Raw genomic sequence first — 72,089 nt, 5'->3', positions numbered from 1 at the left:
TTATTCTTTATTACCACTTGGAGTGACCATGATAGGTTTTACATGGGGGTTTGGTTCCAAGGTCCACCACTTGTCCAAGCTAACTCTATTGAAACATAGAGAGAAACAAAGGTCCACCACTTGTCCAAGCTAGGGTCCATTGAAACATGGAGAGAAGGATGCTCCACCATTTGTCCAAGATAGGCTCCATTGAAACATGACGAGAAGCAAGCTGCACCATGTCTCCAAGATGCTAGGCTCCATCGAAATACATTAAACCCACGATATTTCGTAGATGAGGGGTTTACATTCAAGGTCCACCACTTGTCCAAGCTATTATTGCTAGTAGCCTGAGTGGTTTGGTCTCAAGATTCACCACTTTTATTAAGAATATGTGGGTGTTAAGGTCCACCACTTGTCCAACCTATAAGGCTACATCTTAAAGGTTATTCTTTCTTACTACTTGGAGTGACCATGATAGGTTTTACATGGGGGTTTGGTTCCAAGGTCCACCACTTGTCCAAGCTAACTCTATTGAAACATAGAGAGAAGCAAAGGTCCACCCCTTGTCTAAGCTAGGGTCCATTGAAACATGGAGAGAAGGATGCTCCACCATTTGTCCAAGGTAGGCTCCATTGAAACATGAGGAGAAGCAAGGTGCACCATGTCTCCAAGATGCTAGGCTCCATCGAAAAACATTAAACCCACGATATGTCGTAGATGAGGGTTTACATTCAAGGTCCACCACTTGTCCAAGCTATTATTGCTAGTAGCCTGAGTGGTTTGGTCTCAAGATTCACCACTTTTCCACTCTATGTCATTATATTAAGAATATGCGCGTGTTAAGGTCCACCACTTGTCCAACCTATAAGGCTACATCTTAAAGGTTATTCTTTATTACCACTTGGAGTGACCATGATAGGTTTTACATGGGGGTTTGGTTCCAAGGTCCACCACTTGTCCAAGCTAACTCTATTGAAACATAGAGAGAAACAAAGGTCCACCACTTGTCCAAGCTAGGGTCCATTGAAACATGGAGAGAAGGATGCTCCACCATTTGTCCAAGATAGGCTCCATTGAAACATGACGAGAAGCAAGCTGCACCATGTCTCCAAGATGCTAGGCTCCATCGAAATACATTAAACCCACGATATTTCGTAGATGAGGGGTTTACATTCAAGGTCCACCACTTGTCCAAGCTATTATTGCTAGTAGCCTGAGTGGTTTGGTCTCAAGATTCACCACTTTTATTAAGAATATGTGGGTGTTAAGGTCCACCACTTGTCCAACCTATAAGGCTACATCTTAAAGGTTATTCTTTCTTACTACTTGGAGTGACCATGATAGGTTTTACATGGGGGTTTGGTTCCAAGGTCCACCACTTGTCCAAGCTAACTCTATTGAAACATAGAGAGAAGCAAAGGTCCACCCCTTGTCTAAGCTAGGGTCCATTGAAACATGGAGAGAAGGATGCTCCACCATTTGTCCAAGGTAGGCTCCATTGAAACATGAGGAGAAGCAAGGTGCACCATGTCTCCAAGATGCTAGGCTCCATCGAAAAACATTAAACCCACGATATGTCGTAGATGAGGGGTTTACATTCAAGGTCCACCACTTGTCCAAGCTATTATTGCTAGTAGCCTGAGTGGTTTGGTCTCAAGATTCACCACTTTTCCACTCTATGTCATTATATTAAGAATATGCGCGTGTTAAGGTCCACCACTTGTCCAACCTATAAGGCTACATCTTAAAGGTTATTCTTTATTACCACTTGGAGTGACCATGATAGGTTTTACATGGGGGTTTGGTTCCAAGGTCCACCACTTGTCCAAGCTAACTCTATTGAAACATAGAGAGAAACAAAGGTCCACCACTTGTCCAAGCTAGGGTCCATTGAAACATGGAGAGAAGGATGCTCCACCATTTGTCCAAGATAGGCTCCATTGAAACATGACGAGAAGCAAGCTGCACCATGTCTCCAAGATGCTAGGCTCCATCGAAATACATTAAACCCACGATATTTCGTAGATGAGGGGTTTACATTCAAGGTCCACCACTTGTCCAAGCTATTATTGCTAGTAGCCTGAGTGGTTTGGTCTCAAGATTCACCACTTTTATTAAGAATATGTGGGTGTTAAGGTCCACCACTTGTCCAACCTATAAGGCTACATCTTAAAGGTTATTCTTTCTTACTACTTGGAGTGACCATGATAGGTTTTACATGGGGGTTTGGTTCCAAGGTCCACCACTTGTCCAAGCTAACTCTATTGAAACATAGAGAGAAGCAAAGGTCCACCCTTGTCCTAAGCTAGGGTCCATTGAAACATGAGAGAATCAAGGTGCACCATGTCTCCAAGATGCTAGGCTCCATCGAAAAACATTAAACCCACGATATGTCGTAGATGAGGGGTTTACATTCAAGGTCCACCACTTGTCCAAGCTATTATTGCTAGTAGCCTGAGTGGTTTGGTCTCAAGATTCACCACTTTTCCACTCTATGTCATTATATTAAGAATATGCGCGTGTTAAGGTCCACCACTTGTCCAACCTATAAGGCTACATCTTAAAGGTTATTCTTTATTACCACTTGGAGTGACCATGATAGGTTTTACATGGGGGTTGGTTCCAAGGTCCACCACTTGTCCAAGCTAACTCTATTGAAACATAGAGAGAAACAAAGGTCCACCACTTGTCCAAGCTAGGGTCCATTGAAACATGGAGAGAAGGATGCTCCACCATTTGTCCAAGATAGGCTCCATTGAAACATGACGAGAAGCAAGGTGCACCATGTCTCCAAGATGCTAGGCTCCATCGAAATACATTAAACCCACGATATTTCGTAGATGAGGGGTTTACATTCAAGGTCCACCACTTGTCCAAGCTATTATTGCTAGTAGCCTGAGTGGTTTGGTCTCAAGATTCACCACTTTTATTAAGAATATGTGGGTGTTAAGGTCCACCACTTGTCCAACCTATAAGGCTACATCTTAAAGGTTATTCTTTCTTACTACTTGGAGTGACCATGATAGGTTTTACATGGGGTTTGGTTCCAAGGTCCACCACTTGTCCAAGCTAACTCTATTGAAACATAGAGAGAACAAAGGTCCACCCCTTGTCTAAGCTAGGGTCCATTGAAACATGGAGAGAAGGATGCTCCACCATTTGTCCAAGGTAGGCTCCATTGAAACATGAGAGAAGCAAGCTGCACCATGTCTCCAAGATGCTAGGCTCCATCGAAAAACATTAAACCCACGATATTCGTAGATGAGGGGTTTACATTCAAGGTCCACCACTTGTCCAAGCTATTATTGCTAGTAGCCTGAGTGGTTTGGTCTCAAGATTCACCACTTTCCACTCTATGTCATTATATTAAGAATATGCGCGTGTTAAGGTCCACCACTTGTCCAACCTATAAGGCTACATCTTAAAGGTTATTCTTTATTACCACTTGGAGTGACCATGATAGGTTTTACATACATGGGGTTTGCTTCAAAGGTCCACCACTTGTCCAAGCTAGGGTCCATTGAAACATGGAGAGAAGGATGCTCCACCATTTGTCCAAGATAGGCTCCATTGAAACATGACGAGAAGCAAGCTGCACCATGTCTCCAAGATGCTAGGCTCCATCGAAATACATTAAACCCACGATATTTCGTAGATGAGGGGTTTACATTCAAGGTCCACCACTTGTCCAAGCTATTATTGCTAGTAGCCTGAGTGGTTTGGTCTCAAGATTCACCACTTTTATTAAGAATATGTGGGTGTTAAGGTCCACCACTTGTCCAACCTATAAGGCTACATCTTAAAGGTTATTCTTTCTTACTACTTGGAGTGACCATGATAGGTTTTACATGGGGGTTTGGTTCCAAGGTCCACCACTTGTCCAAGCTAACTCTATTGAAACATAGAGAGAAGCAAAGGTCCACCCCTTGTCTAAGCTAGGGTCCATTGAAACATGGAGAGAAGGATGCTCCACCATTTGTCCAAGGTAGGCTCCATTGAAACATGAGGAGAAGCAAGGTGCACCATGTCTCCAAGATGCTAGGCTCCATCGAAAAACATTAAACCCACGATATGTCGTAGATGAGGGGTTACATTCAAGGTCCACCACTTGTCCAAGCTATTATTGCTAGTAGCCTGAGTGGTTTGGTCTCAAGATTCACCACTTTTCCACTCTATGTCATTATATTAAGAATATGCGCGTGTTAAGGTCCACCACTTGTCCAACCTATAAGGCTACATCTTAAAGGTTATTCTTTATTACCACTTGGAGTGACCATGATAGGTTTTACATGGGGGTTTGGTTCCAAGGTCCACCACTTGTCCAAGCTAACTCTATTGAAACATAGAGAGAAACAAAGGTCCACCACTTGTCCAAGCTAGGGTCCATTGAAACATGGAGAGAAGGATGCTCCACCATTTGTCCAAGATAGGCTCCATTGAAACATGACGAGAAGCAAGCTGCACCATGTCTCCAAGATGCTAGGCTCCATCGAAATACATTAAACCCACGATATTTCGTAGATGAGGGGTTTACATTCAAGGTCCACCACTTGTCCAAGCTATTATTGCTAGTAGCCTGAGTGGTTTGGTCTCAAGATTCACCACTTTTATTAAGAATATGTGGGTGTTAAGGTCCACCACTTGTCCAACCTATAAGGCTACATCTTAAAGGTTATTCTTTCTTACTACTTGGAGTGACCATGATAGGTTTTACATGGGGGTTTGGTCCAAGGTCCACCACTTGTCCAAGCTAACTCTATTGAAACATAGAGAGAAGCAAAGGTCCACCCCTTGTCTAAGCTAGGGTCCATTGAAACATGGAGAGAAGGATGCTCCACCATTTGTCCAAGGTAGGCTCCATTGAAACATGAGGAGAAGCAAGGTGCACCATGTCTCCAAGATGCTAGGCTCCATCGAAAAACATTAAACCCACGATATGTCGTAGATGAGGGGTGTACATTCAAGGTCCACCACTTGTCCAAGCTATTATTGCTAGTAGCCTGAGTGGTTTGGTCTCAAGATTCACCACTTTTCCACTCTATGTCATTATATTAAGAATATGCGCGTGTTAAGGTCCACCACTTGTCCAACCTATAAGGCTACATCTTAAAGGTTATTCTTTATTACCACTTGGAGTGACCATGATAGGTTTTACATGGGGGTTGGTTCCAAGGTCCACCACTTGTCCAAGCTAACTCTATTGAAACATAGAGAGAAACAAAGGTCCACCACTTGTCCAAGCTAGGGTCCATTGAAACATGGAGAGAAGGATGCTCCACCATTTGTCCAAGATAGGCTCCATTGAAACATGACGAGAAGCAAGCTGCACCATGTCTCCAAGATGCTAGGCTCCATCGAAATACATTAAACCCACGATATTTCGTAGATGAGGGGTTTACATTCAAGGTCCACCACTTGTCCAAGCTATTATTGCTAGTAGCCTGAGTGGTTTGGTCTCAAGATTCACCACTTTTATTAAGAATATGTGGGTGTTAAGGTCCACCACTTGTCCAACCTATAAGGCTACATCTTAAAGGTTATTCTTTCTTACTACTTGGAGTGACCATGATAGGTTTTACATGGGGTTTGGTTCCAAGGTCCACCACTTGTCCAAGCTAACTCTATTGAAACATAGAGAGAAGCAAAGGTCCACCCCTTGTCTAAGCTAGGGTCCATTGAAACATGGAGAGAAGGATGCTCCACCATTTGTCCAAGGTAGGCTCCATTGAAACATGAGGAGAAGCAAGGTGCACCATGTCTCCAAGATGCTAGGCTCCATCGAAAAACATTAAACCCACGATATGTCGTAGATGAGGGGTGTACATTCAAGGTCCACCACTTGTCCAAGCTATTATTGCTAGTAGCCTGAGTGGTTTGGTCTCAAGATTCACCACTTTTCCACTCTATGTCATTATATTAAGAATATGCGCGTGTTAAGGTCCACCACTTGTCCAACCTATAAGGCTACATCTTAAAGGTTATTCTTTATTACCACTTGGAGTGACCATGATAGGTTTTACATGGGGGTTTGGTTCCAAGGTCCACCACTTGTCCAAGCTAACTCTATTGAAACATAGAGAGAAACAAAGGTCCACCACTTGTCCAAGCTAGGGTCCATTGAAACATGGAGAGAAGGATGCTCCACCATTTGTCCAAGATAGGCTCCATTGAAACATGACGAGAAGCAAGCTGCACCATGTCTCCAAGATGCTAGGCTCCATCGAAATACATTAAACCCACGATATTTCGTAGATGAGGGGTTTACATTCAAGGTCCACCACTTGTCCAAGCTATTATTGCTAGTAGCCTGAGTGGTTTGGTCTCAAGATTCACCACTTTTATTAAGAATATGTGGGTGTTAAGGTCCACCACTTGTCCAACCTATAAGGCTACATCTTAAAGGTTATTCTTTCTTACTACTTGGAGTGACCATGATAGGTTTTACATGGGGGTTTGGTTCCAAGGTCCACCACTTGTCCAAGCTAACTCTATTGAAACATAGAGAGAAGCAAAGGTCCACCCCTTGTCTAAGCTAGGGTCCATTGAAACATGGAGAGAAGGATGCTCCACCATTTGTCCAAGGTAGGCTCCATTGAAACATGAGAGAAGCAAGGTGCACCATGTCTCCAAGATGCTAGGCTCCATCGAAAAACATTAAACCCACGATATGTCGTAGATGAGGGGTTTACATTCAAGGTCCACCACTTGTCCAAGCTATTATTGCTAGTAGCCTGAGTGGTTTGGTCTCAAGATTCACCACTTTTCCACTCTATGTCATTATATTAAGAATATGCGCGTGTTAAGGTCCACCACTTGTCCAACCTATAAGGCTACATCTTAAAGGTTATTCTTTATTACCACTTGGAGTGACCATGATAGGTTTTACATGGGGGTTTGGTTCCAAGGTCCACCACTTGTCCAAGCTAACTCTATTGAAACATAGAGAGAAACAAAGGTCCACCACTTGTCCAAGCTAGGGTCCATTGAAACATGGAGAGAAGGATGCTCCACCATTTGTCCAAGATAGGCTCCATTGAAACATGACGAGAAGCAAGCTGCACCATGTCTCCAAGATGCTAGGCTCCATCGAAATACATTAAACCCACGATATTTCGTAGATGAGGGGTTTACATTCAAGGTCCACCACTTGTCCAAGCTATTATTGCTAGTAGCCTGAGTGGTTTGGTCTCAAGATTCACCACTTTTATTAAGAATATGTGGGTGTTAAGGTCCACCACTTGTCCAACCTATAAGGCTACATCTTAAAGGTTATTCTTTCTTACTACTTGGAGTGACCATGATAGGTTTTACATGGGGGTTTGGTTCCAAGGTCCACCACTTGTCCAAGCTAACTCTATTGAAACATAGAGAGAAGCAAAGGTCCACCCCTTGTCTAAGCTAGGGTCCATTGAAACATGGAGAGAAGGATGCTCCACCATTTGTCCAAGGTAGGCTCCATTGAAACATGAGGAGAAGCAAGGTGCACCATGTCTCCAAGATGCTAGGCTCCATCGAAAAACATTAAACCCACGATATGTCGTAGATGAGGGGTTTACATTCAAGGTCCACCACTTGTCCAAGCTATTATTGCTAGTAGCCTGAGTGGTTTGGTCTCAAGATTCACCACTTTTCCACTCTATGTCATTATATTAAGAATATGCGCGTGTTAAGGTCCACCACTTGTCCAACCTATAAGGCTACATCTTAAAGGTTATTCTTTATTACCACTTGGAGTGACCATGATAGGTTTTACATGGGGGTTTGGTTCCAAGGTCCACCACTTGTCCAAGCTAACTCTATTGAAACATAGAGAGAAACAAAGGTCCACCACTTGTCCAAGCTAGGGTCCATTGAAACATGGAGAGAAGGATGCTCCACCATTTGTCCAAGATAGGCTCCATTGAAACATGACGAGAAGCAAGCTGCACCATGTCTCCAAGATGCTAGGCTCCATCGAAATACATTAAACCCACGATATTTCGTAGATGAGGGGTTTACATTCAAGGTCCACCACTTGTCCAAGCTATTATTGCTAGTAGCCTGAGTGGTTTGGTCTCAAGATTCACCACTTTTATTAAGAATATGTGGGTGTTAAGGTCCACCACTTGTCCAACCTATAAGGCTACATCTTAAAGGTTATTCTTTCTTACTACTTGGAGTGACCATGATAGGTTTTACATGGGGGTTTGGTTCCAAGGTCCACCACTTGTCCAAGCTAACTCTATTGAAACATAGAGAGAAGCAAAGGTCCACCCCTTGTCTAAGCTAGGGTCCATTGAAACATGGAGAGAAGGATGCTCCACCATTTGTCCAAGGTAGGCTCCATTGAAACATGAGGAGAAGCAAGGTGCACCATGTCTCCAAGATGCTAGGCTCCATCGAAAAACATTAAACCCACGATATGTCGTAGATGAGGGTTACATTCAAGGTCCACCACTTGTCCAAGCTATTATTGCTAGTAGCCTGAGTGGTTTGGTCTCAAGATTCACCACTTTTCCACTCTATGTCATTATATTAAGAATATGCGCGTGTTAAGGTCCACCACTTGTCCAACCTATAAGGCTACATCTTAAAGGTTATTCTTTATTACCACTTGGAGTGACCATGACCATGACAGGGTTTTACATGGGGTTTGCTTCCAAGGTCCACCACTTGTCCAAGCTAGGGTCCATTGAAACATGGAGAGAAGCTCCACCATTTGTCCAAGATAGGCTCCATTGAAACATGACGAGAAGCAAGCTGCACCATGTCTCCAAGATGCTAGGCTCCATCGAAATACATTAAACCCACGATATTTCGTAGATGAGGGTTTTACATTCAAGGTCCACCACTTGTCCAAGCTATTATTGCTAGTAGCCTGAGTGGTTTGGTCTCAAGATTCACCACTTTTATTAAGAATATGTGGGTGTTAAGGTCCACCACTTGTCCAACCTATAAGGCTACATCTTAAAGGTTATTCTTTCTTACTACTTGGAGTGACCATGATAGGTTTTACATGGGGGTTTGGTTCCAAGGTCCACCACTTGTCCAAGCTAACTCTATTGAAACATAGAGAGAAGCAAAGGTCCACCCTTGTCTAAGCTAGGGTCCATTGAAACATGGAGAGAAGGATGCTCCACCATTTGTCCAAGGTAGGCTCCATTGAAACATGAGGAGAAGCAAGGTGCACCATGTCTCCAAGATGCTAGGCTCCATCGAAAAACATTAAACCCACGATATGTCGTAGATGAGGGGTTTACATTCAAGGTCCACCACTTGTCCAAGCTATTATTGCTAGTAGCCTGAGTGGTTTGGTCTCAAGATTCACCACTTTTCCACTCTATGTCATTATATTAAGAATATGCGCGTGTTAAGGTCCACCACTTGTCCAACCTATAAGGCTACATCTTAAAGGTTATTCTTTATTACCACTTGGAGTGACCATGATAGGTTTTACATGGGGTTTTGTTTCCAAGGTCCACCACTTGTCCAAGCTAACTCTATTGAAACATAGAGAGAAACAAAGGTCCACCACTTGTCCAAGCTAGGGTCCATTGAAACATGGAGAGAAGGATGCTCCACCATTTGTCCAAGATAGGCTCCATTGAAACATGACGAGAAGCAAGCTGCACCATGTCTCCAAGATGCTAGGCTCCATCGAAATACATTAAACCCACGATATTTCGTAGATGAGGGGTTTACATTCAAGGTCCACCACTTGTCCAAGCTATTATTGCTAGTAGCCTGAGTGGTTTGGTCTCAAGATTCACCACTTTTATTAAGAATATTGGGTGTTAAGGTCCACCACTTGTCCAACCTATAAGGCTACATCTTAAAGGTTATTCTTTCTTACTACTTGGAGTGACCATGATAGGTTTTACATGGGGGTTGGTTCCAAGGTCCACCACTTGTCCAAGCTAACTCTATTGAAACATAGAGAGAAGCAAAGGTCCACCCCTTGTCTAAGCTAGGGTCCATTGAAACATGGAGAGAAGGATGCTCCACCATTTGTCCAAGATAGGCTCCATTGAAACATGAGGAGAAGCAAGGTGCACCATGTCTCCAAGATGCTAGGCTCCATCGAAAAACATTAAACCCACGATATGTCGTAGATGAGGGGTTTACATTCAAGGTCCACCACTTGTCCAAGCTATTATTGCTAGTAGCCTGAGTGGTTTGGTCTCAAGATTCACCACTTTTCCACTCTATGTCATTATATTAAGAATATGCGCGTGTTAAGGTCCACCACTTGTCCAACCTATAAGGCTACATCTTAAAGGTTATTCTTTATTACCACTTGGAGTGACCATGATAGGTTTTACATGGGGGTTTGGTTCCAAGGTCCACCACTTGTCCAAGCTAACTCTATTGAAACATAGAGAGAAACAAAGGTCCACCACTTGTCCAAGCTAGGGTCCATTGAAACATGGAGAGAAGGATGCTCCACCATTTGTCCAAGATAGGCTCCATTGAAACATGACGAGAAGCAAGCTGCACCATGTCTCCAAGATGCTAGGCTCCATCGAAATACATTAAACCCACGATATTTCGTAGATGAGGGTTTACATTCAAGGTCCACCACTTGTCCAAGCTATTATTGCTAGTAGCCTGAGTGGTTTGGTCTCAAGATTCACCACTTTTATTAAGAATATGTGGGTGTTAAGGTCCACCACTTGTCCAACCTATAAGGCTACATCTTAAAGGTTATTCTTTCTTACTACTTGGAGTGACCATGATAGGTTTTACATGGGGGTTTGGTTCCAAGGTCCACCACTTGTCCAAGCTAACTCTATTGAAACATAGAGAGAAGCAAAGGTCCACCCCTTGTCTAAGCTAGGGTCCATTGAAACATGGAGAGAAGGATGCTCCACCATTTGTCCAAGGTAGGCTCCATTGAAACATGAGGAGAAGCAAGGTGCACCATGTCTCCAAGATGCTAGGCTCCATCGAAAAACATTAAACCCACGATATGTCGTAGATGAGGGGTTTACATTCAAGGTCCACCACTTGTCCAAGCTATTATTGCTAGTAGCCTGAGTGGTTTGGTCTCAAGATTCACCACTTTTCCACTCTATGTCATTATATTAAGAATATGCGCGTGTTAAGGTCCACCACTTGTCCAACCTATAAGGCTACATCTTAAAGGTTATTCTTTATTACCACTTGGAGTGACCATGATAGGTTTTACATGGGGGTTTGGTTCCAAGGTCCACCACTTGTCCAAGCTAACTCTATTGAAACATAGAGAGAAACAAAGGTCCACCACTTGTCCAAGCTAGGGTCCATTGAAACATGGAGAGAAGGATGCTCCACCATTTGTCCAAGATAGGCTCCATTGAAACATGACGAGAAGCAAGCTGCACCATGTCTCCAAGATGCTAGGCTCCATCGAAATACATTAAACCCACGATATTTCGTAGATGAGGGGTTTACATTCAAGGTCCACCACTTGTCCAAGCTATTATTGCTAGTAGCCTGAGTGGTTTGGTCTCAAGATTCACCACTTTTATTAAGAATATGTGCGTGTTAAGGTCCACCACTTGTCCAACCTATAAGGCTACATCTTAAAGGTTATTCTTTCTTACTACTTGGAGTGACCATGATAGGTTTTACATGGGGTTTGGTTCCAAGGTCCACCACTTGTCCAAGCTAACTCTATTGAAACATAGAGAGAAGCAAAGGTCCACCCCTTGTCTAAGCTAGGGTCCATTGAAACATGGAGAGAAGGATGCTCCACCATTTGTCCAAGGTAGGCTCCATTGAAACATGAGAGAAGCAAGGTGCACCATGTCTCCAAGATGCTAGGCTCCATCGAAAAACATTAAACCCACGATATGTCGTAGATGAGGGGTACATTCAAGGTCCACCACTTGTCCAAGCTATTATTGCTAGTAGCCTGAGTGGTTTGGTCTCAAGATTCACCACTTTTCCACTCTATGTCATTATATTAAGAATATGCGCGTGTTAAGGTCCACCACTTGTCCAACCTATAAGGCTACATCTTAAAGGTTATTCTTTATTACCACTTGGAGTGACCATGATAGGTTTTACATGGGGGTTTGGTTCCAAGGTCCACCACTTGTCCAAGCTAACTCTATTGAAACATAGAGAGAAACAAAGGTCCACCACTTGTCCAAGCTAGGGTCCATTGAAACATGGAGAGAAGGATGCTCCACCATTTGTCCAAGATAGGCTCCATTGAAACATGACGAGAAGCAAGCTGCACCATGTCTCCAAGATGCTAGGCTCCATCGAAATACATTAAACCCACGATATTTCGTAGATGAGGGGTTTACATTCAAGGTCCACCACTTGTCCAAGCTATTATTGCTAGTAGCCTGAGTGGTTTGGTCTCAAGATTCACCACTTTTATTAAGAATATGTGGGTGTTAAGGTCCACCACTTGTCCAACCTATAAGGCTACATCTTAAAGGTTATTCTTTCTTACTACTTGGAGTGACCATGATAGGTTTTACATGGGGGTTTGGTTCCAAGGTCCACCACTTGTCCAAGCTAACTCTATTGAAACATAGAGAGAAGCAAAGGTCCACCCCTTGTCTAAGCTAGGGTCCATTGAAACATGGAGAGAAGGATGCTCCACCATTTGTCCAAGGTAGGCTCCATTGAAACATGAGGAGAAGCAAGGTGCACCATGTCTCCAAGATGCTAGGCTCCATCGAAAAACATTAAACCCACGATATGTCGTAGATGAGGGGTTTACATTCAAGGTCCACCACTTGTCCAAGCTATTATTGCTAGTAGCCTGAGTGGTTTGGTCTCAAGATTCACACTTTTCCACTCTATGTCATTATATTAAGAATATGCGCGTGTTAAGGTCCACCACTTGTCCAACCTATAAGGCTACATCTTAAAGGTTATTCTTTATTACCACTTGGAGTGACCATGATAGGTTTTACATGGGGGTTTGGTTCCAAGGTCCACCACTTGTCCAAGCTAACTCTATTGAAACATAGAGAGAAACAAAGGTCCACCACTTGTCCAAGCTAGGGTCCATTGAAACATGGAGAGAAGGATGCTCCACCATTTGTCCAAGATAGGCTCCATTGAAACATGACGAGAAGCAAGCTGCACCATGTCTCCAAGATGCTAGGCTCCATCGAAATACATTAAACCCACGATATTTCGTAGATGAGGGGTTTACATTCAAGGTCCACCACTTGTCCAAGCTATTATTGCTAGTAGCCTGAGTGGTTTGGTCTCAAGATTCACACACTTTTATTAAGAATATGTGGGTGTTAAGGTCCACCACTTGTCCAACCTATAAGGCTACATCTTAAAGGTTATTCTTTCTTACTACTTGGAGTGACCATGATAGGTTTTACATGGGGGTTTGGTTCCAAGGTCCACCACTTGTCCAAGCTAACTCTATTGAAACATAGAGAGAAGCAAAGGTCCACCCCTTGTCTAAGCTAGGGTCCATTGAAACATGGAGAGAAGGATGCTCCACCATTTGTCCAAGGTAGGCTCCATTGAAACATGAGGAGAAGCAAGGTGCACCATGTCTCCAAGATGCTAGGCTCCATCAAAAACATTAAACCCACGATATGTCGTAGATGAGGGGTTTACATTCAAGGTCCACCACTTGTCCAAGCTATTATTGCTAGTAGCCTGAGTGGTTTGGTCTCAAGATTCACCACTTTTCCACTCTATGTCATTATATTAAAATATGCGCGTGTTAAGGTCCACCACTTGTCCAACCTATAAGGCTACATCTTAAAGGTTATTCTTTATTACCACTTGGAGTGACCATGATAGGTTTTACATGGGGGTTTGGTTCCAAGGTCCACCACTTGTCCAAGCTAACTCTATTGAAACATAGAGAGAAACAAAGGTCCACCACTTGTCCAAGCTAGGGTCCATTGAAACATGGAGAGAAGGATGCTCCACCATTTGTCCAAGATAGGCTCCATTGAAACATGACGAGAAGCAAGCTGCACCATGTCTCCAAGATGCTAGGCTCCATCGAAATACATTAAACCCACGATATTTCGTAGATGAGGGGTTTACATTCAAGGTCCACCACTTGTCCAAGCTATTATTGCTAGTAGCCTGAGTGGTTTGGTCTCAAGATTCACCACTTTTATTAAGAATATGTGGGTGTTAAGGTCCACCACTTGTCCAACCTATAAGGCTACATCTTAAAGGTTATTCTTTCTTACTACTTGGAGTGACCATGATAGGTTTTACATGGGGGTTTGGTTCCAAGGTCCACCACTTGTCCAAGCTAACTCTATTGAAACATAGAGAGAAGCAAAGGTCCACCCCTTGTCTAAGCTAGGGTCCATTGAAACATGGAGAGAAGGATGCTCCACCATTTGTCCAAGGTAGGCTCCATTGAAACATGAGGAGAAGCAAGGTGCACCATGTCTCCAAGATGCTAGGCTCCATCGAAAAACATTAAACCCACGATATGTCGTAGATGAGGGGTTTACATTCAAGGTCCACCACTTGTCCAAGCTATTATTGCTAGTAGCCTGAGTGGTTTGGTCTCAAGATTCACCACTTTCCACTCTATGTCATTATATTAAGAATATGCGCGTGTTAAGGTCCACCACTTGTCCAACCTATAAGGCTACATCTTAAAGGTTATTCTTTATTACCACTTGGAGTGACCATGATAGGTTTTACATGGGGGTTTGGTTCCAAGGTCCACCACTTGTCCAAGCTAACTCTATTGAAACATAGAGAGAAACAAAGGTCCACCACTTGTCCAAGCTAGGGTCCATTGAAACATGGAGAGAAGGATGCTCCACCATTTGTCCAAGATAGGCTCCATTGAAACATGACGAGAAGCAAGCTGCACCATGTCTCCAAGATGCTAGGCTCCATCGAAAACATTAAACCCACGATATTTCGTAGATGAGGGGTTTACATTCAAGGTCCACCACTTGTCCAAGCTATTATTGCTAGTAGCCTGAGTGGTTTGGTCTCAAGATTCACCACTTTTATTAAGAATATGTGGGTGTTAAGGTCCACCACTTGTCCAACCTATAAGGCTACATCTTAAAGGTTATTCTTTCTTACTACTTGGAGTGACCATGATAGGTTTTACATGGGGTTTTGGTTCCAAGGTCCACCACTTGTCCAAGCTAACTCTATTGAAACATAGAGAGAAGCAAAGGTCCACCCCTTGTCTAAGCTAGGGTCCATTGAAACATGGAGAGAAGGATGCTCCACCATTTGTCCAAGGTAGGCTCCATTGAAACATGAGGAGAAGCAAGGTGCACCATGTCTCCAAGATGCTAGGCTCCATCGAAAAACATTAAACCCACGATATGTCGTAGATGAGGGTGTACATTCAAGGTCCACCACTTGTCCAAGCTATTATTGCTAGTAGCCTGAGTGGTTTGGTCTCAAGATTCACCACTTTTCCACTCTATGTCATTATATTAGAATATGCGCGTGTTAAGGTCCACCACTTGTCCAACCTATAAGGCTACATCTTAAAGGTTATTCTTTATTACCACTTGGAGTGACCATGATAGGTTTTACATGGGGGTTTGGTTCCAAGGTCCACCACTTGTCCAAGCTAACTCTATTGAAACATAGAGAGAAACAAAGGTCCACCACTTGTCCAAGCTAGGGTCCATTGAAACATGGAGAGAAGGATGCTCCACCATTTGTCCAAGATAGGCTCCATTGAAACATGACGAGAAGCAAGCTGCACCATGTCTCCAAGATGCTAGGCTCCATCGAAATACATTAAACCCACGATATTTCGTAGATGAGGGGTTTACATTCAAGGTCCACCACTTGTCCAAGCTATTATTGCTAGTAGCCTGAGTGGTTTGGTCTCAAGATTCACCACTTTTATTAAGAATATGTGGGTGTTAAGGTCCACCACTTGTCCAACCTATAAGGCTACATCTTAAAGGTTATTCTTTCTTACTACTTGGAGTGACCATGATAGGTTTTACATGGGGGTTTGGTTCCAAGGTCCACCACTTGTCCAAGCTAACTCTATTGAAACATAGAGAGAAGCAAAGGTCCACCCCTTGTCTAAGCTAGGGTCCATTGAAACATGGAGAGAAGGATGCTCCACCATTTGTCCAAGGTAGGCTCCATTGAAACATGAGAGAAGCAAGGTGCACCATGTCTCCAAGATGCTAGGCTCCATCGAAAAACATTAAACCCACGATATTCGTAGATGAGGGGTGTACATTCAAGGTCCACCACTTGTCCAAGCTATTATTGCTAGTAGCCTGAGTGGTTTGGTCTCAAGATTCACCACTTTTCCACTCTATGTCATTATATTAAGAATATGCGCGTGTTAAGGTCCACCACTTGTCCAACCTATAAGGCTACATCTTAAAGGTTATTCTTTATTACCACTTGGAGTGACCATGATAGGTTTTACATGGGGGTTTGGTTCCAAGGTCCACCACTTGTCCAAGCTAACTCTATTGAAACATAGAGAGAAACAAAGGTCCACCACTTGTCCAAGCTAGGGTCCATTGAAACATGGAGAGAAGGATGCTCCACCATTTGTCCAAGATAGGCTCCATTGAAACATGACGAGAAGCAAGCTGCACCATGTCTCCAAGATGCTAGGCTCCATCGAAATACATTAAACCCACGATATTTCGTAGATGAGGGGTTTACATTCAAGGTCCACCACTTGTCCAAGCTATTATTGCTAGTAGCCTGAGTGGTTTGGTCTCAAGATTCACCACTTTTATTAAGAATATGTGGGTGTTAAGGTCCACCACTTGTCCAACCTATAAGGCTACATCTTAAAGGTTATTCTTTCTTACTACTTGGAGTGACCATGATAGGTTTTACATGGGGGTTTGGTTCCAAGGTCCACCACTTGTCCAAGCTAACTCTATTGAAACATAGAGAGAAGCAAAGGTCCACCCCTTGTCTAAGCTAGGGTCCATTGAAACATGGAGAGAAGGATGCTCCACCATTTGTCCAAGGTAGGCTCCATTGAAACATGAGGAGAAGCAAGGTGCACCATGTCTCCAAGATGCTAGGCTCCATCGAAAAACATTAAACCCACGATATGTCGTAGATGAGGGTGTACATTCAAGGTCCACCACTTGTCCAAGCTATTATTGCTAGTAGCCTGAGTGGTTTGGTCTCAAGATTCACCACTTTCCACTCATGTCATTATATTAAGAATATGCGCTGTTAAGGTCCACCACTTGTCCAACCTATAAGGCTACATCTTAAAGGTTATTCTTTATTACTCACTTGGAGTGACCATGATAGGTTTTACATGGGGTTTTGGTTTCAAGGTCCACCACTTGTGTCCAAGCTAACTCTATTGAAACATAGAGAGAAACAAAGGTCCACCACTTGTCCAAGCTAGGGTCCATTGAAACATGGAGAAAGGATGCTCCACCATTTGTCCAAGATAGGCTCCATTGAAACATGACGAGAAGCAAGCTGCACCATGTCTCCAAGATGCTAGGCTCCATCGAAATACATTAAACCCACGATATTTCGTAGATGAGGGGTTTACATTCAAGGTCCACCACTTGTCCAAGCTATTATTGCTAGTAGCCTGAGTGGTTTGGTCTCAAGATTCACCACTTTTATTAAGAATATGTGGGTGTTAAGGTCCACCACTTGTCCAACCTATAAGGCTACATCTTAAAGGTTATTCTTTCTTACTACTTGGAGTGACCATGATAGGTTTTACATGGGGGTTTGGTTCCAAGGTCCACCACTTGTCCAAGCTAACTCTATTGAAACATAGAGAGAAGCAAAGGTCCACCCCTTGTCTAAGCTAGGGTCCATTGAAACATGAGAGAAGGATGCTCCACCATTTGTCCAAGGTAGGCTCCATTGAAACATGAGGAGAATCAAGGTGCACCATGTCTCCAAGATGCTAGGCTCCATCGAAAAACATTAAACCCACGATATTTCGTAGATGAGGGGTGTACATTCAAGGTCCACCACTTGTCCAAGCTATTATTGCTAGTAGCCTGAGTGGTTTGGTCTCAAGATTCACCACTTTTCCACTCTATGTCATTATATTAAGAATATGCGCGTGTTAAGGTCCACCACTTGTCCAAGCCTACCCCTATAAGGCTTACATCTAAAAGGTATTCTTTATTACAACTTGGAGTGACAATGATAAGGTTTTGAAACATGGAGAGGTTTGGTCCACCATTTGTCCAAGCTCATTATTGCAAGTAGTCCTGCCCTGAGGGGTTTTGGTCTCAAGATTCACCAGCTTTTATTAAGAATATGTGGGTGTTAAGGTCCACCACTTGTCCAACCTATAAGGCTACATCTTAAAGGTTATTCTTTCTTACTACTTGGAGTGACCATGATAGGTTTTACATGGGGGTTTGGTTCCAAGGTCCACCACTTGTCCAAGCTAACTCTATTGAAACATAGAGAGAAGCAAAGGTCCACCCCTTGTCCTAAGCTAGGGTCCATTGAAACATGGAGAGAAGGATGCTCCACCATTTGTCCAAGGTAGGCTCCATTGAAACATGAGGAGAAGCAAGGTGCACCATGTCTCCAAGATGCTAGGCTCCATCGAAAAACATTAAACCCACGATATGTCGTAGATGAGGGTTTACATTCAAGGTCCACACTTGTCCAAGCTATTATTGCTAGTAGCCTGAGTGGTTTGGTCTCAAGATTCACCACTTTTCCACTCTATGTCATTATATTAAGAATATGCGCGTGTTAAGGTCCACCACTTGTCCAACCTATAAGGCTACATCTTAAAGTTATTCTTTATTACCACTTGGAGTGACCATGATAGGTTTTACATGGGGGTTTGGTTCCAAGGTCCACCACTTGTCCAAGCTAACTCTATTGAAACATAGAGAGAAGAAAGGTCCACCACTTGTCCAAGCTAGGGTCCATTGAAACATGGAGAGAAGGATGCTCCACCATTTGTCCAAGATAGGCTCCATTGAAACATGACGAGAAGCAAGCTGCACCATGTCTCCAAGATGCTAGGCTCCATCGAAATACATTAAACCCACGATATTTCGTAGATGAGGGGTTTACATTCAAGGTCCACCACTTGTCCAAGCTATTATTGCTAGTAGCCTGAGTGGTTTGGTCTCCTAGATCACCCCTTTTATTAAGAATATGGGTGTTAAGGTCCACCACTTGTCCAACCTATAAGGCTACATCTTAAAGGTTATTCTTTCTTACTACTTGGAGTGACCATGATAGGTTTTACATGGGGGTTTGGTCCCAAGGTTCCACCACTGGTTCAAGTCTAACTTATTGAAAAACATAGGAGAGATGCAAAGGTTCCACCCCTTGTTAAGCTGGGTCCCATTGAAACATGGAGAGAAGGGATGCTCCACCCATTTGTCCAAGGTAGGCTCCATTGAAACATGAGGGAAGCAAAGGTGCACCATGTCTCCAAGATGCTAGGCTCCATCGAAAACATTAAACCCCGATATGTCGTAGATGACGGGTGTACATTCAAGGTCCACACTTGTCCAAGGATTATTGCTAGTAGCCTGAGTGGTTTGGTCTCAAGATTCACCACTTTTCCACTCTATGTCATTATATTAAGAATATGCGCGTGTTAAGGTCCACAACTTGTCCAACCTATAAGGCTACATCTTAAAGGTTATTCTTTATTACCACTTGGAGTGACCATGATAGGTTTTACATGGGGGTTTGGTTCCAAGGTCCACCACTTGTCAACCTAACTCTATTGAAACATAGAGGAGAAACAAAGGTACACCACTTGTCCAAGCTAGGGTCCATTGAAACATGGAGAGAAGGATGCTCCACCATTTGTCCAAGATAGGCTCCATTGAAACATGACGAGAAGCAAGCTGCACCATGTCTCCAAGATGCTAGGCTCCATCGAAATACATTAAACCCACGATATTTCGTAGATGAGGGGTTTACATTCAAGGTCCACCACTTGTCCAAGCTATTATTGCTAGTAGCCTGAGTGGTTTGGTCTCAAGATCACCACTTTTATTAAGAATATGTGGGTGTTAAGGTCCACCACTTGTCCAACCTATAAGGCTACATCTTAAAGGTTATTCTTTCTTACTACTTGGAGTGACCATGATAGGTTTTACATGGGGGTTTGCTTCCAAGGTCCACCACTTGTCCAAGCTAACTCTATTGAAACATAGAGAGAAGCAAAGGTCCACCCCTTGTCTAAGCTAGGGTCCATTGAAACATGGAGAGAAGGATGCTCCACCATTTGTCCAAGGTAGGCTCCATTGAAACATGAGGAGAATCAAGGTGCACCATGTCTCCAAGATGCTAGGCTCCATCGAAAAACATTAAACCCACGATATGTCGTAGATGAGGGGTGTACATTCAAGGTCCACCACTTGTCCAAGCTTTTTTGCTAGTAGCCTGAGTGGTTTGGTCTCAAGATTCAGCACTTTTCCACTCTATGTCATTATATAGAATATGCGCGTGTTAAGGTCCACCACTTGTCCAACCTATAAGGCTACATCTTAAAGGTTATTCTTTATTACCACTTGGAGTGACCATGATAGGTTTTACATGGGGGTTTGCTTCCAAGGTCCACCACTTGTCCAAGCTAACTCTATTGAAACGTAGAGAGAAACAAAGGTCCACCACTTGTCAAGCTAGGGTCCATTGAAACATGGAGAGAAGGATGCTCCACCATTTGTCCAAGATAGGCTCCATTGAAACATGACGAGAAGCAAGCTGCACCATGTCTCCAAGATGCTAGGCTCATCGAAATACATTAAAACCCACGATATTTCGTAGATGAGGGGTTTACATTCAAGGTCCACCACTTGTCCAAGCTATTATTGCCAGTAGCCTGAGCGGTTTGGTCTCAAGATTCACCACTTTTATTAAGAATATGTGGGTGTTAAGGTCCACCACTTGTCCAACCTATAAGGCTACATCTTAAAGGTTATTCTTTCTTACTACTTGGAGTGACCATGATAGGTTTTACATGGGGGTTTGGTTCCAAGGTCCACCACTTGTCCAAGCTAACTCTATTGAAACATAGAGAGAAAGAAAGGTCAGCCACTTGTCCAAGCTAGGGTCCATTGAAACATGGAGAGAAGGATGCTCCACCATTTGTCCAAGATAGGCTCCATTGAAACATGACGAGAAGCAAGCTGCACCATGTCTCCAAGATGCTAGGCTCCATCGAAATACATTAAACCCACGATATTTCATAGATGAGGGGTTTACATTCAAGGTCCACCACTTGTCCAAGCTATTATTGCCAGTAGCCTGAGCGGTTTGGTCTCAAGATTCACCACTTTTATTAAGAATATGTGGGTGTTAAGGTCCACCACTTGTCCAACCTATAAGGCTACATCTTAAAGGTTATTCTTTCTTACTACTTGGAGTGACCATGATAGGTTTTACATGGGGGTTTTCTTCCAAGGTCCACCACTTGTCCAAGCTAACTCTATTGAAACATAGAGAGAAAAAAGGTCAGCACTTGTCCAAGCTAGGGTCCATTGAAACATGGAGAGAAGGATGCTCCACCATTTGTCAAGATAGCCTCCATTGAAACATGACGAGAAGCAAGTTGCACCATGTCTCCAAGATGCTAGGCTCCATCGACATACATTAAACCCACGATATTTCGTAGATGAGGGGTTTACATTCAAGGTCCACCACTTGTCCAAGCTATATTGCTAGTAGCCTGAGTGGTTTGGTCTCAAGATTCACCACTTTTATTAAGAATATGTGGGTGTTAAGGTCCACCACTTGTCCAACCTATAAGGCTACATCTTAAAGGTTATTCTTTCTTACTACTTGGAGTGACCATGATAGGTTTTACATGGGGGTTTGGTTCCAAGGTCCACCACTTGTGCAAGCTAACTCTATTGAAACATAGAGAGAAGCAAAGGTCCACCCCTTGTCTAAGCTAGGGTCCATTGAAACATGGAGAGAAGGATGCTCCACCATTTGTCCAAGGTAGGCTCCATTGAAACATGAGGAGAATCAAGGTGCACCATGTCTCCAAGATGCTAGGCTCCATCGAAAAACATTAAACCCACGATATGTCGTAGATGAGGGGTGTACATTCAAGGTCCACCACTTGTCCAAGCTATTATTGCTAGTAGCCTGAGTGGTTTGGTCTCAAGATTCACCACTTTTCCACTCTATGTCATTATATTAAGAATATGCGCGTGTTAAGGTCCACCACTTGTCCAACCTATAAGGCTACATCTTGAAGGTTATTCTTTATTACCACTTGGAGTGACCGTGATAGGTTTTACATGGGGGTTTGCCTTCAAGGTCCACCACTTGTCCAACCTAACTCTATTGAAACATAGAGAGAAACAAAGGTCCACCACTTGTCCAAGCTAGGGTCCATTGAAACATGGAGAGAAGGATGCTCCACCATTTGTCCAAGATAGGCTCCATTGAAACATGACGAGAAGCAAGATGCACCATACTCCAAGATGCTAGGCTCCATCGAAATACATTAAACCCATGATATTTCGTAGATGAGGGGTTTACATTCAAGGTCCACCACTTGTCCAAGCTATTATTGCTAGTAGCCTGAGTGGTTTGGTCTCAAGATTCACCACTTTTATTAAGAATATGTGGGTGTTAAGGTCCACCACTTGTCCAACCTATAAGGCTACATCTTAAAAGTTATTCTTTGTTACTACTTGGAGTGACCATGATAGGTTTTACATGGGGGTTTGGTTCCAAGGTCCACCACTTGTCCAAGCTAACTCTATTGAAACATATAGAGAAGCAAAGGTCCACCCCTTGTCTAAGCTAGGGTCCATTGAAACATGGAGAGAAGAATGCTCCACCATTTGTCCAAGGTAGGCTCCATTGAAACATGAGGAGAATCAAGGTGCACCAAGTCTCCAAGATGCTAGGCTCCATCGAAAAACATTAAAACCACGATATGTGGTAGATGACGGGTGTACATTCAAGGTCCACCACTTGTCCAACCTGTTATTGCTAGTAGCCTGAGTGGTTTGGTCTCAAGATTCTCCACTTTTCCACTCTATGTCATTATATTAAGCATATGCGCGTGTTAAGGTCCACCACTTGTCCAACCTATAAGGCTACATCTTAAAGGTTATTCTTTATTACCACTTGGAGTGACCATGATAGGTTTTACATGGGGGTTTGGTCCACCACTTGTCCAAGCTATTATTGCTAGTAGCCTGAGGGGTTTGGTCTCAAGATTCACCGCTTTTATTAAGAATATGTGGGTGTTAAGGTCCACCACTTGTCCAACCTATAAGGCTACATCTTAAAGGTTATTCTTTCTTACTACTTGGAGTGACCATGATAGGTTTTACATGGGGGTTTGCTTCCAGGGTCCACCACTTGTCCAAGCTAACTCTATTGAAACATAGAGAGAAGCAAAGGTCCACCCCTTGTCTAAGCTAGGGTCCATTGAAACATGGAGAGAAGGATGCTCCACCATTTGTCCAAGGTAGGCTCCATTGAAACATGAGGAGAATCAAGGTGCAACATGTCTCCAAGATACTAGGCTGCATCCAAAAACATTAAACCCACGATATGTCTTAGATGAGGGGTTTACATTCAAGGTCCACACTTGTCCAAGCTATTATTGCTAGTAGCCTGAGTGGTTTGGTCTCAAGATTCACCACTTTTCCACTCTATGTCATTATATTAAGAATATGCGCGTGTTAAGGTCCACCACTTGTCCAACCTATAAGGCTACATCTTAAAGGTTATTCTTTATTACCACTTGGAGTGACCATGATAGGTTTTACATGGGGGTTTGGTTCCAAGGTCCACCACTTGTCCAACCTAACTCTATTGAAACATAGAGAGAAAGAAAGGTCAGCCACTTGTCCAAGCTAGGGTCCATTGAAACATGGAGAGAAGGATGCTCCACCATTTGTCCAAGATAGCCTCCATTGAAACATGACGAGAAGCAAGCTGCACCATGTCTCCAAGATGCTAGGCTCCATCGAAATACATTAAACCCATGATATTTCGTAGATGAGGGGTTTACATTCAAGGTCCACCACTTGTCCAAGCTATTATTGCTAGTAGCCTGAGCGGTTTGGTCTCAAGATTCACCCCTTTTATTAAGAATATGTGGGTGTTAAGGTCCACCACTTGTCCAACCTATAAGGCTACATCCTAAAGGTTATTCTTTCTTACTACTTGGAGTGACCATGATAGGTTTTACATGGGGGTTTGGTTCCAAGGTCCACCACTTGTCCAAGCTAACTCTATTGAAACATAGAGAGAAGCAAAGGTCCACCCCTTGTCTAAGCTAGGGTCCATTGAAACATGGAGAGAAGGATGCTCCACCATTTGTCCAAGGTAGGCTCCATTGAAACATGAGGAGAAGCAAGGTGCACCATGTCTCCAAGATGCTAGGCTCCATCGAAAAACATTAAACCCACGATATGTCGTAGATGACGGGTGTACATTCAAGGTCCACCACTTGTCCAAGCTATTATTGCTAGTAGCCTGAGTGGTTTGGTCTCAAGATTCACCACTTTTCCACTCTATGTCATTATATTAAGAATATGCGCGTGTTAAGGTCCACAACTTGTCCAACCTATAAGGCTACATCTTAAAGGTTATTCTTTATTACCACTTGGAGTGACCATGATAGGTTTTACATGGGGGTTTGGTTCCAAGGTCCACCACTTGTCCAACCTAACTCTATTGAAACATAGAGAGAAACAAAGGTACACCACTTGTCCAAGCTAGGGTCCATTGAAACATGGAGAGAAGGATGCTCCACCATTTGTCCAAGATAGGCTCCATTGAAACATGACGAGAAGCAAGCTGCACCATGTCTCCAAGATGCTAGGCTCCATCGAAATACAATAAACCCACGATATTTCGTAGATGAGGGGTTTACATTCAAGGTCCACCACTTGTCCAAGCTATTATTGCTAGTAGCCTGAGTGGTTTGGTCTCAAGATTCACCACTTTTATTAAGAATATGTGGGTGTTAAGGTCCACCACTTGTCCAACCTATAAGGCTACATCTTAAAGGTTATTCTTTCTTACTACTTGGAGTGACCATGATAGGTTTTACATGGGGGTTTGCTTCCAAGGTCCACCACTTGTCCAAGCTAACTCTATTGAAACATAGAGAGAAGCAAAGGTCCACCCCTTGTCTAAGCTAGGGTCCATTGAAACATGGAGAGAAGGATGCTCCACCATTTGTCCAAGGTAGGCTCCATTGAAACATGAGGAGAATCAAGGTGCACCATGTCTCCAAGATGCTAGGCTCCATCGAAAAACATTAAACCCACGATATGTCGTAGATGAGGGGTGTACATTCAAGGTCCACCACTTGTCCAAGCTATTTTTGCTAGTAGCCTGAGTGGTTTGGTCTCAAGATTCAGCACTTTTCCACTCTATGTCATTATATTAAGAATATGCGCGTGTTAAGGTCCACCACTTGTCCAACCTATAAGGCTACATCTTAAAGGTTATTCTTTATTACCACTTGGAGTGACCATGATAGGTTTTACATGGGGGTTTGCTTCCAAGGTCCACCACTTGTCCAAGCTAACTCTATTGAAACGTAGAGAGAAACAAAGGTCCACCACTTGTCCAAGCTAGGGTCCATTGAAACATGGAGAGAAGGATGCTCCACCATTTGTCCAAGATAGGCTCCATTGAAACATGACGAGAAGAAAGCTGCACCATGTCTCCAAGATGCTAGGCTCCATCGAAATACATTAAACCCACGATATTTCGTAGATGAGGGGTTTACATTCAAGGTCCACCACTTGTCCAAGCTATTATTGCCAGTAGCCTGAGCGGTTTGGTCTCAAGATTCACCACTTTTATTAAGAATATGTGGGTGTTAAGGTCCACCACTTGTCCAACCTATAAGGCTACATCTTAAAGGTTATTCTTTCTTACTACTTGGAGTGACCATGATAGGTTTTACATGGGGGTTTGGTTCCAAGGTCCACCACTTGTCCAAGCTAACTCTATTGAAACATAGAGAGAAAGAAAGGTCAGCCACTTGTCCAAGCTAGGGTCCATTGAAACATGGAGAGAAGGATGCTCCACCATTTGTCCAAGATAGCCTCCATTGAAACATGACGAGAAGCAAGCTGCACCATGTCTCCAAGATGTTAGGCTCCATCGAAATACATTAAACCCACGATATTTCATAGATGAGGGGTTTACATTCAAGGTCCACCACTTGTCCAAGCTATTATTGCCAGTAGCCTGAGCGGTTTGGTCTCAAGATTCACCACTTTTATTAAGAATATGTGGGTGTTAAGGTCCACCACTTGTCCAACCTATAAGGCTACATCTTAAAGGTTATTCTTTCTTACTACTTGGAGTGACCATGATAGGTTTTACATGGGGGTTTTCTTCCAAGGTCCACCACTTGTCCAAGCTAACTCTATTGAAACATAGAGAGAAAGAAAGGTCAGCCACTTGTCCAAGCTAGGGTCCATTGAAACATGGAGAGAAGGATGCTCCACCATTTGTCCAAGATAGCCTCCATTGAAACATGACGAGAAGCAAGCTGCACCATGTCTCCAAGATGCTAGGCTCCATCGACATACATTAAACCCACGATATTTCGTAGATGAGGGGTTTACATTCAAGGTCCACCACTTGTCCAAGCTATTATTGCTAGTAGCCTGAGTGGTTTGGTCTCAAGATTCACCACTTTTATTAAGAATATGTGGGTGTTAAGGTCCACCACTTGTCCAACCTATAAGGCTACATCTTAAAGGTTATTCTTTCTTACTACTTGGAGTGACCATGATAGGTTTTACATGGGGGTTTGGTTCCAAGGTCCACCACTTGTGCAAGCTAACTCTATTGAAACATAGAGAGAAGCAAAGGTCCACCCCTTGTCTAAGCTAGGGTCCATTGAAACATGGAGAGAAGGATGCTCCACCATTTGTCCAAGGTAGGCTCCATTGAAACATGAGGAGAATCAAGGTGCACCATGTCTCCAAGATGCTAGGCTCCATCGAAAAACATTAAACCCACGATATGTGGTAGATGACGGGTGTACATTCAAGGTCCACCACTTGTCCAACCTGTTATTGCTAGTAGCCTGAGTGGTTTGGTCTTAAGATTCACCACTTTTCCACTCTATGTCATTATATTAAGAATATGCGCGTGTTAAGGTCCACCACTTGTCCAACCTATAAGGCTACATCTTAAAGGTTATTCTTTATTACCACTTGGAGTGACCATGATAGGTTTTACATGGGGGTTTGCTTCCAAGGTCCACCACTTGTCCAACCTAAATCTATTGAAACATAGAGAGAAACAAAGGTACACCACTTGTCCAAGCTAGGGTCCATTGAAACATGGAGAGAAGGATGCTCCACCATTTGTCCAAGATAGGCTCTATTGAAACATGAGGAGAAGCAAGCTGCACCATGTCTCCAAGATGCTAGGCTCCATCGAAATACATTAAAGCCACGATATTTCGTAGATGAGGGGTTTACATTCAAGGTCCACCACTTGTCCAAGCTATTATTGCTAGTAGCCTGAGTGGTTTGGTCTCAAGATTCACCACTTTTATTAAGAATATGTGGGTGTTAAGGTCCACCACTTGTCCAACCTATAAGGCTACATCTTAAAGGTTATTCTTTCTTACTACTTGGAGTGACCATGATAGGTTTTACATGGGGGTTTGGTTCCAAGGTCCACCACTTGTCCAAGCTAACTCTATTGAAACATAGAGAGAAGCAAAGGTCCACCCCTTGTCTAAGCTAGGGTCCATTGAAACATGGAGAGAAGGATGCTCCACCATTTGTCCAAGGTAGGCTCCATTGAAACATGAGGAGAATCAAGGTGCACCATGTCTCCAAGATGCTAGGCTCCATCGAAAAACATTAAACCCACGATATGTCGTAGATGAGGGGTGTACATTCAAGGTCCACCACTTGTCCAAGCTATTTTTGCTAGTAGCCTGAATGGTTTGGTCTCAAGATTCAGCACTTTTCCACTCTATGTCATTATATTAAGAATATGCGCATGTTAAGGTCCACCACTTGTCCAACCTATAAGGCTACATCTTAAAGGTTATTCTTTATTACCACTTGGAGTGACCATGATAGGTTTTACATGGGGGTTTGCTTCCAAGGTCCACCACTTGTCCAAGCTAACTCTATTGAAACGTAGAGAGAAACAAAGGTCCACCCCTTGTCTAAGCTAGGGTCCATTGAAACATGGAGAGAAGGATGCTCCACCATTTGTCCAAGGTAGGCTCCATTGAAACATGAGGAGAAGCAAGGTGCACCATGTCTCCAAGATGCTAGGCTGCATCCAAAAACATTAAACCCACGATATGTTTTAGATGAGGGGTTTACATTCAAAGTCCACTCTTGTCCAAGCTATTATTGGTAGTAGCCTGAGTGGTTTGGTCTCAAGATTCACCACTTTTCCACTCTATGTCATTATATTAAGAATATGCGCGTGTTAAGGTCCACCACTTGTCCAACCTATAAGGCTACATCTTAAAGGTTATTCTTTATTACCACTTGGAGTGACCATGATAGGTTTTACATTGGGGTTTGGTTCCAAGGTCCACCACTTGTCCAAGCTAACTCTATTGAAACATAGAGAGAAACAAAGGTCCACCACTTGTCCAAGCTAGGGTCCATTGAAGCATGGAGAGAAGGATGCTCCACCATTTGTCAAAGATAGGCTCCATCGAAACATGACGAGAAGCAAGCTGCACCATGTCTCCAAGATGCTAGGCTCCATCGAAATACATTAAACCCACGATATGTCGTAGCTGAGGGGTTTACATTCAAGGTCCACCACTTGTCCAAGCTATTATTGCTAGTAGCCTAAGTGGTTTAGTCTCAAGATTCACCACTTTTATTAAGAATATGTGGGTGTTAAGGTCCACCACTTGAGCAACCTATAAGGATACATCTCAAAGGTTATTCTTTCTTACTACTTGGAGTGACCATGATAGGTTTTACATGGGGGTTTGGTTCCAAGGTCCAACACTTGTCCAAGCTAACTCTATTGAAACATAGAGAGAAGCAAAGGTCCACCCCTTGTCTAAGCTAGGGTCCATTGAAACATGGAGAGAAGGATGCTCCACCATTTGTCCAAGGTAGGCTCCATTGAAACATGAGGAGAATCAAGGTGCACCATGTCTCCAAGATGCTAGGCTCCATCGAAAAATATTAAACCCACGATATGTCGTAGATTAGGGGTGTACATTCAAGGTCCACCACCTTGTCCAAGCTATTATTGCTAGTAGCCTGAGTGGTTTGGTCTCAAGATTCACCACATTTCCACTCTATGTCATTATATTAAGAATATGCGCGTGTTAAGGTCCACCACTTGTCCAACCTATAAGGCTACATCTTAAAGGTTATTCTATATTACCACTTGGAGTGACCATGATAGGTTTTACATGGGGGTTTGGTTCCAAGGTCCACCACTTGTCCAACCTAACTCTATTGAAACATAGAGAGAAACAAAGGTCCACCACTTGTCCAAGCTAGGGTCCATTGAAACATGGAGAGAAGGATGCTCCACCATTTGTCCAAGATAGGCTCCATTGAAACATGACGAGAAGCAAGCTGCACCATGTCTCCAAGATGCTAGGCTCCATCGAAATACATTAAACCCACGATATTTCGTAGATGAGGGGTTTACATGCAAGGTCCATTACTTGTCCAAGCTATTATTGCTAGTAGCCTGAGCGGTTTGGTCTCAAGATTCACCACTTTTATTAAGAATATGTGGGTGTTAAGGTCCACCACTTGTCCAACCTATAAGGCTACATCTTAAAGGTTATTCTTTCTTACTACTTGGAGTGACCATGATAGGTTTTACATGGGGGTTTTCTTCCAAGGTCCACCACTTGTCCAAGCTAACTCTATTGAAACATAGAGAGAAGCAAAGGTCCACCCCTTGTCTAAGCTAGGGTCCATTGAAACATGGAGAGAAGGATGCTCCACCATTTGTCCAAGGTAGGCTCCATTGAAACATGAGGAGAAGCAAGGTGCACCATGTCTCCAAGATGCTAGGCTCCATCGAAAAACATTAAACCCACGATATGTCGTAGATGAGGGGTGTACATTCAAGGTCCACCACTTGTCCAAGCTATTATTGCTAGTAGCCTGAGTGGTTTGGTCTCAAGATTCACCACTTTTCCACTCTATGTCATTATATTAAGAATATGCGCGTGTTAAGGTCCACCACTTGTCCAACCTATAAGGCTACATCTTAAAGGTTATTCTTTATTACCACTTGGAGTGACCGTGATAGGTTTTACATGGGGGTTTGCCTTCAAGGTCCACCACTTGTCCAACCTAACTCTATTGAAACATAGAGAGAAACAAAGGTCCACCACTTGTCCAAGCTAGGGTCCATTGAAACATGGAGAGAAGGATGCTCCACCATTTGTCCAAGATAGGCTCCATTGAAACATGACGAGAAACAAGCTGCACCATGTCTCCAAGATGCTAGGCTCCATCGAAATACATTAAACCCATGATATTTCGTAGATGAGGGGTTTACATTCAAGGTCCACCACTTGTCCAAGCTATTATTGCTAGTAGCCTGAGCGGTTTGGTCTCAAGATTCACCACTTTTATTAAGAATATGTGGGTGTTAAGGTCCACCACTTGGCCAACCTATAAGGCTACATCTTAAAAGTTATTCTTTCTTACTACTTGGAGTGACCATGATAGGTTTTACATGGGGGTTTGGTTCCAAGGTCCACCACTTGTCCAAGCTAACTCTATTGAAACATAGAGAGAAGCAAAGGTCCACCCCTTGTCTAAGCTAGGGTCCATTGAAACATGGACAGAAGGATGCTCCACCATTTGTCCAAGGTAGGCTCCATTGAAACATGAGGAGAATCAAGGTGCACCATGTCTCCAAGATGCTAGGCTCCATCGAAAAACATTAAACCCACGATATGTGGTAGATGACGGGTGTACATTCAAGGTCCACCACTTGTACAACCTGTTATTGCTAGTAGCCTGAGTGGTTTGGTCTCAAGATTCTCCACTTTTCCACTCTATGTCATTATATTAAGAATATGCGCGTGTTAAGGTCCACCACTTGTCCAACCTATAAGGCTACATCTTAAAGGTTATTCTTTATTACCACTTGGAGTGACCATGATAGGTTTTACATGGGGGTTTTCTTCCAAGGTCCACCACTTGTCCAACCTAACTCTATTGAAACATAGAGAGAAACAAAGGTCCACCACTTGTCCAAGCTAGGGTCCATTGAAATATGGAGAGAAGGATGCTCCACCATTTGTCCAAGATAGGCTCCATTGAAACATGACGAGAAGCAAGCTGCACCATGTCTCCAAGATGCTAGGCTCCATCGAAATACATTAAACCCACGATATTTCGTAGATGAGGGATTTACATTCAAGGTCCACCACTTGTCCAAGCTATTATTGCTAGTAGCCTGAGTGGTTTGGTCTTAAGATTCACCACTTTTATTAAGAATATGTGGGTGTTAAGGTCCACCACTTGTCCAACCTATAAGGCTACATCTTAAAGGTTATTCTTTATTACCATTTGGAGTGACCATGATAGGTTTTACATGGGGGTTTGGTTCCAAGGTCCACCACTTGTCCAACCTAACTCTATTGAAACATAGAGAGAAACAAAGGTCCAGCACTTGTCCAAGCTAGGGTCCATTGAAACATGGAGAGAAGGATGCTCCACCATTTGTCCAAGATAGGCTCCATTGAAACAAGACGAGAAGCAAGCTGCACCATGTCTCCAAGATGCTAGGCTCCATCGAAATACATTAAACCCACGATATTTCGTAGATGAGGGGTTTACATTCAAGGTCCACCACTTGTCCAAGCTATTATTGCTAGTAGCCTGAGCGGTTTGGTCTCAAGATTCACCACTTTTCCACTCTATGTCATTATATTAAGAATATGCGCGTGTTAAGGTCCACCACTTGTCCAACCTATAAGGCTACATCTTAAAGGTTATTCTTTATTACCACTTGGAGTGACCGTGATAGGTTTTACATGGGGGTTTGGTTCCAAGGTCCACCACTTGTGCAACCTAACTCTATTGAAACATAGAGAGAAACAAAGGTCCACCACTTGTCCAAGCTAGGGTCCATTGAAACATGGAGAGAAGGATGCTCCACCATTTGTCCAAGATAGGCTCCATTGAAACATGACGAGAAGCAAGCTGCACCATGTCTCCAAGATGCTAGGCTCCATCGAAATACATTAAACACATGATATTTCGTAGATGAGGGGTTTACATTCAAGGTCCACCACTTGTCCAAGCTATTATTGCTAGTAGCCTGAGTGGTTTGGTCTCAAGATTCACCACTTTTATTAAGAATATGTGGGTGTTAAGGTCCACCACTTGTCCAACCTATAAGGCTACATCTTAAAAGTTATTCTTTCTTACTACTTGAAGTGACCATGATAGGTTTTACATGGGGGTTTGGTTCCAAGGTCCACCACTTGTCCAAGCTAACTCTATTGAAACATAGAGAGAAGCAAAGGTCCACCCCTTGTCTAAGCTAGGGTCCATTGAAACATGGAGAGAAGGATGCTCCACCATTTGTCCAAGGTAGGCTCCATTGAAACATGAGGAGAATCAAGGTGCACCATGTCTCCAAGATGCTAAGCTCCATCGACAAACATTAAACCCACGATATGTGGTAGATGACGGGTGTACATTCAAGGTCCACCACTTGTCCAACCTGTTATTGCTAGTAGCCTGAGTGGTTTGGTCTCAAGATTCTCCACTTTTCCACTCTATGTCATTATATTAAGAATATGCGCGTGTTAAGGTCCACCACTTGTCCAACCTATAAGGCTACATCTTAAAGGTTATTCTTTATTACCACTTGGAGTGACCATGATAGGTTTTACATGGGGGTTTTCTTCCAAGGTCCACCACTTGTCCAACCTAACTGTATTGAAACATAGAGAGAAACAAAGGTCCACCACTTGTCCAAGCTAGGGTCCATTGAAATATGGAGAGAAGGATGCTCCACCATTTGTCCAAGATAGGCTCCATTGAAACATGACGAGAAGCAAGCTGCACCATGTCTCCAAGATGCTAGGCTCCATCGAAATACATTAAACCCACGATATTTCGTAGATGAGGGATTTACATTCAAGGTCCACCACTTGTCCAAGCTATTATTGCTAGTAGCCTGAGTGGTTTGGTCTCAAGATTCACCACTTTTATTAAGAATATGTGGGTGTTAAGGTCCACCACTTGTCCAACCTATAAGGCTACATCTTAAAGGTTATTCTTTCTTACTACTTGGAGTGACCATGATAGGTTTTACATGGGGGTTTGCTTCCAAGGTCCACCACTTGTCCAAGCTAACTCTATTGAAACATAGAGAGAAGCAAAGGTTCACCCCTTGTCTAAGCTACGGTCCATTGAAACATGGAGAGAAGGATGCTCCACCATTTGTCCAAGGTAGGCTCCATTGAAACATGAGGAGAATCAAGGTGCACCATGTCTCCAAGATACTAGGCTGCATCCAAAAACATTAAACTTATGATATGTCTTAGATGAGGGGTTTACATTCAAGGTCCACACTTGTCCAAGCTATTATTGGTAGTAGCCTGAGTGGTTTGGTCTCAAGATTCACCACTTTTCCACTCTATGTCATTATATTAAGAATATGCGCGTGTTAAGGTCCACCACTTGTCCAACCTATAAGGCTACATCTTAAAGGTTATTCTTTATTACCACTTGGAGTGACCATGATAGGTTTTACATGGGGGTTTGCTTCCAAGGTCCACCACTTGTCCAACCTAACTCTATTGAAAGATAGAGAGAAACAAAGGTCCACCACTTGTCCAAGCTAGGGTCCATTGAAACATGGAGAGAAGGATGCTCCACCATTTGTCCAAGATAGGCTCCATTGAAACATGACGAGAAGCAAGCTGCACCATGTCTCCAAGATGCTAGGCTCCATCAAAATACATTAAACCCACGATATTTCGTAGATGAGGGGTTTACATTCAAGGTCCACCACTTGTCCAAGCTATTATTGCTAGTAGCCTGAGTGGTTTGGTCTCAAGATTCACCACTTTTATTAAGAATATGTGGGTGTTAAGGTCCACCACTTGTCCAACCTATAAGGCTACATCTTAAAGGTTATTCTTTCTTACTACTTGGAGTGACCATGATAGGTTTTACATGGGGGTTTGGTTCCAAGGTCCACCACTTGTCCAAGATAACTCTATTGAAACATAGAGAGAAGCAAAGGTCCACCCCTTGTCTAAACTAGGGTCCATTGAAACATGGAGAGAAGGATGCTCCACCATTTGTCCAAGGTAGGCTCCATTGAAACATGAGGAGAAGCAAGGTGCACCATGTCTCCAAGATGCTAGGCTCCATCGAAAAACATTAAACCCACGATATGTCGTAGATGAGGGGTGTACATTCAAGGTCCATCACTTGTCCAAGCTGTTATTGCTAGTAGCCTGAGTGGTTTGGTCTCAAGATTCACCACTTTTCCACTCTATGTCATTATATTAAGAATATGCGCGTGTTAAGGTCCACCACTTGTCCAACCTATAAGGCTACATCTTAAAGGTTATTCTTTATTACCATTTGGAGTGACCATGATAGGTTTTACATGGGGGTTTGGTTCCAAGGTCCACCACTTGTCCAACCTAACTCTATTGAAACATAGAGAGAAACAAAGGTCCACCACTTGTCCAAGCTAGGGTCCATTGAAACATGGAGAGAAGGATGCTCCACCATTTGTCCAAGATAGGCTCCATTGAAACAAGACGAGAAGCAAGCTGCACCATGTCTCCAAGATGCTAGGCTCCATCGAAATACATTAAACCCACGATATTTCGTAGATGAGGGGTTTACATTCAAGGTCCACCACTTGTCCAAGCTATTATTGCTAGTAGCCTGAGCGGTTTGGTCTCAAGATTCACCACTTTTATTAAGAATATGTGGGTGTTAAGGTCCACCACTTGTCCAACCTATAAGGCTACATCTTAAAGGTTATTCTTTCTTACTACTTGGAGTGACCATGATAGGTTTTACATGGGGGTTTGGTTCCAAGGTCCACCACTTGTCCAAGCTAACTCTATTGAAACATAGAGAGAAGCAAAGGTCCACCCCTTGTCTAAGCTAGGGTCCATTGAAACATGGAGAGAAGGATGCTCCACCATTTGTCCAAGGTAGGCTCCATTGAAACATGAGGAGAAGCAAGGTGCACCATGTCTCCAAGATGCTAGGCTCCATCGAAAAACATTAAACCCACGATATGTCGTAGATGAGGGGTGTACATTCAAGGTCCACCACTTGTCCAAGCTATTATTTCTAGTAGCCTGAGTGGTTTGGTCTCAAGATTCATCACTTTTCCACTCTATGTCATTATATTAAGAATATGCGCGTGTTAAGGTCCACCACTTGTCCAACCTATAAGGCTACATCTTAAAGGTTATTCTTTATTACCACTTGGAGTGACCGTGATAGGTTTTACATGGGGGTTTGCCTTCAAGGTCCACCACTTGTCCAACCTAACTCTATTGAAACATAGAGAGAAACAAAGGTCCACCACTTGTCCAAGCTAGGGTCCATTGAAACATGGAGAGAAGGATGCTCCACCATTTGTCCAAGATAGGCTCCATTGAAACATGACGAGAAGCAAGCTGCACCATGTCTCCAAGATGCTAGGCTCCATCGAAATACATTAAACCCACGATATTTCGTAGATGAGGGGTTTACATTCAAGGTCCACCACTTGTCCAAGCTATTATTGCTAGTAGCCTGAGTGGTTTGGTCTCAAGATTCACCACTTTTATTAAGAATATGTGGGTGTTAAGGTCCACCACTTGTCCAACCTATAAGGCTACATCTTAAAGGTTATTCTTTCTTACTACTTGGAGTGACCATGATAGGTTTTACATGGGGGTTTGGTTCCAAGGTCCACCACTTGTCCAAGCTAACTCTATTGAAACATAGAGAGAAGCAAAGGTCCACCCCTTGTCTAAGCTAGGGTCCATTGAAACATGGAGAGAAGGATGCTCCACCATTTGTCCAAGGTAGGCTCCATTGAAACATGAGGAGAATCAAGGTGCACCATGTCTCCAAGATGCTAGGCTCCATCGAAAAACATTAAACCCACGATATGTGGTAGATGACGGGTGTACATTCAAGGTCCACCACTTGTCCAACCTGTTATTGCTAGTAGCCTGAGTGGTTTGGTCTCAAGATTCACCACTTTTCCACTCTATGTCATTATATTAAGAATATGCGCGTGTTAAGGTCCACCACTTGTCCAACCTATAAGGCTACATCTTAAAGGTTATTCTTTATTACCACTTGGAGTGACCATGATAGGTTTTACATGGGGGTTTGGTTCCAAGGTCCACCACTTGTCCAACCTAACTCTATTGAAACATAGAGAGAAACAAAGGTCCACCACTTGTCCAAGCTAGGGTCCATTGAAACATGGAGAGAAGGATGCTCCACCATTTGTCCAAGATAGGCTCCATTGAAACATGACGAGAAGCAAGCTGCACCATGTCTCCAAGATGCTAGGCTCCATCGAAATACATTAAACCCATGATATTTCGTAGATGAGGGGTTTACATTCAAGGTCCACCACTTGTCCAAGCTATTATTGCTAGTAGCCTGAGGGGTTTGGTCTCAAGATTCACCACTTTTATTAAGAATATGTGGGTGTTAAGGTCCACCACTTGTCCAACCTATAAGGCTACATCTTAAAGGTTATTCTTTATTACCACTTGGAGTGACCATGATAGGTTTTACATGGGGGTTTGGTTCCAAGGTCCACCACTTGTCCAAGCTAACTCTATTGAAACATAGAGAGAAAGAAAGGTCCACCCCTTGTCTAAGCTAGGGTCCATTGAAACATGGAGAGAAGGATGCTCCACCATTTGTCCAAGATAGGCTCCATTGAAACATGACGAGAAGCAAGCTGCACCATGTCTCCAAGATGCTAGGCTCCATCGACATACATTAAACCCACGATATTTCGTAGATGAGGGGTTTACATTCAAGGTCCACCACTTGTCCAAGCTATTATTGCTAGTAGCCTGAGTGGTTTGGTCTCAAGATTCACCACTTTTATTAAGAATATGTGGGTGTTAAGGTCCACCACTTGTCCAACCTATAAGGCTACATCTTAAAGGTTATTCTTTCTTACTACTTGGAGTGACCATGATAGGTTTTACATGGGGGTTTGGTTCCAAGGTCCACCCCTTGTCTAAGCTAGGGTCCGCGGACCCCACCTGGGGCGCTAGACCTAGCTGCCCCGGACCCCGCCCAGAACAATATCCCAAAATCAACCTCCCAAGCCCGGCCATCGAGAGCGCTATATTCCACATCCCCATCAAGAGCGCTACCCCCAAACCTCACGTGGAAGCGCTGCCTTGTCACCCCATTGTGGCATTGCCCTAAGACCCCGCATCTGGAGTGCTAAATGGGAACATTCTTCATTAGTGAAATTTTGAACATAAATTATATTAGCATATACTTAAATATAATACAAATATTAACATATTAGCTATACTACTAATTTACTATAGCAGTTCTAGATTATGTCCCATACTATATTTAAGGTGCCAAAGGTTTGGCCTTATGGTCCTAGATTTAGCCAAGTGGTCAACACATATAGGACCAAGTGCACACTGTGCCACAAAACTTGGCCACCACTTCACTTGCCAAAGTTTAGGCCACATGGTCAATCCTAACTTTCCAATGTTCTTATTATGTCACCTTTTGCCTCGTGGAAAACCTAGGCTTGTTTTCACATACTCAGGCACTTCAAGCCACAATAAATTGTCATTACTCTTCGACAACCCTTTTGTTCAAGTCTTTGAAAAAACATTGTTTAAGGCCACCCTAAACCATTTTCATTTAGGGGTGTCTAAAACTAGCTTTTTGGCAATTCGAGAAGAAAATGGTCAAAGTTTTATACTTAGTCCACCACTTGTCCAAGCTATGCTCTGATAAAGAAAGGGGATTTTCGTTTCAAGGTCCACCATGTGTTCAACCTTTCTAATATAGAAAGGGGATTTTTGTTTCAAGGTCCACCACGTGTTCAACCTTGAAAGACTCAAGGGATACTTGGACATTGGAAAGCATAGTCTTATAGTAGTTGATAGGTGGCAGTGGGTATTAAAACTAGGTCCAACCTATGCTCTTATATAGCAAAGAGGCTTTGGTTTCAAGGTCCACCACTTGTCCAACCTTACTTCCATTAAAGAAATGAGGGGCTACGTAAACATTGGCAAGCAAGGTAGCAAAGTCCTAAGGTATTTCACCTTGGATATTGGGCATTATAACTAGGTCCACCACTTGTCCAAGCTATGCTCTGATATAGAAAGGGGATTTTTGTTTCAAGGTCCACCACGTGTTCAACCTTGAAAGACTCAAGGGATACTTGGACATTGGAAAGCATAGTCCTATAGTAGTTGATAGGTGGCAGTGGGTATTACAACTAGGTCCACCACTTGTCCAACCTATGCTCTCATATAGCAAAGAGGCTTTGGTTTCAAGGTCCACCACTTGTCCAACCTTGCTTCCATTAATATAGCAAGGAGGATTTGGTCTCAAGGTTCACCACTTGTCCAACCTATGCAAACCTTTTTCATGTTGTAGCATGATTTTTGGTTTGAAGAGTATTTTTCTATAACTATGGATTTAACAATGTAATCTTTTTACTTACAGGATGGACTTCGAATCTGGGGAGAAAGTACATATGATACTTGACAATGAAATCATTGGTATTGGTTGTGTGTGTAGAACAGATCCAGATTCCACTTGTGGTGGTACAAAGATAGGGCTGGGAAATGTCTCCATACTAGTGGAGGAATGCTTGAAGGATGTGGTCCTACCTTTTCCTACAATGGATACTTCATCTCTCCAAGGCTCATTATGGAGTGCTGTTCGATGTTCAAAGCTTCTTTTGCAATCTTTTGTATTAAATGGGAACTTAATTGATCCACACGAAAGCTACAATGGTGATGAAGAACATGATCATTCTGATCCTCTAGTTACAGATGCAATACCTATGACAAGCCCAGAATTTGAAGCAATGATTCGAGAGTCTTGGAGAAATCAGAGGGTCCTTTTAAAAGATGACACAATGATGCAAACCATGAATGAAGGGACCATCTTATATGTATTTCCACATGATTATGTCAACTTTCAGGAACTTGGTCCTGATTGTGTGGGTGTGGGTATTGAAAGAGAAAATGCAAGCATTGATGATGTGGTTGAAGTGGGTAGCATCACTTTGCTAAAGTGGCCCATCAAGCAGACAACAATGTTGAATGGGAGCCCATTACAACGCTTTGTTCCTGTTGATGGCATGCATGCTACATATGAGGATGTATCCAACGATGGCAATGTTGGAAAAAAACTTGATGGGAGTAATGTTGTCCAGTTGTCAAGGAAGAGACGATACACTTTCATGAACAGGACTCAAAAATCAAAAGCAGCACCAGCTTCGACTTTTTACCTTTCAAACAAATCAATTCAAAGGGTATCATGCATTGATTGTTGTGCACAAAAATGCTGCCAATTTGCAGATCGTGATATGGTGACAAGGTTACGACAACAATTTTGGGGAGAGTCTCAAAAATCACGCACTAATTATGTTTATGATGTTCTTTCTATATGTTATCAGAAAGATGAGAAGTCACAATACCAATTCAGGCTAAATGGCTCTATTGTTTGTTGTAGAGCATGGTATGAGCTACATGGAATACCAAAGACATCATTTTATCGATACAAGGAGAACTTTGAAAATGGTGTGCGCCAATATGTACATGGGAACACATGTACATTGAGAAGGGGACTTCAACATACTAGTTTAGCAAGAGCACTACTAAATGAGTTTGTGGAAAACAACTCTGAGAAGATGCCACATAGAAGTAGAACACTGCTAGATGGCTCAAGAGAGACTCAATTGGTGATTCCATCAACATACAAACAAGTGGATATTTTATGTGAAATCAACACGACACTTGACCAAATGGGCTATGAGAAGAAGCTATCCCAATCTTCTTTTGGTAGAATTTGGAACAAAGAGTACCCACATGTCACTTTAACAAAGACGAGTGAGTTCTCTAAGTGCAATATTTGTAGCTCAATCAAGGCAAGGTTAGAAGCTAAACCTTCTCTTGAAGAGAGAGCTCTTCTCTTGAGGGAGAGAGAAGTTCACATGGCACAACAAAAGAGTTGCGGAAGCCTATATTATGCATGGCGCACGTATTCAGAAACTCAACCACAAAAATATGTATGCATAATCCATGATAAGATGGATCAAAAGAAGACTGCCATTCCTAGATTACGCATTGTTCCCAAGGGTGTGCATTCAGGATATAATCTGCAGGTGGCATTGATTGGCATGATCACTCATGGACATGGAGAAGGTCATTACGGACACTTTGTCTTGAATGGTTTGTGGCCAGCTGATCCAAATCTTACAATTGGCTCAATTGCTAATTGTTTACATAACCTCGAGAGGATAGATAAGCATCCTCTTGGTGATCTAGTAACAAATGGACTTCCAAGGAGCAATATTTCACTACTACATGCTTTGAACTCAAGGGATGCTTTGGACTACCATAACTTGAGTGATGGAAAAGAGCCCATTGTGCAGTCGTCAAAAATTGCAGAAGAGGAATTGGGGTCAACATTTTGTAGATTGCCAGAGAACTTGTTGCTACAATTGGATAATTGTGCAGGGGAAAACAAAATTCGATACTTATTTGCCTATTTGTCAATGCTTGTTGCAAGGGGTGTTTTCAAAACCATCCAGCTGGGATTTTTAATGGTTGGGCATACACATGAGGACATAGACGCCATGTTTAGTAGGTTTTCAGAGAAGTTGAGAGTTACACAAACCTATACTTTGCCACATTTGATGGATACATTACGAAACAGCTCATCTTCATCTCCAGCTCCATTTTTTCTCACAAAGATCCCCGATTTCAAGCAATATTGTGATGGCTATCTTTGTGATGGACAAGACATACTTGTTGGACATTCCAAACCGCTTCAGTTCAAGTTCTTTATGCAGGATGAGACACCAATGATGCAATATAAGGCACATGTAGGTGTATCAAGTTGGAGTGGAAGTATTCGCCTTTGGAAAACAGACACAGAAGGCAAGCCAATGTTACCACATGGAGATCCACCTCTAGTACAAATGGCGGAGTATGTCAAGGCCCACGAAGAAGTCATTTTGGGGCTAAAGAACTATATAAAATTTTGGAAAAATTTAGGGAATGGTTCAAGTATTCCGCGATATTATAGACCCGTGATAGATTATTGGAGTAAGGTAATTGAAGAGATTGGAAAAGCAATCATATCAGAGGGAGTCTTGTATGAAATGTTTTGGCCAAAAACTCAAGAATATTCTCACCTACAAAGCACTACACTGAATTTGCAACAAGGAGCAGAAAGATTCCTAGGCCTTGAAGAGTTGAACGATCATTTTTGTGGGCCTCAACGAGATAGGCCAAGGGAAGAGTTTGACCCTATGTCTGATGTGCACCAAGGTGACTTTCTTATGCTTGTTCCGAGTGACACAGAAATCTATCCAGTGTGGCTTGCAATGGCTTTATCTGACATTGATAATGAGCCTACATCACCAAACTACAGAAAACTCTTGATTCAATATTGGGCACCTTGCGCGAGAAAAAGTGGGATGACAGATACTCAAGCTTACAGTAATTGTTGGAAGGGTTATTGGACTGTCAACTATAAGGACCCACAAGTGTGGGAAACTATAGATGCAATTGTTTGGTCCTGGAGACCCAACAAAGAAGGACCATTTTCTAGAATAAAGATTCCAGAAAGACATGCTCTAAAAGCCAAAGAAGGCCTCACTCGTGCACATCAGCCACACTTGGATCAAAGTTCAGATATGGTATCAAATGTGGAGTAGAATTATGTGGAGCTTCTATTGTGACTATACTAGTCAATTTGTAAACAAAATCTTTTTTGTATCTTCCTTTGTTTTATGTAATTTATAGTTATTATTCAAATCCATGTGTTGTACATCCTCTTGACTTTTGGTGTTTATCAACACCACAATCCTATGAGACTTTCACTTTATTTACTAGCCACACACCTCAATTTTTCCCACTTTAAGTGGAAAATTCCCAAATTACATGAATTCGGTCGATTTGGAGATTCCCATAATGTGAGATTTTTACCAAAATACCTAATATGGTCTTTACTTCAACTAGATCAATTTTTAGTATTATTCAAAATTCTACTTAATCTAATTGACAATAAAATTGGTGAATGAGAGTTTCATCATGTATAATAAGAATATGTTAATAGTGAAGATGCACTACTAGAGAGAGTAGGTATACTTAGAGAGATTAGAGTAAGAGAAAACATACACACACATCTTTTCTATAGTTAATTGAATCTTACTATCCATTAGAAAGATTAGAGTAAAAGAGAACACACACATCCTTTTTTAAAGCTAATTGAATCTCACCAATCTATTAGAAAGATTAGAGTAAAAGATAGCACACACACACACACACACACACACACACATATCCTTCTTAAAGCTAATTGAATCTTACTAATCTACTAGAAGATTAGAGTAAAAGAGAACACACACATCCTTTTCTAAAGCTAATTGAATCTCACCAATCTATTAGAGAGATTAGAGTGAGAGATATCACACACACACATAGCTAATTGAATCTTACTAATCTATTAGAGAGATTAGAGTAAGAGATAGCACACACACACACACATATCCTTCTTAAAGCTAATTGAATCTTACTAATCTATTAGAGAAATTAAAGTAAGAGATAGCACACATACACACATATCCTTCTTAAAACTAATTGAATGCTCAATTAATACGCACCTTATTAGTCCACTAGAGTTTTTTCTCTCTTAGTGGTTTGTGGACGCCTTCTCTCTAAGAGAAGTGGCAGCACTTCGTGAGCACTATAGAGGCAATCTCTATCACTAAAGTGTGAGCATGGATGCTCTATTTATAGCAGAAAAGAAAACGTCCAATATTTTTTTCCCAAAAAAAAATAAATTTTTTAAAATAAATATTTTTTATTTTTATTTTTTTCCAAAAATCATACCCGCGTTTTTGGTACCCTTGTGGTACCCATCGGCTTGACCACTTTGTCATTATCATCAAAAGATAAGGCCACACAGGCCCTCTCATTAAGATTAGTCAAGACTAGCCTCTCCTTTTCATGTGACAGTGTGTCTCACTTTGTCCCCTCCTATGTGAGTCCAGGTGATTCCATGTGCCTTCATTTGTCATCCCTGTGTATTCTTTTGTCTTTATAATTATTTTACTTATTTCCATAAAGATAATTTAGTTTACATTTTTAAGTTAAACTTTACAGTCTTATATCAACTTTACAGTAGTAAAAGAAAATTCTATAATCAGTAACTAAGTCTTGCAATATGTTAGTTATTGATTCATATAGCTAAACATGTCAGAATTTTGTAGCGTAAATTTTAAATTCTAGGTTTTCTCAATCTACGATTCATAATATGAACTCGAATATCTTAAGTAATGAGTGATGGTTAAAAAAATTCAAATGCGTAATAGAACTTGTGTGAAATTTGAAAGTAGAGAGCTTACAATCTCCCCAACTTAGAATTTGAGATTCCCTCATCTCAAGAACAGTGAAGGGTAATCCTTAAGAAGGGATGTCTCATCTTCCCAAGTAGCATCTTCTATAGGGAAATCCTTCCATAAGATAAGATATTCTTTGATGGATCTATTCCTAAGATTTCTCTCCCGAGTTTCTAGGATAATATCAGGTTGGAGTTGTAGAACATCTTGAGCAGGTAAAATGATTTGCTCATCATCAAGGACATGGTCAGAGTTATATAGATAAGGTTTTAACAGACTTACATGAAATACATCATGCACTTTGAGATGAGAAGGGAGTTTTAGTCTATAAGCTTGATCACTTACAACCTTGATTATTTCGTAAGGTCCACAATATCGGTAGCTAAGCTTCTTATACCTTCCGAGAGATAGATTTCTCTTTTTGGGTTTTACTCGTAAGAAAACTTTGTCACCTTCTTTGAAAATCCGATCAAATCTTTTTAAGTTGGCATACTTCTTTTGTCGATCTTGAGCCGCTTGAATATCCCTTCGAATAGCTTTGGTTTGAGCTTCCATTTCTTCAAGCATTTTCTTTGAGGCTTCTACCCTTATAGTGGGGTCAGAAAAGTTAAGAGGTGATAAACATTCTTGACCATAAAGAGCATTAAAAGGTGTCATTCCAATACTTCTATGAGTAGAGGAATTGTATGCATACTCTACCAAGGGTAGGTATTGAATCCACTTGCGAGGTTCTCTATTGCAGTAGGCTCTGAGGATGTCTTCAATTACTTGATTAACTCTTTCACTTTGGCCATCAGTTTGAGGATGATAAGCAGTACTAAAACATAACTGGGTTCCAATAGCTTGAAACAATGATACCCAAAACTTTGAAGTAAACTTGGCATCACGATCACTGAAAATCCTCTTGGGTAAACCATGAATTCTGAAAACCTCCTTCACAAACAAACGAGCAATATCTGAAGCTGTAAAGGTTGTCTTGACTGGGGTTAAGTGAGCCACTTTAGTAAGCAAGTCGACTATGACCATGATTGAATCATAGCCAACTTGAACAGAAGGAAACCCGGTGATAAAGTCCATGCTAATACATTCCCATTTCATTTGGGGAATATCTAAAGGACGTAATTTACCTGGCATCTTTAGTCTTTTTGCCTTAATCCTTTGACAAGACAAACACTGCTTGACATAGCGAAGGACATCACCCTTCATACCTTGCCAATAGTAACTTCTGCGAATTGCATTGATGGTTTTGGCATAACCTAGATGTCCTGAAGTTGGGCCATCATGTGCTTCATATAGGATAGCATTCCTTAGGGTAGAATCCTTAGGTATGCATAGTCGATTCCTATAGTAAATTTTCCCATCTTCTAAGGAATAATGTAGAGGTTTAGGTTGATTAGATGATACCCTCTCTTCACGTAGGATACTAGCAAGCATCTGGTAATCTGCATCTCTGACAGCAGCATCCGAGACCTTGTCTAAAATAGTGTTGTTAGCCATGGAAATTACCCCCAGAAAAGCTTTACACCTTAAGGCATCTGCCACAACATTATCCTTACCTGGTCTAAATTTAATATCAAAATCATATTTGTGCATGAGCTCTATCCATCTCCTCTGTCTCATGTTAAGGTTAGGTTGGGTAAAAATCCACTTAAGGCTCTTGTGATCTGTTACCAATTGGAATTTTCTTCCCAATAGATAATGTCTCCATAGCTTGAGAGCATGAATAACTGCTAGCAATTCTAAATCATGTGTAGCATAATTCACTTCATGAATCCTAAGCTTCCGAGAAGTATAAGCTACAGGCCTTCCTTCTTGAGTAAGGACTCCTCCTAATGCAAGGTTACTAGCATCTGTGATCACCTCAAATTCTTGGGTGAAGTCTGGAAGTTTTAAGAGAGGTTCTGAAGCAAGATACTCCTTAAGCTGTTTGAAGCAAGATTCATGTTTTTCTTCCCAAAGTATCGTAGCTCCTTTCTTTAGCAAGTCGGTTAGTGGTGCAGCTTTAAGAGCATAGTCCTTTACAAAGATCCTGTACCACTCTGTGATACCTAAGAACCCTCTAACTTCGGTTTGTGAAGTGGGTTGAGGCCATTCCACAATATCTTTGACTTTGTCAGGGTCAACAGAGACTCCTTCAGGTGAAATGATAAACCCTAAGTAACAGACATTAGGGGTAAAGAAGGTACATTTGCTTTTCTTTGCATACAGCTTATTTCGGCGTAAAATCTCTAACACTTTCCTAACATGTCCTTCATGCTCTTCCTCTGATTTGGAATAAATTAAGATATCGTCAAAGAATACTAGGACAAAATCGTCCAAGAATTCTCTAAAGATATCGTGCATCAGACGATTGAAAGTTGCAGGAGCATTCGTAAGTCCGAAAGCCATCACTGTAAATTCGTAATGACCATAACAAGTGTTGAAAGCTGTTTTGGAGATATCGGCCTCCTGGATTCGAATTTGATGATAGCCAGATCGAAGATCAATCTTCATGAATATTTTGGCTCCATGTAATCTGTCCAACATCTCATCAATACGAGGAATTGGATATTTATTCTTGATGGTAACCTGATTTAAGCCCCTATAATCTATGCAAAGTCGAAGAGAGCTATCCTTTTTCTTTTGGAAGAGAATAGGTGCACCCCATGGAGATGTACTAGGTCGGATAAACCCTTGCTCAATCAACTGCTTGAGCTTCTCCTTGAGTTCTATAGCCTCTGTAAGTGACATCTTGTACGACGCTCTTGAAACTGGTTCACTACCTGGAAAATTTTTGATTTCATGGTCTACCTCCCTAGGTGGTGGTAGTTCAGAAAGTTCAGCAGGGAAAACATCCGAAAATTCTTCTAGCCACATTGGTTCAGGGTTGGAAGAAGATTTTTCTACTTTGTTTAGCTTGACTACAAAAAAAATTTGACCCTTGCGTAACCCTTTCAAAAGACGATTAGCTTTGACCAAGTAAGCTTTTCGTTGTCCATTCTGGCCTTGAATAGTGACTTCTTGACCTTGGTTGTCCACAAAAGTAACACTTCCTTGGGCACAATGGATATTGGCATTATGACTGGCTAACCAATCCATTCCAAGAATTCTGTCATAGATTCCTATGGGTAAGGTTCGAAAAGTAGTAGAAGTAGAGTATTCTCCCAACTTGAAATCTATTTTTCCCACAGTGTACTGAGATAACACCTCCTTTCCATTGGCTAATTCAACTCTCATCTTTCTTGCAGGGTGTTGATTAAGTCCTAACCTCCTTAAACATTTAGGTGACAAGAAATAATGAGTACTACCACAATCAATAAGAAGCTCAAATTTTTCACCTTGGTGATTTGCAGGTGTTTGAATGACAGCATATTGTTGTCTTGCTCTTGGGTTATCAATTGCAGCATGTAGAGTTGCTCTTTCCTCTTGTTCTTCTCCCAATGTTGGTTCTCCTATGATAGCATTGACTCTCGCAGCCATTCCATGCCCTCGACCTCGTCCTCCATTTCTTCCTCCACGATTTATTATTTGGCCTCGTCCTCTACCTCAATTAGGTGTATTTGTTGCGGAGACTCGCCTAGGACATACATTCCTGAAATGTCCTAGCTCGTTGCATTCATAGCATCTAAGATCTGCATTTTGAGCTCCATTTGCTGAAGGTGCAACTATTGGATGAGTTTGGTGAACAAGGTGAACTTGCCTTTGGTTCCACATCATAGGCCGTCCTCTCCTTCCAGCATTCCTTAAATTTCCATTTTGTACCCTTTGAGAGTTTGACATCTCTTTAGCTAAGGGTTTAGCTCTTAAAAGAGCATCTTGCAAATTTACAGGCCTCATGGATTCTAGACAAGTATTTAAAGGAGCATTTAGCCCTTGGCAGAAACGGGCTACTTGTTGATTTGCGGTCATTGGCGGAGCATAGCGCCTAAGAGTTACAAATTTGGAGTAGTATTCTTCCACTGTAAGATGAAACTAACATAAGTTGAAGAATTCATTCATCTTAAGGGATTCGTGTGCAGGTGGAAGATAACGTCCTTTGACAGCATACTTAATGTCTTCCCAAGTTTGAGTGTTTTGAGCTACTTGATTATCTTTGCAGTGTTGTTTCCACCAAAGCTTGGCATCCCCCGTGAGACGAAACATAGCCAACATTGCTTGGTTATCGGGAGTAGTGCCAGCAACGGCAAAATAATCCTCCATCTCTTCGAGCCACACTTCTGCATCGCGCTCAACTAGGGCTCCTTCCCCTTTGAAAGAGAGAAGTTTAGCTTGCTTGAGAAGTAGCTTTTTCTCTTGAAGAGATGTGTACACCGCACTCTGTGAAATATAGATTAAGTGAAACTTTATTGGATACTCTAACTTTAATCCACTTTAAGGCAAGACTTGATCAGAAAATAATACAAACAAAAGCTAATATTAATCCAAACTTTATTTATATACACATTATTTGCTACCAAGGTTGGTAGTCTTTAGGTACAAGGATTGTAATGTCTCTATATTTTGAGTTTAGTGACTACAAAAGGATAGGCTAAAGGATCAAAATAATAAGTTTCATTTGACCCTTGAAAGCTACAAGATACACATATGGGTCGAATCCTACCACCATGGATAACTTTGTAACTTGGTTATAGACCCATTGAGTCTGAGATATCTTTTCTCCTCCCAAGGTAATGGTAGCATCCGGATTCTTAGTACCAAGGAAAAGATAAACTTCGATGACTTCTAACTCCTCTGCCCAACGAAGTTTCTTGAGATTGGTATCCATGCACCATATCTTGTCAGCATCGATGGTATAGATTCCTCCAGATGGACTCCAGTTGATGTCCCATCCTCTATGCACCGTTGGAATAGGTGGTGCAAACACCCTATCCAAAATCATCATCACCCTTTTTCGAAACTGATAATTTGGTGATTGACATGCATTTTCAAACATGATGATGAACACCTGGAATTTTTGGTAGGCTGACTGAACATTTTCCTGTAACAGGAAAGTTCAGTCTTCAATACCATATAAAAACTCAAAAAAAAAATTCTAGGTTCTTCTATTATTTCAAACATTCGTATCCTTCAACATCCAAACATCAATCTAAAAATCTCCCCAAGCTTTGACCTAGGCTATGACACTAGTGTGAGGTCCCTGCCTCTTTTCGAGAGGAGCAGAGTACCTTTGATAGGTCTCCAATCCTGAGAAGGAAAAACCAACGGACATTGCCTTAGCTACTACGTAGCCACGGGCATGAACCGTTAGTGAAGGATTGGTCCTATCTCGCTATGGCGGAGTGTGACCACCATAACCCTATCTAAAAACTATCTATAATCAATTATACCTAAAAGTATAAATCTTAGAGTGACCAACTTGTGCACTTTTTTCCCCATGTTTCAGAAGCACAGCCGCAAAGGTTTGTCTCTTTTAAGATTTATGACTTAAAGAAAAACAATTTCTAGCGTTGGAAAGTTACCCGACTCATCGGGTCCACCCGTCCATAGAATGATACCATCGGGGTATCATTCTCCCACTTTCCACACCACACTCACCCTTCTTTTGTTATCTAATTACTACCACACTATTTAAACATACATGTTCCTTTACTTTATTTATGATACTGGTTCGTTAAAACAGCCCTTCAAACAGTATTACAAATAATAGTCAAACAAGAAGTCGTCCAATTTTAAACCAACAACCCTTGTATTAGGTTCACTCAATAATCTCTACTGGCTCTATTATGTCCGATCGGTATATACATTATTTATAAAAACCCTTGTCCTCATGAGCGTCCCATACCGCTTGACAAGTACTCGTTGTGCTAATCTGGACGTACTCCCGTCACATCAACAACGGTGCCAATCTGGGCGTCATCCTCACGCCATGGCAAAACAAAAATGCAATATTCAGCTGGGCTAATCTGGGTGTACTCCCACCACAGCATCAGCGGTGCCATCCTGAGCGTCATCTAACGCCTCGGCTACTGCCACATAATACCAGTGCTAATAAGTAGAGATACTTGACAGAAACCATACCGAAGGTTTTGGACAAACATTCTTTCCTATAGCAACCAGTTTAACTAGACAATCTTTCCTACTTGTCAAACATATGACATGTTTCTTGGGGTTAAGCCCCGTGGTTTCGGTCCGTGTTTTCTTTTCATAAGGTAAATAATATATTCCTATGGTCTCGCATCTGCAATGATGCATAACTTGAAACTGCAATACTAACCTGTACCATAGCTCCGATTGGTCCGATTGGTGGAGACATAGCATGTTCCGCAGGGGTTCCACCGTTACTTGTACCAGCTTCATGATCATTAGCGCCTTGGGTTCGAGCACGCTTTGGAGCCATTTTTTTGTACTACACTTATGTTATACACTTAGAACTTTAAATTGGTCAATTTCCCTAGTAATCTCTTGTTTCCAAAGAGAGTCTGTAATTTGAACCCTCGCCAACTCGGATTCACACTTATTGTTGTTGTTTTACATCTAATTTCTATACATCAAATATTTGCTAATCGTAATTAATCAAAAATAAAATGTGTAAACTATGAGTGAAAGTTTAGGAATACATTACTTTTATGCTTCACATTTCTAATCCAATTCTAACTTCAATTTCTATACTTCAACTAAATCAATTTTTATTATTATTCAAAATTCTACTTAATCTAATTGACAATAAAATTGGTGAATGAGAATTTCATCATGTATAATAAGAATATGATAAGTTCTCTTATGTATTAACTTTCAATTAACTATGCATAAGTTAATAGTGAAGATGCACTACTAGAGAGAGTAGGTATACAGATTAGAGTAAGAGAAAACATATACACACATCTTTTCTATAGTTAATTGAATCTTGCTATACATTAGAAAGATTAGAGTAAAAGAGAACACACACATCCTTTTCTAAAGCTAATTGAATCTCACCAATCTATTAGAGAGATTAGAGTAAAAGATAGCACACACACATATCCTTCTTGAAGCTAATTGAATCTTACTAATCTATTAGAAGATTAGAGTAGCTAATTGAATCTTACTAATCTATTAGAGAGATTAGAGTAAGAGATAGCACACACACACACACACACATATCCTTCTTAAAGCTAATTGAATCTTACTAATCTATTAGAGAAATTAGAGTAAGAGATAGCACACATACACACATATCCTTCTTAAAACTAATTGAATGCTCAATTAATACGCACCTTATTAGTCCACTAGAGTTTTTTCTCTCTTAGTGGTTTGTGGACGCCTTCTCTCTAAGAGAAGTGGCAGCACTTCGTGAGCACTATAGAGGCAATCTTTATCACTAAAGTGTAAGCATGGATGCTCTATTTATAGCAGAAAAGAAAACGTCCAATATTTTTTTCCCAAAAAAATTAATTATTTTTATTTTTTAAAAATATTTTTTATTTTTTTCCAAAAATCATACCCGCGTTTTTGGTACCCTTGTGGTACCCATCGGCTTGACCACTTTGTCATTATCATCAAAAGATAAGGCCATACAGGCCCCCCTCATTAAGATTAGTCAAGATTAGCCTCTCCTTTTCATGTGATAGTGTGTCCCACTTTGTCCCCTCTTATGTGAGTACAGGTGAGTCCATGTGCCTTCATTTGTCATCCCTGTGTATTCTTTTGTCTTTATAATTATTTTACTTATTTCCTTAATGATAATTTACTTTACATGTTTAAGTTAAACTTTACAGTCTTATATTAACTTTACAGTAGTAAAAGAAAATTCTACAATCAGTAACTAAGTCTTGCAATAAGTTAGTTATTGAGTCATATAGCTAAACATGTCAGAATTTTGTAGCGTAAATTTTAAATTCTAGGTTTACTCAACCTACGATTCATAATATGAACTCGAATATCTTAAATAATGAGTGATGGTTAAAAAAATTCAAATGCGTAATAGAACTTGTGTGAAATTTGAAAGTAGAGACCTTACAACCCCGCACCCTAATGGAGGCACACAAAGAGAGAGAGAGAGAGAGAGAGAGAGAGAGAGAGAGAGAGTCACGTATATTGCTAGATGAGAGAGCTCCAAAGATGAAAGTTGGATCTCAAGCTCGCACAAAATCTGCCAAGAATAGCTCTCCCAAAATTAGCTTTGATATTAGAGAGACACCTCATGTCAAAGAACCACATGCTCCTTCCAACCATCCTAAGCTATCTTTATGAATACCTGGTGGCTAGTGGGTTCAAATTTTGTGTCAATTCATTCACCAAGGTGCCATGGCAACTGACTAGTGAACATGAAGACCAAAATTACTAAATTCGAGTCAAATTCTGATTATGACGGGCTGGTTGAGGACTTTGTTGGAAAACCGACTACATGCAATGGTTTCTAGGTTCCAACTTGGGCTCAAGTGAAATGGTATGGGTGTACAGAGGAAGAGGAAAACTGAAAAGTCAAAATTCAAACAGAGGGCACTGATTCTAAGCTTTAAAAAATCTAGAGGCTGTGAGTATGGTTGTGCCATGGTCACGAAGGGAGTCGCAAAACATTGCAGGGTCATTTTTCAATAGCAACATCTTCTTGCATATATTTTTGCTAGAGTCTAAGAGAGGGAATCATGCATGCATGCTTTGCTTTGATTTGGTTAAGCTAAAGTTGGCTTTGAGGCAGGCATTCCTAAAATTTTGTGTGCAAGACAAAAAACATGCCTATGAGAGCTCAGTTGCTTGATGCTCAAAGCAACATATACAGTCTTACGCATAGAGTGATCACGTATTTTGGAAAAGTCATAAAAAATAATGTGGAAGATTTCCCTTAGCCTGAGGCAATTAACCCACATGTGAGGCACCAAGAGCAAATTCAAAGGTTCATAACATGAAACTGGGCATGACGAACATTCGTCCCTGGTAACCTTTTGCCTGTAAACCACAACAGTGGTGGGGAATGGGCTAAGCTCATGGATGGAGTTGCGATGGCAGACAGGTCCAGAGATTGTGAGAACTCTGTGGTGCACCCGTCAATCACTATCACCTCAAAATTAGATGCGCCACATGCTCCTCCCTCCATGATGTATTTCAATGTTTGAAGCTCCATCAATTTCCCTTGAAGCACTGCTACAATTGAACTCTCTATTGTACTCTTTCTTGCAGCCAACATCTGATCCACTTTTGCCACAATTTCAAGGTTAATAAAGCTGCAATTCAAAAATGAGTGAGGGCCCAAACTGTAGGAAATAGAAGTTATCCCCCCATGGTAAATGAGAGAATTTGGAGTGGATTGTGTGTTCTGAGTCACATGTTGATCATTATCATTGCAATCAGTCTAGTTCTTGAGCTTTTTATCCATCCCGCTTGGGAGCTTCTTGTAGTGATCTAGGACTTGTTCACAAAAAATAGCCCATGCAACCTTCTACGAACCTGTTGGACTTTGCATGGTAGCTGGGCATCTCTCATATACAAACAAGGTTGAAAACTTGTGCGTGATTTCTTTGTTGGTTGGTATGGATTGATATACTTTGTGAGACAATAACCTACATTCTTTTGCATTTTCAGGCTACACCAGACAAATGTTGGTACAACTTGCCTTCCAAAATCAGACCATACTCCTCCTGTAGGCCATGTCGTGTAAAGAAAAATATGGTCTGCTTATGATATTGAGCCTTCCTAAATGCTACTGTTGACCACAAAAATTTAGAGGGAAGGGGATTAGTAAAAACACTCCACCACCATGTAAAACTATGCATTCAACAATAAAACTTATCAAATGTACACATGGAAAAAACATTGGCAAACCTTTAACATCTAATTTTTTAAAACCAAAAAGTACTAATTTAACTGATTCATCCATTCACGAGAAGGAAATGGGTGATTATCATTTCTCTTATCAGAGGCAAGAAAGGTGTCATTTGATGACAAACTTGCACCACTCTTGGGTTTTGTAAGGTCTTTGACCCCTACCAAAAAGAGCACCCTTGTACCATGAAATGAATATAATGGAAAAAGTTACTAATTTTAGTAGTTTTCCAAATTCTGTCAGTGCCATGATGTTTAGAATGTTTTAAAGCTTCGAAATGTGAATTAAAATAATCTTTGTATAAAAATTCCAAAAACAGTAAGTTTTTGGTCACCCGACCCATCCAGTTTTGACAGTCTTGAAAAACTGCACCCGTATCCCGAATTTGAAAAAAATGCATTTTCGGACCCCGGGGGTTGCTAAATATGGCAGGTACTTGCACCAGTACGCCTTAGTTAGGGCTTGGTATAGCAATTTTCGGCATCAAATTCCGACTCATATGACCCGTTTCAGCCTAAAACCAAATTTTCCAAAAATTGCCCGGGGAGACACCCGGGCTCGAGGCTGTGTGGGAGCAAGCTCCAGGCCACTCTGAGCCAGCTTTAGCAACTAGGGGGTGCCCTCTTGCCTTGTGGGAGTTGTAGGGAAGTTTCCAAGCTAGAGAGTGGGTGTGAGAGCCAGTTAAACTGACCAACTGGACACTTGGTGGGTAGGCAACTAGACTTGCCAATGCATTAACTGAGTGCTCACTCAGATGCTTATAGCAACCCAAATCGATTTTCAGCCTTGAGGAGCCTATTTATAGGTGTGCTCACACACACACACCCACACACACACACACACACACACATGCTCACACACACCGAGTACACACACACACACACACACCTTGGGAAGGTGCTGCCGATACACACACAGTTTTTGAAGGAGAAGCAAGGAGGGAGGTGTTGCCGAAATTCTCATCCTGAGGATTCATTAAATCAGAAAAACCAAAGTATTCTCAACCCCTAATCACGATAATCATGGTTTAATTCCCGCTCTTCTTAATTATCATCATTATTCTCCAAATTCCTCGTCTACTATGCTTAATCTTAGCTATAATCTCCAATAGTTGCTCACTAATTTTACTTAGCTATACTCCATTACATAATCATCATCCAATTAGATAATTTATGCAGCCATTCATCATTCTTAATCAATGATTAATACATGATTAGGAGAGATTTCTCTCTCTAGGTAGCATAGTTACTAAATTGTTAGCCGGTAATAATGTAGATTTGATGAAATTCATTCTTTTACCATTTAATAGTATTGTAATTAAAATTAGACTCAATTTTCTCACACATTAAGATGTGATTAAGGAAAAATTAATCCTTCATTAGGCCACTAAGAAGAAAATCTCCTAACACCTATGCATACGGTAACCCTGCATCTTTCTTATTACACTAGTAAAGTGATTCGGCTTGCTTAATCCATCTCTCTTGCAAATCAATTAGTAAAATTTTGAATTTCTTAATCATCTAGACAAGTGATTAACTTTAGAGACGGTTCTCATAGGGCAAGTAAAGTATTAACCATAAAATTGCTAGTTCTCGAAGGAAAAATCTAACCCTCTTGCATAAGGAGGATTCTTTAATGATTCTAATCTGCCATTTGGTTTGTTATGATGCTCTCGGACCTTAGCTTTTTTTTCTTCAAGTTTATCATTTAAAGAAGTGAGTGTAAAATGGCCCCGGTTAAGAGAACTCGCTTCGGTGGTGCCCACGACCGTGAGGCTGAAACGAGCAATGTAAATGGAAAGGGAAAAGCTCCCATGGACGAACAAGCACCGGCCATCTCACGGGCCATTGAGGAAGAAATGAAAGAAGTAGGCCACAATTTCATTCAAGTTGTTTAATTTAACATTGCACACGTTTAGCTAGGAAAGAACATATCCCCAAACAAGTTGGAGAAATCCGACGGAAACCTCGGCATTGAATTCATTTGTACATTAAAAGTCTAAAGTAGGAAAGAAATGATGGATGGGTATGCTGTTTGCAATAGGAAAGAATGTTTGCTAGGAAATATTTAGCTCGACATGTTCATTCTATTTCCAATGTTGAATTAATCCTGATCCCCCTAATGATCACAGGGGGCGGCTCGTGACGATTTCGCAGTAGCTAGAGTTACTAGCTTAGGGCTTTTATCCACGACTTGCTTTCTATGCGGTGGAAATGTCCATGTCGTGCTTTCTATGCGGTGGACATACCTAGTTGTATGGGCAGCTAGGCGACAACGGGAGGAGTAAACTCTCGTTGGAGGGGGGATGTTGTACCTCCAGAACATTGGAATTTTAATGAATAAGTTTGAGTAGAATTTTTACTACAATACTGTCTTGGTGCCGTTTTGCAATACTGATTGAAGGGTTGTCTTAACGAACATTGTGATCAGGAATCTAATCAAAGAATGTTTATGTTGAACAATTATTGTGGTAGTAATTAGGACACACAAGGAAGTGTGAGTGTGGGGGTGGAAAGTGGGGGCTTGGCTCAGGGTTCCAATGCCTATGAGAAGGGTGGTCCTGATTGTTCGGGAACTCTCTGTCCCCATAGTGTTTAAATCGACACTAGTGATACTCATTACCCCTAGAGCGGCGAAGTCTCAAGTGTACGTGCCTGTGAAACATGGGGAAAAAGGCACTCATGGTTTCTCTCCTCTTGGAAGGTGGGTCTTAGGATCGCTAGATATGTTAAGTACGCTTCCCCTGTGAGGTGGAGCTAGATCTCTTTACTAGTAGGCTCGAACTCGACTCACTTTTTGATGAGAGATCTTCTGCTAGTTAAACCTTGAACCACTTTGTTTGCTTCCGTTATAGATCTAGTGGCCACCAGGTTCACCATCAGATCCTCCGTTTGATACGGAGGACTGGGGACCTCACACCTGGTATCAGAGCCTAGGTTAGGCTGAGAAATAAAGTCGTATTGTTTGAATATTTATAAAGGAACTGAAAGTATATAGGTAGCTGATCTGAATTCCTTGCATTGGTGTTGTAGGAAGACCGCGTGCTAGAATATCGGAAGTTCCAAGTGTTTGAGCTTATTTACGAGTAAGCTTGACGATCCCCAGTTTACCAATTCAGGCGAGATGTTATGGAGATACTGATGAAGGCTCATACGCCACACTCCACTCGCATCGATAGAGGATGGGGACTTGATTGGACACTTGCAGGAGGGGTTACTACATCAACGCTCGGAAGCTAGGATGCATGGCTACTGATTTGAAGAAGATACGTTGGGGAGAAGAGTTGAGGGTGGTGGAGTTATTCTACTTACTGCCTACCCAATTGGACCTGACTATCTCAGGCGACACCAATCAAACCATCAACGACTGGCTCTTGGAGAAGGTCAATGATGTGATCCCAGCGAACAGAGTCAGAACTTTTGGAGTACCAAGTGAAGAATTCCGGCTTGATATCTAAGTTTATTATCCACTCAAGAATGAGTACAGGAACTAATTCACAAACAAAGTAGTGCATCATGTGAACACAATCTCCTAGGCGTATCTTATACGCAATCCAAAAGCCATGTAATAAGTTGATCATCAGTTATCCTAAACCTTGAAGGGTTTCGATTGTAATAAATTTTTCATCAATAAAGTGCTTTTTGTCTTTGAATATCTGTCTCTTGATAAAGTGGGATCTTGAATTTTAATTAAAGTCTCGTGTCTATTTTGAAAATCCAAGTAATGGTATCAAGAATCTCGTATAACCCATGTAGGCACCGCCTGTTGCTCTATACTCGGCAGCGCAAGAGAAGAAGCTCCTCCTTAAGCAAGCCCAACCTCCGATCTTTAAGGCGAGGGGGAAAATGTGGAGAGAGATGCGGAAGTGTGGATGGAAGCCATGGATGATTACTTTGAAGCTGCGGGAACCCAACCTGTGAATCAGACCATGCTTGCGATGTTCCGCTTGTTTGGCGATGCCAAGATATGGTTGAAGCAACATTGTAGGGACTTGGATATTAAGGGATCTTCCCAATCCTAGGAAGACATCAAAGCTGTGATAATGGGGTGTTATTTACCACCTGCCTATAGAACCTTGAAGATGAATGAATTCTTTTCACTTTGGCAGACAGTTGACTTCATCTGTCGAAGAATATTATGCAAAGTTTGTCACTCTTCGGAGATATGCTCCTAAGATGACCTCGGAACAACAGGTGGCGAGGTTCTTCCAAGGGCTAATCGACCCTTTGAATACTCGGTTGGAAGTTCTCAGGCCAACGACACTACAGGATGCCTCGTTGAGGGCCAAACCTCTAGCTCTTGAAGTACAAAAGGTTAATCAGAACAAGAGGAATCATTGGGCAAAAAGGGCAAGGACAACTTCTTGGAATAACAGACCAGCCAACCAAGCATATGACCAGCGTCCTATTGTGGCTACCACCACAACCATGGAGTTCCCAGATGTTCGATGTTATGGTTGCGGCGAGTTTGGACATTATAGATCGAAGTGCCCTAGGAACACTCAGGCAACTAGCGCCAATGCCATACCTTTGAATGTCCATGGGCGTGGCCAAGCTAATGGAAGAGGAGGACGTGGAAGGATGAACAGAGGGCGAGGGTGTGGAGCTACTGCCAGAGTAAATGCATCAATGGTACAACCAATTGTGGGTGATGAAGCAATAGAGAGAGCAACCCTGCATGATGCAATTGACAACCCCAATGGTTGCAAGAAATACACAGTCATTCATATGCTAGGATCTCTCACAGGTGAACAAGTTAACTTCCTTATAGATTGTGGTAGTACTCTTTCATTTCTTTCACCCAGATGCATGAGGAAGCTAAAGCTAGATAAGTATCCAACAAGCAAGCTAGTTGTAGAGTTAGCAAATGGCAAGGAAGTAGTATCTCAACATTCTACAGGAAACATCGACTTTGATTTAGGGGGACACCCAACTTCTGACCAATTTCAAACCCTACCCTTAGGATTCTTTGATGGGATACTAGGGATGGACTGGCTAAAGCAAAATAGGGCCCATATCCATTGTGCACAAGGAAAATTTACCTTTACAGATAACTTGGGTAATGAAGCCTTAATCCATGGGGAAAATGGGAGACCTAGGGCTACTCTAGTTAAGGCCAGCAGACTCTTGAAGGGACTAAGAAAGGGATAGAAAATTTATGCATAAAGCTCAACAAGGTGGACCAATCAGATACCTCACTTCGACCAAACTGGTTGAGGGAGTATGATGATGTATTCCTTGAAGACCTTACGAATCTTCCGCCACATAGAGAGGTAGATCATGAGATTGAGACTATCCCTGGATGTGAACCTATCTCAAAAATACCTTATAAAATGTCACTTCCAGAGGCCATTGAACTCAAGGAACAACTTAGGCAACTCATTGAGCAAGGATTCATTCGACCCAATACTTCTCCTTGGGGTGCACCAGTTCTTTTTCAGAAGAAGAAGGATGGAACCTTAAGGCTATGCATAGATTACCGTGGACTAAACTAGGTAACTGTCAAGAACAAGTATCCAATTCCAAGGATTGATGAACTCTTGGACAGGCTCCACGGCGCCAAAATGTTTACAAAGATTGATCTAAGGTCAGGATATTACCAAATCAGGATCAAGTAATCAGATATTCCAAAGACGGCTTTCAACACTAGGTATGGACACTACGAATTCACAGTAATGTCTTTTGGTCTAACAAATGCTCATGCAAGCTTCAATCGACTTATGCAAGATATTTTCAAACCTTACCTGGATGATTTTATCTTGGTTTTCTTTGATGACATTCTGATCTATTCTAAGAACGAGGCAGATCATGAAGAACATGTCCGCAAAGTACTTGATCTTCTCCGGGAACACCAACTTTACGCTAAAGAGAGCAAGTGCACCTTTTGCTCACCTAAGGTCAATTATCTTGGATTTTTCATATCGGCTGAAGGGATTTTAGTGGACCCAGACAAAGTCAAGGATATCATTGATTGGCCTCAACCATCCACCGGCAGCGAAGTAAGAGGATTTTCTTGGAATAATGGGATGGTACAGGATTTTTATCAAGGATTATGCATGTCTTGCTACACCTTTGACGGAACTCCTGAAGAAAGGAATGAGGATCGAATGGAAGACCGAGCATGAGTCTAGCTTTGCTAAGCTAAAAGAATTCTTGGTCTCAGCTCCTATTTTAAAGCTTCCATACTTCAGTAAAGAATTTGAAGTAGCAACCGATGCTAGCAAATTTTCTCTAGACGGAGTTCTTACTCAAGAAGGAAGACCAGTGGCGTATACTTTGCAAAAGCTGAGGGATCATGAGAAGAATTACCCTACTCATGATTTGGAGCTTTTAGCGGTTATACATGCACTGAAGTTATGGAGACATTATCTTCTTGGGTGCAAGTTTCAACTGGTTACAGACCACAAGAGCTTAAAATGGATTTTTACTCAACCTATTCTCAACATGCGACAACTGCAATGGATAGAGCTATTACAGGAATATGACCTTAACATAAAGTATAGACCAGGGAAGGAAAATGCAGTTGCAGATGGACTTAGCCAAAAATCTTTTCTCGGAGCTATCTCTATTCCAAATAACCCTATCTGGGATAGAATCAAAGAAGCATCCTTGGTAGATCTAGAGTACCAAGGTATAGTATCATTAATTCATCAGAATAAGATGCCTGAAGCTAAAGATTACTCTCTTATGGGAGGGTGTCTTTACTACAGACATAGACTCTGTGTACCTAGAGACCCAGCTCTAAAGAAGGCTATTCTGTATGAAGCACACGATAGCCCTACATCTGGACATCTAGGCTATGCTAAAACTCTTCATGCTGTCAGGAGGAGTTATTTTTGGTCTGGAATGAAAGGAGACAACTTTGCTATGTGAGGCAATGTCTTTCTTGTCAGCGGATAAAAGCTGAAAGGATCAAGTTACCAGGGCAACTTCAACATCTTGACATACCCCAGATGAAATGGGAATGCATCAATATGGATTTTATTACAGGATTACCTTCTACAGGAGGTTACGATTTTTGTTGTCGTGGTTGTCGACATGCTCACAAAAGTGGCTCACCTAATACCCGTAAAGACAACCTTTTTTGCTTCAGATATTAGCCGGGTATTCATCAAGGAGATTTTTAGGTTACATGGTCTACCCAAGCGTATCGTCAGTGATAGAGATGCCAAGTTTACATCAAAATTTTGGACTTCTCTTTTCCAATCTATTGGGTCATAATTAGCCTTCAGTACACCGTGTCATCCGCAGACAGATGGGCAAACTGAAAGAGTTAATCAAGTCATCGAGGACATTCTCAGAGCCTATTGTTCGCAAGATCCAAAGAAGTGGTTACAATATCTTCCTTTGGTGGAGTATGCTTATAATTCTTCCGAACACAGAAGCATTGGAATGTCACCTTTCAAAGCTCTTTATGGACAGGACTGTTTAGCACCACTGAACTTCTCAGATCCAACCATCAGGGTAGAAGCCTCTAGGAATATGTTAGAAGATATGGAAGCTCAGACTAGAGCTATTCGCCAAGACATTCAGGCAACTCAGGATATACAGAAGCAGTATGCAGATAAGAACTGTTCGGAAAGAACTTTCAAAGAAGGAGATAAGGTTTTTCTGCGAGTCTGACCAAAGAAAAGCAACTTATCACTAGGCAGACATAAGAAGCTAAGCCCAAGGTATTGTGGACCATTTGAGATTGTTAAGGTTGTGAGTGACCAGGCCTACAAGCTAAAGTTACCTGCAAACTTGAAGGTTCATGATGTGTTCCACGTCAGCTTACTCAAACCCTATATTCCTAATCCTGATCAATTCTTGGACTCAGATCAGATAGTCATGCCAGCACAAGGAGTTCTTGAGCTCCAACCTGACTATGTACTTGAAACAAGGGAAAGGAAGTTACGCAACAAAACTATTACGGAGCATCTAGTAAAGTGGAAGGATTATCCTGAAGAAGATGCAACTTGGGAGGACGAACAAACGCTCATAGGATTACCCAAACACATTCTTGAGATGAGGACATCTCAAATTCTTTACGTTGGGGAGGTTGTAAGGTCTCTGACCCCTACCAAAAAGAGCACCCTTGTACCATGAAATGAATATAATAAAAAAAGTTACTAATTTTAGCAGTTTTCCAAATTCTGTCTCAGTGCCATGATGTTTAGAATGTTTTAAAGCTTTAAAATGTGAATTAAAATATTTTTTGTATAAAAATTCCAAAAATAGTAAGTTTTTGGTCACCCGACCCGTCCAGTTTTGACCGTCTCAAAAAACTGCACCCGTACCTCGAATTTGAAAAAAATGCATTTTCAGACCCCGAGGGCTGCTAAATATGGCAAGTACTTGGACCAGTTTGCCTTAGTTAGGGCTTGGTATAGCAATTTTTGGTATCAAATTCCGACTCGTATGACCTGTTTTAGCTTAAAACCAAATTTTCCAAAAATTGCCCGGGGAGACACCGGGGCTCGAGGTTGTGTGGGAGCAAGCTCGAGGCCACTCTGAGCCAGCTTTATCCGCTAGGGGGCGCCCTCTTTCCTTGTGGGAGTTGTAGGGAAGTTTCCAAGCTAGAGAGTGGTTGTGAGAGCGAGTTAAACTGACCAACTGGACACTTGGTGGGTAGGCAACTAGACTTGCCAATGCATAAACTGAGTGCTCACTTAGATGCTTATAACAACCCAAATCGATTTTCAGCCTTGAGGAGCCTATTTAAAGGTGTGCTCACACACACACACAGACACACATGCTCACACACACACACCGAGTACACACACACACACACTCACACACCTACACACACCTTGGGGAGGTGCTGCCGGTACACACACAATTTTTGAAGGAGAAGCAAGGAGGGAGGTGTTGCCGAAATTCTCATCCTGAGGATTCATTGGATCATAAAAATCAGAGGATTCTCACCCCTAATCACGATAATCATGGTTTAATTCCCGCTCTTCTTAATTCTCATCATTATTCTCCAAATTCCTCGTCTACTATGCTTAATCTTAGCTATAATCTCCAATAGCTGCTCTCTAATTTTACTTAGCTATACTCCATTACATAATCATCATCCAATTAGCTAATATATGCAGCCATTCATCATTCTTAATCAATGATTAATACATGATTACGAGAGATTTCTCTCTCTAGGCAGCATAGTTACTAAATTGTCAGCCGGTAATAATGTAGATTTGATGAAATTCATTCTTTTACCATTCAATAGTATTGTAATTAAAATTAGACTCAATTTTCTCACACATTAAGATGTAATTAAGGAAAAATTAATCCTTCATTAGGCCACTAAGAAGAAAATCTCCTAACACCTATGCATGCGGTAACCCTACATCTTTCTTATTACACTAGTAAAGTGATTCAGCTTGCTTAATCCATCTCTCTTGCAAATCAATTAGTAAAATTTTGAATTTCTTAATCATCTAGACAAGTGATTAACTTTAGAGCCGGTTCTCATAGGGCAAGTAAAGTATTAACCATAAAATTGCTAGGTTACGAAGGAAAAATCTAACCCTCTTGCATAAGGAGGATTCTTTAATGATTCTAATCTGCCATTTGGTTTGTTATGATGCTCTCGGACCTTAGCTTTTTTTTCCTTCAAGTTTATCATTTAAAGTAGTGAGTGTAAAATGGCCCCGGTTAAGAGAACTCGCTTCGGTGGTGCCCACGACCACGAGGCGGAAACAAGCAATGTGAATGGAAAGGGAAAAGCTCCCATGGACGAACAAGCACCGGCCATCTCACGGGCCATTGACGAAGAAATGGAAGAGGTAGGTCACAATTTCATTCAAGTTGTTTAATTTAACATTGCACACATTTAGCTAGAAAAGAACATATCCCCAAACAAGTTGGAGAAATCTGACGGAAACCTCGGCATTGAACTCATTTGTACATTAAAAGTCTAAAGTAAGAAAGAAATGATCGATGGGTATGCTGTTTGCAATAGGAAAGAATGTCTGGTAGGAAAAATTTAGCTCGACATGTTCATTCTATTTCCAATGCTGAATTAGTCCTGATCCCCCAACGGATCACAGGGGGCGGCTCGCGACGATTTCGCAGTAGCTAGAGTTACTAGCTTAGGGCCTTTACCCATGACTTGCTTTCTATGCGATGGGAGCCCACGTCTTGCTTTCTATGCGGTGGGAATATCCATGTCATGCTTTCTATGCGGTGGACATACCTAGTTGTATGGGCAGCTAGGCGACAACGGGAGGAGTAAACTCTCGCTGGAGGGGGGATGTTGTACCTCCAGAACATTGGAATTTTAATGAATAAGTTTGAGTAGAATTTTTACTACAATACTGTCTTGGTGTCGTTTTGCAATACTGACTGAAGGGCTGTCTTAACGAACATTGTGATTCGGAACCTAATCAAGGAATGTTTATGTTGAACAATTATTGTGGTAGTAATTAGGACACACAAGGAAGTGTGAGTGTGGGGATGGAAAGTGGGGCCTTGGCTCAGGTTGCCAATGCCTATGAGAAGGGTGGTCCCGATTGGTCGGGAACTCTCTGTCCCCATAGTGTTTAAATCGACACTAGTGATACTCATTGCCCCTAGAGCGGCGATGTCTCAAGTGTACGTGCCTGTGAAACATGGGGAAAAAGGCACTTAGGGTTTCTCTCCTCTTGGAAGGTGGGTCTTAGGATCGCTAGATATGTTAAGTACGCTTCCCCTGTGAGGTGGAGCTAGATCTCTTTACTAGTAGGCTCGAACTCGACTTACTTTGTGATGAGAGATCGTCCGCTAGTTGAACCTTGAACCACTTTGTTTGCTTGCTTTATATATCTAGTGGCCACCAGGTTCACCATCAGATCCGCCGTTTGATACGGCGGGGTGGGGACCTCACATGTTTGCTACTAGTGGAATGCAAGAGCTGGTGGATGACACCTCAACCGGTGATTTGTTTGGTAAGGTGCACTTTTGTGGTGGCATCTTCATTTCTGGTGTCCCAATGAAAAAACCATCAAATCTCATCCAACAATGAGTGCAACACCCTCAACGTAGAGAGAGAGAGAGAGAGAGAGAGAGAGAGAGAGAGAGAGAGAGAGAAGAAGAAGAAGAAGAAGAAGAATAAGAAGAAGAACAAGAAGAAGAAAAATCCAACATTTCAATAGTCTATATTGCAAGGAAATCAGAGATGAGCAAGCATCAGTAAAGGAAGGAGAGAGAGAGAGAGAGAGAGAGAGAGAGAAAGAAAGAGAGAGGGAGAGAGAGAGAGAGAGAGAGAGAGAGAGAGAGAGATCTCACTAGCTTGACGAAAAAGTGGCTCGCAGTAGTCTCGTGTCACTCGTGGAACAACACAACAGAGAGTGAGCTCTGAAAGAGTTGCAAGCAGGAACAATACACACAAAGCGACCTTGGCACATGCCAACACTGAGCAAATTACCTTTTTTCATGCTTGTATTCAAAAAATGATGAAATCTTGAAGTGATGTTTTCAAATCTTGGTACCCCCTTAATCGACTTAAACTAAACCCTCACCCAATATGAAAGTACCAAAGTGATCCACCGATTTTGCCCCAAAACTTGATCACCTTTTCATGCTTTCACCCATCAATGATTTCCACTTTATCTAATTCTGTAACCATTCAAAATATTAAAAATTCATCAGGGTGAATTCACGTGCTACACTATCTTTTGAGGTGGACCCCTAGGTAAATTTATTCCAACATGTATTTAGATGCATACTTATTAACATGAAAAAGACCAAGGATCCAAAGGAATTTGATTTTGTTTAATATTTCTAGCAAGAATCTTAATTTAAGTTCATGGCATCCTGGAGGTTAATACAAGCTTTGGAGGGCTTTGAAGATCCATGAGACTATTTTCAAGAATTGGTGATGTTTTTATTGGTGTCCATGTATTATATTCAATGCACAAAAAAATTAAAATGTAGAGAGAGTGATAGGCTTAGTGTTATGACTTTACAGTGTGTGGCATCTCTATATTTTGTAAATATAATTTTTTAGTAATTGAGGTATTCAAATGTATGAATTTTTTTTGAAAGTTTACCTGAAATGATGCATAAACATGCTTAGTTCATCTCATTTTTTATACTTTTTGTAACAAAAATAAGAGCCTAAAACATTATGGTTTTATACGATGATAAGTCAACTTATTACAAATTTACCTTTGCAAATTATTAAACTAGAATGTTTAAGTTTTTCTTCAATTTTGGGAGCCTAAAATCCCCTATGGGAATCATGTTGAGTAGGAGGCATAGTTATTTGAGAAGATTTTGAAATCATTGGTGGAAACGTACAAAGGAAACCCTAGCAATTTTTAAAAAAATGATTATTGGTGTCCATCTCCTTCTTCATCCCTAACTAGCCTCTTACTCATTAACTCTCTTGTGTGATGATTCTTGCTTGATTACTATGTATGGGGAGGCTATTCTCCTCCATGTGTATGCATGTGTAGCATGGTTAGAGGTGTGAGCATTAGTGAATGCTTCTCCTATACATGCTAATATAGTCATTCTCATTCATGTGTGTGCGTGTGCATGCTCGTGTAGAGAAGAGTGTGTGTGGCATGAATCACAAGAGGCACACATAGTTGTGTGTATGTGTGAGTGGTTGTGAGCAGAAAGTGGCCATGGCTCTTCTCTGACTTCTATTCTCCAATAATCTCCTTTACTAATTTCCATTAGAAGACATGATCTCTCACATTGTGAAATGCATCCATGCCCTAGTGGGGCTATGCTCTTCACTGGATTGACGTTTAGAGTGTCTTTTGGGTGTATATGATGCCACCATGCTATGGTTGAACATCTCTTTTGGTGTTGTTTGCTGAGGAATATTCTCCTCTAATAGTGGAGCTCTAGGAGAAGGGAGAGACGCATATACTGCTCAAACGAGAGCGCTCCAGTATCTTGCTATGTGACAAAGATAGGCCTAACGGGCATTGGATTCTCAAAACTGAATGTATGATGCATCTTTATGTTTGAATCCATGGTGTTGTGCTACTATTAATGAGAAAAAAATGAGTGCCTTGTAAAGAATGATTCCTTACAAAGCTGTACCGAGTTATTGAAGTACTTCTTGATGAGAAAAAGAAAACTTTGGAATTTGATTGGTTGTGGCAAATCAAATCCCTATTGCAAACTACTTTGATAAGATCATTTTGATGCTGAAGGATCATCGAGGTCAAAGAAGGTGCCAATTTTCCTTGTCGGCTGCAAAAGTGAAATCGTGCAAGTTGCAATGCTCTGATCTTGCTTTGCAAGATGGCCAAAGTGCAATTTTGAAAGCTTGGAGAGCTTACCAAAACCCAAACTTCTTCCAAGAACCTTAAATATGACTCCTCTTGCTGCAATCAACAACTTGGAGAAGTTGTTGCATGTGTTGACCTGTGACTTACTTGCTGAGATTTGCCTAGTTTTGATGTTGTATATTTTCTTCTAAGAAAAATTAAAGGCCTTGCCTTGGTTGCCTTTAAGCTTGAAGTTTACTTGGATTACCTTGCCTTGTTGGGGGACCCGGGGTGGGGGAATCACTCTTGTATAACCCCAAAGACCAAAAATTGAGGGCTATTGGACCTTTGGGTGTGAAATCAAAAGCTCCAACGCTCCAACTATGGTGCACCCTAATGCAGGCACACGCACATGCACACACACACACACACACACACACACAAAGAGAGAGAGAGAGAGAGAGAGAGAGAGAGAGAGAGAGAGAGATGAGAAAGAGAGATGCTCGGAGATGAAAAGACTTTTTACTCCCCCGAGAGGGAAACTTGCTTCCATTCCCCGCATTGACATGCCACGATACGGCTTGGAGGTGCTTTTTCCCTTGTCGGCAAGTCGGAAAGATAACTTGTCTTTGACTTGTTTGCTACACACGAGTCAAAGGCAGTTTCTTGCTGGCTTGTTGGCTCTAGCCCAAAAAAGTAAAAAGCAACAAACCCAGGATGATTTTAAAAAATACTGTGCTTGGAACTGCTTTGATCGACATGCCTGTCACATTTGGTGCAGTCCCAAAAGCACGACACATTCTTGGCAAGCTTCCTCTAGGACCGGGATGGGATGCAGTCTCTTGGTATACACTTATTGTTGCAGGACATGTGCCAAATGGGGTGTATTCATGGGAGAGCCTAATCCTTGGTCGACATGTATTTGGAAAGAACAACTTGTCCATGAGCTTTGCTTTTGAATCTAGAATGCCACATCAAAGGAAAGGCCAGGAAGCTCTAGCCTATTTTTTAGCTTCAGCGGGGATGCATGGTGATGTCTTCTCTCCAGATGCAACACAACAAGGCATGTTGATTGACGAGGGGAAGGGGAAGCAAATCGATGTGCTATGTTTGAAGCTTTTGAAATCAATGTCAACATACAAATGAAACTCTAGCAATTTTTAAAAAAATGATACAATATTGGTGTCTATCTCCTTCTTCATCCTTAACTAGCCTCTTACTCATTAACTCTCTTGTTTGAGGATCCTTGCCTGATTACTATGTATGGAGAGGCTATTCTCCTCCATGTGTATGGATGTGTAGCATGATTAGAGGTCTGTGCATTAGTGAATACTTCTCCTATACATGTTAATACAATCATTCTCATTCATGTGTGTGTGTGTGTGTGTGTGTGTGTGTGTGTGTGTGTGTGTGTGTGTGTGTGTGTGTGTGTGTGTGTGTGTAAAGAAGAGTGTGTGTGGCACGATAGCAAGAGGCACCATAGTTGTGTGTATGTGCACTAGAGAGAGAGAAAGAGAGGGTGGCCAAACGTGGGTTGAGAATATGAGTAGGCATTGCCTCCGACCAATAACACTACGCATGTGCAACGCTTTTCGACCATGCTATGAGAAAAACCTAGATAATGCCAATTGTTTGATCATGTTCTAAAATTGTCTCCTCTTCTGGGTGCTCCCTTCATTCAAAGCCAAGATAAATACCCTCCCTTCATTCACCTCACAAGGCATTGGGAGGTAATCAATGCCCTTTCTTCAATGCAACCTTCCCTTGTGCTTAGACATCCTCTCTCTTTGCCCAACGATACAACTCATGCTCAAGCTTGACCAATGTGTGGCCTATCATGATCTCACAATGGTATTGGGGAGGGTGGGATCCACAAGAATTGGTCAAGCTCGTGCTTGAGCTTGACCAATGTGTGGCCTATCATGATGTCACAATGGTACCGAGAATCCCCAAACTTTACTAGTATGGGCACAAAAGTGTTAATGCTCTAGCTCTCATGAAAGCCTTTGCATATGGATGGGGGTCACTTGTAAATGTAGCACAAGAAGTTTAAACAGAAGGCGTGTTTTAAAATCTCTATTTTACATATTGATTAGAATATGAGCAATTGCAACTCAACACATTGTTAAGAATCATTGAATTCTATATGTTTATGGGAATCTAAGTTGCATTCATATGTCTATACAAATTTTTAGACATTTCAACATCTTTATGTGTTATGATCTTTTATAATATGGGGATACCCATATAAGATGATTTTATTTTGATCAAAACATTTTTCATTAGAAATATTTTTTGTATCAAAAATTGTCTTGATATGTAAAATTTAACAACTGCAAGAGGGGAGCTAGTCTCTATTTCCACCACCACCACCCCTTCCTTAGTGTCAAAACAACAACCTGCCAAGTCACATGATGTAGCCCTTGATTAAAGTTTTAACCTCCTAATCTTGAATTTTCTACCAGAAAGGGAAATTTTTCACTCACAAGCCCCACATTTGGCTAGAGGTAGGTGTGATGTTGTGAAGCAAGTGCATGTGAAAAAACTTTCATTCCCAGAGGAAATCTATGCTACAATAATATTAAAATACTTTGCTAGAAAGACCCACAACAATCCAAACAGGCCGTGGAGGAATCGATAACCTTCAATGTCCAACATTTCTAGATGATTTTTCCCCTCACCACTATGTGCTATAACCCCCTATCAATGCTCATATGTAGATTTTGAATGGACATCATATAAAGATCTAAATACAAGCTTGCCAATTGAAGGGCATGAATCTTACAATCAAGAATATTGAAAATCATGTGATAGCATTGTCAAAATGTTAACTAGAGGGGAAGACAAAACACAAGAACATGAGAGAGAGAGAGAGAGGGAGAGAGAGAATCAACAACTTCAAAGGCAAAATGATACAAGAAGCCCAGAGAATGGACAGTAGCACTGGATATAGTGCACCAACACTAGGTCATGAAAATCCTCTAAAAATACTCAACATTGAAAATACCAAACTGGAAAAAATATAAAATAGGAAAAATGCATGGTGTAAACTCCATATGTGTCTAGGATCCCTACAAGGCAGATGAAAGGGTAGACACGCCACAACTAAAGGCATGTGCACAAGAGAGAAGAGCCAAGCAGCTCTAGGTCATTTTCATCCAATGCAAAGCAAGGGATTCTCTCCACATGCGCTCATCTATGCCTACGTTTTGAAGGTAAGTGGCAGAGATGAGATTGTTAATCAAGCTTGGGCTACTGAAAAAAGGATGCAGTGCTTGGTATTCCTTTGCTCGACATGCATCCCTATTTTGGAATGCATTGGTTGCGGCATATGCAAACAGGGGTAGGGCCGATAGATCTTCCAAGACCAAGGAAATCCATATTGATTTTGATGGAAGGACATTTACATGAATGCAATCACTTTTGTCAAGGTGCTAGATGCATGCTAACACTAGTGGATGGCGGACAAACATGGGTTGCGAATATGATTAGGCATTGCCTCCGAACAATAACACTACAAATGTGCAAGGATTTCGATCATGTTATGAGAAAAACCTGGATGATGCCATTGTTTGATCATGCTCTAAAACTGTATCCTCTTCTAGGTGCTCCCTTCTTTCAAAGCCAAGATAAATATGCTCTCTTCTTTCACCTCACAAGGCATTGGGAGGTAATCAATGCCCTTTATTCATGTTAGGAAATAGGACATAGCTAAATAGATAGTAGAGTAGCTTACTTAATGGAGAGAGAGACAAATTTTCACACACGAGAGATTATAGAGTAGAGAGTGAGACAGAGTGAGAGCACACACGATATACATGGTTCACCCAATGTGGGCTACATCCACGGGAAAGTAGCCACTCAATGGCTTTAGTACTTTTAACAAGAAGTAGGTTGCAAAGGGATTATACCCTTAATAGAGATCTCACCTTGCTTCACTCTCACCACCTCACATACACCTTGTTGCATCAACTTCACACTCCAAAATGTGTGTAGAAAAGGCCTCCTTTTATAGACCAAAAGAGCTACTCTCTCTCATGAAAGGCTTCCATGTGTGACTGCCCTTGTGTAGACAAGTCCAAGTTGGACTCTCCAATCAGCCCATGTGTGGCTGCCCTTGAGAAGACAAGTCCATCTTGAATTGGGCCACTGTCCATTGACTTTCTTCCACCGGCACTGGCCAACCGACCGACCGTTTTTCGATCAATTTTCGACCATAATATTCCGGTGAATCTAATCTCGAGCTTTGCTCGAGACTGGCCATGGAAATTTTGGTCTTGCGGCAAGTGATTTTCTTCATGCACGATGGCTTCTCATCACAATGGGGGACTTACATATGTGCGTTTTAATAGTAAAAATTACAAGGGGTAAATTAGGCTCCATACTTAACAATCTCCCACTTGGAGATTGATCTCCACACCAAATCTGTGACTTCTTTCCATCCTTGCTTCTTATCCTTGAATGCCAATTGAAGATGAGAAAAAGCTCAACTTCTCCATGTTGACTACCTTTGTGAACATGTCTGCAAGATTTTCACTTGTGTGCACCTTCCCTAGCTTTAGTTGTCCCTCTTTCAAAAGAGTACGTATGAAAGGATATCTCACCTCAATGTGCTTTGTCCTTGAGTGAAAGGTTGAACTCTTTGCAAGATGAATAGCGCTTTGATTGTCACTGTATAAGACACAACTATCTTGCTTGTGTCCAAGCTCCTCCAAGAATCTATGAAGCCACAAGATCTCTTTGCTTGCCTCCGTCATTGCTACATATTTTGCTTCCATGGTAGAAAGTGAAACCACTTTTTGCAGCTTTGAAGCCAAACTTACTGTGTGCCTTCAATTGTGAAGACGTAGACAGTAGGGCTCCTTCGAGTGTCTTTGTTACCTACCATATCTGCATCAACATGCCCTTTCTAGAAAATGTCAGTGCCTCCAAAATACAAAGCACTTTGTTGTCCCTTTTAGATACCTAAGTATCCACTTCACAGCTTTCCAATGCTCTAGTATCCACTTCATAGCTTCCCAGTGATCTTTACCTGGATTTTCCATGAATCTACTTACAACTCCCACTGCATGTGCAATGTCTATACCATAGCATACATTAGAGAACCTACCCGCCTGCAGCATATGGAACTTTAGACATATAGGCTATCTCCTCTTGTGTCTTTGGACACATATCCTTGGTTAGTTTAAAGTGACTAGCTAGAAACAAATTTTTCATCTTGCATTGCAAACCTTTCTAGTACCTTCTTGATGTAATCCTATTGAGAAAGATTTAGTGTCTTCTTTGTCCTGTCCCTTGATATCTTCTTACCAAGTATCCTCTTTGCAACACCTAAATCTTTCATTGAAAAAAATTTAGACAGCTCATGTTTTAGGTCTTTGATGTCGTGCATGTTAGTACTTGCAATCAGCATGTCATCAACATACAACAATAGGATGATGAACTTTCCATCTCTCAAATTCTTTGTGTAAAAGCAGTGATCTAAGTTGTATCTTCTAAATTCGTGATCCAACATCCATCAATCGGACTTCAAGTACCACTATCTTGATGCTTGCTTTAAACCATACAAGCTCTTCTTTGAGCAGCAAACCATTTTCTCCTTACCTTTTACTTCATACCCCTTTGGTTGATTCATGTAAATTTCCTCCTCTAGGGCACTGTGAGGGAATGCCTATTTATATCCATTTGCTCAAGATTTAAATCATG

The sequence above is a fragment of the Adiantum capillus-veneris genome, chromosome 7 (assembly GCF_014529385.1).
Source record: "Adiantum capillus-veneris isolate H3 chromosome 7, ASM1452938v2, whole genome shotgun sequence".
Lineage (NCBI taxonomy): Eukaryota > Viridiplantae > Streptophyta > Polypodiopsida > Polypodiales > Pteridaceae > Adiantum > Adiantum capillus-veneris.
Note: the sequence above shows the minus strand (reverse complement) of the source record.